Source organism: Neoarius graeffei, chromosome 2 (genome assembly GCF_027579695.1).
Source record: "Neoarius graeffei isolate fNeoGra1 chromosome 2, fNeoGra1.pri, whole genome shotgun sequence".
NCBI classification, from domain to species: Eukaryota; Metazoa; Chordata; class Actinopteri; order Siluriformes; family Ariidae; genus Neoarius; species Neoarius graeffei.
The window spans coordinates 117355490-117427578 of record NC_083570.1 but is presented as its reverse complement, the minus strand read 5'-3'; the positions used below and the strand labels follow the sequence as shown (position 1 = coordinate 117427578).

General features: G+C 42.5%; 1 protein-coding gene and 1 long non-coding RNA gene across 3 annotated transcripts; one reads left to right on the top strand and one right to left on the bottom strand.

Annotated features, from left to right (window-relative positions):
• Positions 1-24474: 24474 nt before the first annotated feature.
• LOC132875120 (uncharacterized) lies at positions 24475-31716 on the top strand. 2 transcript variants are annotated; one of them, XR_009651762.1, is made up of 4 exons: positions 24475-24609; positions 29252-29320; positions 29394-31119; positions 31314-31716. It is a non-coding gene; the product is annotated as an uncharacterized LOC132875120 (long non-coding RNA). The 2 variants fall into 2 exon arrangements; XR_009651761.1 differs by having other exon boundaries at positions 29252-31119.
• Positions 31717-38681: 6965 nt separating this feature from the next.
• On the bottom strand, positions 38682-41987 carry LOC132882160 (protein NYNRIN-like). Its single transcript, XM_060915427.1, has 2 exons — positions 41816-41987; positions 38682-41728 (listed from the first exon to the last, which is right to left on the bottom strand). The coding sequence occupies exon 2, from the start codon at positions 41505-41507 to the stop codon at positions 38814-38816; it is 2694 nt and encodes an 897-aa protein (XP_060771410.1). The 5' UTR covers positions 41508-41728; positions 41816-41987; the 3' UTR covers positions 38682-38813.
• Positions 41988-72089: the final 30102 nt, after the last annotated feature.

The following is a 72089-nucleotide window of genomic DNA, read 5'->3' as shown; positions in this document are numbered from 1 at the left end:
TGCACACCCTTAAACTAATACTTTGTTGAAGCACTTTTTGATTTAATTACAGCATTCAGTCTTTTTGGGTAGGAGTCTATCAGTCTGCCACATCTAGACTTGGCAATATTTGCCCACTCTTCCTTGCAAAAGCGCTCCAAATCTGTCAGATTGTGAGGGCATCTCTTGTGCACAGCCCTCTTCAGGTCACCCCACAGATTTTCAATTGGATTTAGGTCTGGGCTCTGGCTGGGCCATTCCAAAACTTTTTTGGGGTCACTGTCATGCTGAAAGATGAAATTCATCTTCAGCTTTCTAGCAGACACCTGAAGGTTTTGGGCCAAAATTGGCTGGTATTTAGAACTGTTCATAATTTTCTCTACTTTGACTAAAGCCCCTGTTCCAGCTGAAAATAAACAACCCCAAAACATGATGCTGCCACCACCATGCTTCACCGTGGGTATGGTGTTCTTTTGGTGATGCACAGTGTTGTTTTTGCGCCAAACATACCTTTTGGAATTGTGGCCAAAAAGTTTTTGAAGGGATGTCCAGTTCTCGGTAATGTCACTGTTGTCCCATATTTTCTCCACTTCTTGATGACTGTCTTCACTGCGCTCCATGGTATATCTAAAGCCGTGGAAATTTTTTGTACCCCTCTCCTGACTGATACCTTTCAACAATGAGATCCCTTTGATGCTTTGTAAGCTCTCTGCAAACCATAGCTTTTGCTGGAGGATGGAACTGAGAAAATGTCTGAATTTTATTTGGGGTTAATCAGAGTCATTTTAATTGATGGCAGGTGTGAACCCGAAAAGACTGAATGCTGTAATTAAATCAAAATCTGCTTCAATATAGTATTAGTTTAAGGGTGTGCACACTTACAGTGGTGCTTGAAAGTTTGTGAACCCTTTAGAATTTTCTATATTTCTGCATAAATATGACCTAAAACATCATCAGATTTTCACACAAGTCCTAAAAGTAGATAAAGAGAACCCAGTTAAACAAATGAGACAAAAATATTATACTTGGTCACTTATTTATTGAGGAAAATGATCTAATATTACATATCTGTGAGTGGCAAAAGTATGTGAACCTCTAGGATTAGCAGTTAATTTGAAGGTTAAATTAGAGTCAGGAGTTTTCAATCAATGAGATGACAATCAGGTGTGAGTGGGCACCCTGTTTTATTTAAAGAACAGGGATCTATCAAAGTCTGATCTTCACAACACGTTTGTGGAAGTGTATCATGGCACAAACAAAGGAGATTTCTGTGGACCTCAGAAAAAGTGTTGTTGATGCTCATCAGGCTGGAAAAGGTTACAAAACCATCACTAAAGAGTTTGGACTCCACCAATCCACAGTCAGACAGATTGTGTACGAATGGAAGAAATTCAAGACCATTGTTACCCTCCCCAGGAGTGGTCGACCAACAAAGATCACTCCAAGAGCAAGGCATGTAATAGTCGGCGAGGTCACAAAGGACCCCAGGGTAACTTCTAAGCAACTGAAGGCCTCTCTCACATTGGCTAATGTTAATGTTCATGAGTTCACCATCAGAAGAACACTGAACAACAATGGTGTCCATGGCAGGGTTACAAGGAGAAAGCCACTGCTCTGCAAAAAGAATATTGCTGCTCGTCTGCAGTTTGCTAAAGATCATGTGGACAAGCCAGAAGGCTACTGGAAAAATGTTTTGTGGACGGATGAGACCAAAATAGAACTTTTTGGTTCAAATGAGGAGCATTATGTTTGGAGAAATGAAAACACTGCATTCCAGCATAAGAACCTTATCCCATCTGTGAAACATAGTGGTGGTAGTATCATGGTTTGGGCCTCTTTTGCTGCATCTGGACCAGGACGGCTTGCCATCATTGATGGAACAATGAATTCTAAATTATACCAGTGAATTTGAAAGGAAAATATCAGGACATCTGTTCATGAACTGAATCTCAAGAGAAGGTGGGTCATGCAGCAAGACAACGACCCTAAGCACACAAGTTGTTCTACCAAACAATGGTTAAAGAAGAATAAAGTTAATATTTTGGAATGGCCAACTCAATGTCCTGATCTTAGTCCAATCGAAATGTTGTGGAAGGACCTGAAGCGAGCAGTTCATGTGAGGAAACCCAACAACATCCCAGAGTTGAAGCTGTTCTGTACGGAGGAATGGGCTAAAATTTCTCCAAGCCAGTGTGCAGGACTGATCAACAGTTACCGGAAGCATTTAGTTGCAGTTATTGCTGCACAAGGGGGTCACACCAGATACTGAAAGCAAAGGTTCACATACTTTTGCCACTCACAGATATGTAAGATTGGATCATTTTCCTCAATAAATAAATGATCAAGTATAATATTTTTGTCTCATTTGTTTAACTGGGTTCTCTTTATCTACTTTTAGGACTTGTGTGAAAATCTGATGATGTTTTAGGTCATATTTATGCAGAAATATAGAAAATTCTAAAGGGTTCACAAACTTTCAAGCACCACTGTATGCAAGCAGCACGTTTTTTTATTTTTTATGTTTTTCCCCCTAACAGATTTGTTTGTTTTTCAATTGAATTGTACAGGTTATAGGTCACATTAAAGGTGGGAAAATATTTTGAAATTATTTATCGTGGTCTCATTTTTTTCCATCAGAAAAACCTATCATTTTATGGGGGTGTGTACACTTTTTATATCCACTGTAAAAATTGCAATTGTTGTTAGATTGCTGTGGTATAAGAAGAATAAGGACGTGCTGTTATAGTGTTATTTTCCTCTAACGGCACACCCCGTCATGTTGGCATAGTGACAGTGCTCTTGTTGTCAACATCCAATTACAAATGCTTGGAAAGTTGCTTCATTATTAGCTGTATTATTAGTGATGGCTGATATTAAATTTCTGACAGAATAATAACATACAACTCACACAGGATTATGTGAGTAATACAGTATGTATCCATGTTTGGAAAAATAATAAAATAAATAAATCATATTTATGAAAAAAAAAAGAAATTAATCATGAAAAATAATCCTGCAGAAAAATCATATGTGAAAATCAATTCTGGAAAAATAACATAAAAATAAATTAGTCACGTGATCATATTTCCAAACATTTCTTATTTCTAAAAATGTTTTCCAATGTCTGTTGTAGAGACTCACCATAGACTGAGAGTTGAACACTCTGAATAAACGTCATCAGGTTGCTTTGGTAGATTCCTCCATCAGTAACACTTACATTCTTCAACACTAGGGAACAGTTTCCTTTACGCAACTCATTCTCAGGAACATCCGCACGGCCCGCGTATCCCTCACCCTGATACGATTTCTTACCCCGTCGCTTAAACACGATCTCTTTATCAGTGTACCAGCGAACATACTGTATTTGAACAGAGGTGATATTAAATTCACATGGCAGGATGACTGTGAAACCCACTCGAGCAGATATGTTCTGAGGGTCTGCAGACAGTATAAGACAAAACCAAAATGGATATTTAGGAACATTTAAGCAATGCTCTTTCTTATTTCTCAGACTTATGTATTTTCTATTTTATATAAATTTATTACTTACTTACCAACACTGTTAGCAAACCAAGATGTAAGTACAAAGGAGAGAAATTTCCCACAACAGTCTCTGGAGTTCCATGTGCACATTTTCTAAATCAAAACAATGTCACACTTTAATAAAAGTAACATAACAGCCAGTACTAATGACATATTTACACTACATAGTCAAAAGTATATGGACACATCAAAATAACGTGCTTTATATGGGCATTAATCTAAAGTTAGCCCCCCTTTCTTGTTGCAATAAGCTCCACTCTTCTCTTCTGGGAAGGTTTTCCACTAGATTCTGGGGTGTGGCTGTGGGAATTTGTGTCCATTCAGCTGCAAGAGCATTTGTGAGATCAGACACTGATGTTGGGATGTTGAGGAGGGTCCAGTTCCAGTTAATCTCAAAGGTGTTCAGTGGGGTTGAGTTCAGTCAGGGCTCTGTGCAGGGCACTCGAGTTCTTCCACTCTAACCTTCACACTTGGTATATAACAATTCACTCGATTCATAATTCAGTTCGATTCATAATTTGATTTTCCCACAATTTTTTTGGAAAAAATATTAAATGAAAAAAAATTACCAAAAAAAGCTAAATTAATTTTCCTATTCTCTATCAACTTAAATATTCCTCTGTTACCTAAAAAAACACTTGTTTCATTTTCTTAATAACCAACAAAAATTATTTATGCACATTTATAATGGTTGGAGTAAAATATAATCACCTATTAACGAAAATATTCCTTTTATTAAAAATGAAAAAATTAAATAGCAAATATTCCTTTTCTTAATAAACTTATGAACATTTGTTCTGCCACCATTTGCTTCTCTTTTCCTTATCTTTCAGAAGTCTGTAAAAAGAGTGCTCTGATTTTTTATTAACTCTATTTGTACACAACCACACAACAGCTCTCACATTTTAGCTGTTTTTGTGGTGTTGTTTTCTTGCAGCATTAAAGCTGTGTTACTTCCACCTCCAGTGAAGTCACGTGTATTCCATTTATTGTACATTACTGTGCCTTCTGCTGTCAAAACAACATAATTACAGCAAGGAAAAACTAACAGATTACACAGTCTGATAATAATCATGATATTATCATACATTTGTATTGTGATTTATTGTCACACGATATATTGTTACATGCCTACATAACTTCATGGAGCTTGTTTTATGCATAGGGGCATTGTCATGCTGGAAAAGGAAACAATTCTTCCCCAAACTGATGCCACAAGTTGGAATTGTTTAAATTTCTTTGTATGCTATAGCATTAACATTACCCTTCACTTGAACTAAGGGGTCCAAACCCTGAAAAACAGCTCCAAGATCATTATCCCTCCTCCACTGCACTTCACTGTTTGCACTTTGCATTCTGATACCATTCTCCTGGCATCCACCAGACCCAGATTCAGCCATCAGAATACCAAAGTGAAGTGTGATTAATCACTCTAGAGAACACATTTCCACTGCTCCTCGGCCATGAAAACCCACTTCATGAAGCTTCAGACACACAGCTCTTGTGTTGATACTAATTCCAGAGGCATGATTTTTATGATTTAGGTGCTTCAGTATGCAGTGGTCCCACTCTGTGTCATGGTTGAGCTGTTGTTGCTTCTTGATGTTTCCATCACAATAACATCCCTTATGGGTTTTTTTGTTTGTTTTTGTAACATTCCTAGTACCCTTACTATCCAAAGAACCCTTCAAAACCATTTTCCCCATAGGAGATGGACTTCTTTTAAATTCACAATTAATTTTATGCTTCTTTTACTGAATGTTTTTATGACATACTGATGATTGATGATATACACACTCAGAGAAATGGGTATTAAACTGTATCTGTCCTGATCACTGGGAAAGTGCACTTATCCATTGTACTTTTACAATCTTTCAGGTGGAAATATGGAATAGGGTACTGTGGCAACGGGGGCGTGGCCAAGCAGCAGTTTGTGAATGGAGGGCGGGGTCAGGGAAGGTAAATGGCGAAGTCATTACACCTGGTGTCAATTAATATGTGTGTGTGTGTGTGTGTGTTGCAGGGATGGAGCATAAAAGGAGGGGGAAAGCAGAGAAGAGCTGACTCCTGACCAGAATGCATGTGTGTGTGTGGGAGTGAGTGAAGCTGAAATCTATCTATCTATCTATCTATCTATCTATCTATCTATCTATCTATCTATCTATCTATCTATCTATCTATCTATCTAGTGCTCAGCGTAAATGAGTACACCCCCTTTGAAAAGTAGCATTTTAAACAATATCTCAATCTCAAAAACACAAACAATTTCCAAAATGTTGACAAGACAAAGTTTAATATAAACATCTGTTTAACTTATAACATGAAAGTAAGGTTAATAATATAACTTAGATTACACATTTTTTTTCAGTTTTACTCAAATTAGGGTGGTGCAAAAATGATTACACCCTACAACAAAAACTACTACATCTAGTACTTTGTATGGCCTCCATGGTTTTTAATGACAGCACCAAGTCTTCTAGGCATGGAATGAACAAGTTGGTGACATTTTGCAACATCAATCTTTTTCCATTCTTCAACAATGACCTCTTTTAGTGACTGGATAGTGGATGGAGAGTGATGCTGAACTTGTCCCTTCAATAATTCCCCATAGGTGGGTTCAGATCAGGAGACATACTTGGCCACTGAATCACTTTCACCCTGTTCTTCTTCAGAAATCCAACAGTGGCCTTAGATGTGTTTAGTCATGTTGGAAAAGTGCATGACGACCAAGGACACAGAGTGATGGTAGCATCTTCTCTTTCAGTATAGAGCAATACATCTGTGAATTCATGATGCCGTCAATGAAATGCAGCTCCCCGACACCAGCAGCACTCATGCAGCCCCACATAAGGACACTGCCACCACTATGTTTCACTGTAGGCACCATGCATTTTTCTTTGTATTCCTCACCTTTGCGACGCCATACAGTTTTGAAGCCATCAGTTCCAAAAACATTTATCTTGGTCTCATCACTCCAGAGTATAGAGTCCCAGTAGTCTTCATCTTTGTCAGCATGGGCCCTGGCAAACTCTAGGCGGGCTTTTTTGTGCCTGGGCTTTAGGAGAGGCTTCTTTCGTGGACGGCATCCATGCATGCCATTCCTCTGCAGTGTACACTGTATTGTGTCACGGGAAATAGTCACCTCAGTTTGGCTTTCTACTTCTTTAGATAACTGCAGTGAACTTGCATGCCAATTTTCTTCAACCCTTCTCATCAGAAGATGCTCCTGTCGAGGCGTTAACTTCCGTGGACGACCTGGACATCTCTGTGAGATGGTTGCAGTTCCATCTTTCTTAAATTTTTGTACCACTTTTGCTACAGTATTCTGACTGATAAGTAAAGCTTTGCTGATGTTCTTGTAGCCTTCACCTTTGTGGTGTAAATAAATTATTTTCTTTAGGGAATTCTGAAGAGACAAGTTGAGCATGACTCTCCATCCAGCATCCAATCACTAAAAGAGGTCATTGTTGAAGAATGGAAAAAGATTGATGTGAACAGGGGCCTCTGAATCAGTGATTCAGTGGCCAAGTATGTCTCCTGATCTGAACCCAATCGAACACCTATGGGGAATTCTAAAGAGACAAGTTGAGCATCACTCTCCCTCCAGCATCCAGTCACTAAAAAAGGTCATTGTTGAAGAATGGAAAAAGATTGATGTTGCAAAATGTCGCCAACGTGTTCATTCCATGCCTAGAAGACTTGGTGCTGTCATTAAAAATCATGGAGGCCATACAAAGTACTACACTAAGTAACTTTAAAAATGCACATTGATAAAATTTGCTGAATTCGTGCTGAGTTTATCTCAAGAAGAAAAGAAATATATCACAATGGAAAAATAACTTAGTTCCGCCCGAATAAGTTCCAAATCTGTGCTCAAATCAGAATTTAAGGGAGTTGTACTCAATAACGTACAATATGACTCGGGTAGTCAATGACATGGACAGGCTTTAATTTTCAAACAAATTTTGCATACACTGTACACACACAATCTTGCCTATAAATACCCGGGGGAAATGATGGGAAAATTGTCATTATTGAAGATGCCACGCCTAAGCCAAAATCAACGTGAACAGGCCATCGGGATGTTGCGTGCCGGAAGTACACAGACAGAGGTCGCCCGGCACTTCGGTGTTCATCATTCGACCATTTCCCGTTTGAGTCAGCGTTACAGACAGACAGGGAGCACCAGGGATCGTCCACGCCCTGGTCAGCCTCGAGTCACGACGCCAGTTCAGGATCAGCACATCAGGCTAGCTCACCTCCGTGACAGATTCCTGACACCCTCAGTCACTGCTGCTGAGACCCCTGGACGACACAGACCCAGAATCTCCAGCATGATGGTCCGAACATGGACCAACTGTCACTTTGAATTTTTTTATTGTGAATTAATTCTTGAGTTTGACAATAAATGTCCTTTATCGATGTTTCAAGATGTGTGTGCATTACATACAATATCATAAATTTCAAATATATGCATGGATCTAAAGTGATATCGTGTTGAATTCCATTGTTCGTTTTTAAAGTTACTTAGTATAGATGTAGTAGTTTTTGTTGTGGGGTGTACTCATTTTTGCACCACCCTAATTTGAGTAAAACTGAAAAAATGTGTAATCTAAGTTATATTATTAACCTTACTTTCATGTTATAAGTTAAACAGATGTTATATTAAACTTTGTATTGTCAACATTTTGGAAATTGTTTGTGTTCATTGAGATATTGTTTAAAATGTTACTTTTCAAAGGGGGTATACTCATTTATGCTGAGCACTGTATATATATATATATATATATAAAATGTTTGCAAGAACTTCAGTTCCCGCCTGCCGTGCTTCTGTACTCCACCCACATCAGGGATTCACTACAGTGGTGCCGAAACCCGGGACTGAGTATGGAAGGGAACCACCCCATGGAGTCCTCCCCAATTATGGAGCTTGTCCATGCACTTGCTGCTGCCTAGCAGAACCAGCATCAAGTGCTGACCGCCCTCCGGAAGGACCAAGAACAACGTTTTGAAGCCTTGATGCTGGCCCAGCGGGAAGTTCGCCAGGCATTCCGGCATCTGCTGGCATTGGCAGGGGCATCCACTATTACCACCATGGACTCCCCTCACGTCACCCTCATGAAGATGGGCCTGCATGATGAACCCGAAGCCTTCATCACTCTCTTTGAGCAAGCAGCCCAAGCGTGGGGGTGGCTAATCGAGCAGCGTGTGGCTCGCCTCCTCCCGCTCCTGATAGGCGAGGCGCAGCTTGCGGTGCAGCAGCTCCCTGCCAAGAGCCGGCTCAACTACTCCAACGTCAAGAGGGCCATTTTGCAGCGGGTCAGCCGTTCCCTGGAACAACATCACCAGCAGTTCCGGAAGGTGACACTGGAGGAGGTCAGCCAACCGTTCACATTTGGCCAACAACTCCGGGACGCCTGCCGGCAGTGGCTGAGGGCGGAAGACTGCGACACCGACAGGATCATTGACCTGCTGGTATTGGAACAGTTCATCTCTCAGCTTCCAGAAAGAATGGCGGAATGGGTCCAGTGTCACCGCCCGGCGTCACTCCAGCGAGCCATTGAGTTGGTGGAGGACCATCTAGTGGCAATTCTGATGACAGGTGGACGAGGAGAAGGTGCCTCTCCTTGTTTCTCTTCTCTCCCCCTCTCTCTCTCTCCTCCCTCTCTCTCTCGCCCCATTCCCCCACCATGGAGGTGGGGGCTGACTCCTCTCCAGCCGGCCCTTCGCACCCTTGGTGTCCTCCCATCTCCCTCTTCTGTGTCTGTATCCTTCTCCCCTCAGGTGAGTGACGCCCATAACACCAGTGCAGAGGGAAAGCCTGGGCCGATATGCTGGCGCGGCGGGGAGCCGGAGCATCTCCAGAATCCGGGCTCCGCAAGGGAGGTGGAAGCTGTGATCCTGATCCCCGATGTGCCAGAGACCTCCCCCAATCAGGCTGGAATGTATCGCATACCGGTAAGTGTTCAAGGGGATCATATCATGCTTTGGTAGATTCTGGTTGTAATCAGACCTCAATCCACCAACGCCTAGTGCAAGGTGAGGCATTGGGAAGAACACAAGTGGTAAAAGTGTTGTGTGTGCACGGGGATGCTCACAATTATCCCTTAGTGTCTGTCTGTATTCTATTCCGGGACCAAATGCATAGAATAAAGGTGGCGTTTAATCCTCGTCTCACCCACTCATTGATTTTGGGTACTGATTGGCCAGGGTTTAAAAAGCTGATGGAATATTTAACACATAGTGGGTCCTGCACTAGTAGATCGTGGGAAGATCCCGGTGTGGCGTTGATTGGAGAAGCTGTCACAGAGCCGTCTACGTCAGCACCACTTCAGAGTGAGGAGCAGCCTGCTCCTCCTCCCTCTCTCAGGGATTCCCTTGAGGATTTCCCGTTAGATCAGTTGCAAGACAAGACTCTGCGGCATGCGTTTGACCAAGTGAGAGTAATCGATGGTTAAACTCTTCAGCCAAGTGCGACACTGGCCTTCCCTTATTTTGCTATTATTAAAGATAGATTGTATGGAGTGATGCAGGACACTCAAACTGGTGAATAAATAGCACAATTATTAATCCCAAAGAGCCATAGGGAACTCGTATTCCATGCGGCTTATTTTAATCCCATGGCTGGACACTTAGGGCAAGATAAAACACTAGCCCGAATAATGGCCCGGTTCTATTGGCTGGGGATTTGCGGGGATGTCCGTTAGTGGTGTGTGGCGTGTCACGAATGCCAATTAGTAAATCCCATGGCCACTCCAAAAGCGCCTTTGCACCCTCTCCCTCTAATTGAGACCCCGTTTGAGTGAATTGGGATGGATCTTGTCAGGCCATTAGATTGGTCTGCACAGGGATATTGCTTTATCTTAGTTCTGGTGGACTATGCAACACGATATCTGGAAGCAGTGCCTCTCCGCAATATCTCAGCACGCAGTATTGCGGAAGCGCTCTTCCGTATTATCTCCTGGGTCAGGATTCCGAAAGAAATCCTGACATACCAAGGCACTACATTTATGTCACGCACACTGCGTGAGCTGTATGGGTTACTGGGTATTAAGTCTATCCGCACCAGTGTCTATCACCCACAAACGGATGGCTTTGTGGAATGGTTTAATCAAATACTCAAAAACATAATTCGGAAATTCTTAAGTGAAGATGCACGTAATTGGGATAAGTGGCTCGAGCCCCTGTTATTTGCAGTATGAGAGGTCCCACAAGCCTCCACGGGGTTTTTTTCATTTGAATTATTATATGGGTGTAAGCCACGTGGCATTTTGGACATGCGATGAGAAAATTGGGAGGAGGGACCTTCGCCTAGCAAAAATGAAATTCAGTACATTCTTGACTTGCGCACAAAACTCCACACCCTCACACACTTAACCCAGGAAAATTTGCAGCAGGCACAAGAATGTCAAATCCAGTTTTATGACAGGGGCACGTGCCTTAGAGAGTTCATGCCGGGAGACAAAGTGCTCGTATTATTGCCCACATCGAGTTCTAAATTAATCACCAAGTGGCAAGGGCCCTTCGAGGTCACACAGCGAGTCGGGGACGTCGACTATGAGGTGAGGCAAATGGATAGGGGCAGGGCATTGCAAATCTACCACCTCAACCTTTTAAAATGCTGGAATGAGGGGGTCCCCATGGCATTGGCATCAGTAGTCCCAGAGAAGGCGGAACTGGGGCCAGAAGTAAAAAAGATAACATCTCGAACTACGCCAGTCCCTTGTGGAGACCACCTCTCACCAGCCCAACTCATGGAAGTGGCCAAGTTGCAAAAGGAATTTTTCTGACATGTTCTTGCCCCTTCCCGGTTGTACCCACCTCACAGAACACCACATCAAAACACCCCTGGGGGTGGTAGTACGTAGCCGGCCTTACCGCTTGCCCGAACCCAAGAAAAAGGTGGTTTGGGATGAACTCAAGGCCATGCTTGAAATGGGCATAATCAAGGAGTCCCACAGTGACTGGAGCAGCCCAGTGGTCCTGGTTCCCAAGACCGACGGGTCAGTCCGGTTCTGTGTGGATGATAGAAAGGTCAATGCAGTGTCTAAATTTGATGCATACCTAATGCCTCGCATTGATGAGTTGCTTGATCGGTTAGGTGCTGCTCACTTTTATTCTACACTGGATCTAACAAAGGGATATTGGCAGATCCCCTTGACTCCTCTATCCCGAGAGAAAACAGCCTTTTCCACACCATTTGGATTACACCAATTTGTCACGCAACCTTTTGGGTTATTTGGGGTGCCCGCTACATTCCAGCGGCTCATGGACAGGGTCCTCCGCCCTCACACTACCTACGCAGCTGCATATCTAGATGATATAATAATCTACAGCCATGATTGGCTGCGGCACTTGGAAAATTTGAGGGCCATTCTGAAGTCACTGAGGTGTGCAGGCCTCACAACTAACCTGAAAAAGTGTGCAATTGGGTGGGGGTAAGTAAAGTATCTGGGGTTCCACTTGGGTCATGGGCAGGTGCGTCCCTAAATTAACAAGACTGCAGTGATTGTGGCCTGCCCAAGGCCCAAGACCAAAAAGGAGGTGAGACGGTTCCTGGGGCTGGCTGGCTATTATCGTAGGTTTATACCTAATTATTCGGATGTCACCAGCTCATTAACTGACCTCACTAAAAAGCGGGCTCCAGATCCGGTCCAGTGGATGGAGCAGTGCCAACAGGCGTTCTCTAAGGTAAAAGCTGCACTGTGTGGGGGGCCACTTTTGCACTCACCTGACTTCTCTCTCCTCTTTATTTTGCAGACTGATGCATCGGACAGAGGGCTAAGGGCCATTTTGTCCCAGAAGGTGGAGGGTGAGGAGTGCCCTGTGCTGTACATCAGCTGTAAACTCTTGATGCGTGAAAGCAAGTACAGCACCATCGAGAAAGAGTGCCATCAAGTGGGCAGTCCTCACCCGCCAATACTACCTGCTGGGGTGCCCTTTCACTCTCTGTTTGGACCACGCCCCCCTCCAGTGGCTCCAACGCATGAAGGATGCCAATGCGCGGATCACCCATTGGTATCTCGCCCTCCAGCTGTTTAAGTTCGAGGTGGTCCACAGGCCAGGGGCGCAGATGGTGGTGGCGGACTTCCTGTCCTGTCGGGGGTGGGGGAGTCTGCTTCAGTCTGAACGGCTCCCTGGCCTGAGTCAGGCGGTGGGGTATGTGGCAACGGGGTCATGGCCAAGCAGTCGTTTATGAATGGAGGGTGGGGTCAGGGAAGGTAAGTGGCTAAGTCATTACACCTGGTGTCAATTAATGTCTGTGTGTGTGTGTGTTGCACGGATGGAGCATAAAAGGAGGGGGAAAGCAGAGGAGAGCTTACTCCCGACCAGAATGCATGTGTGTGTGTGTGGGAGGGAGTGAACCTGAAAATAAAAGTTTGCAAGAACTTCAGTTCCCGCCTGCCATGCTTCTGTACTCCACCCACATCAGGGATTCACTACAGGTACCTTGATTGAAATTGTTTTCAGGTACTGTATATAACTGGACCATAATGAATTATACTGTGTGCACCTTATTAGGCAATAGATACAAAAATAAAGGTACAAAAGATGTACAGTTGATGTTCGAACAGATTTTTGATCTCATATCAAATAAAAGATAAATCAAGCTGTTTTATACCAGGTTCAAATTTTTTTTAAAATAAATAAATAAATAAATAAATAAATGCTTTTGTTTATTTTAAATATAAAAATAAAGAATGTTAGTTATTAACTACAAGTTCCTTCAATATAACCAGTAGTTTAAGGTCACTAAAACAATTTCTGACATTTAAACATAATACTGAAGCTCGTTCTTGTCCATTTATAATGTGCCAGATGCCAGTACTCATAATTTACTTCCCTTTTGCCCTGGTGAATATTTATGTCCTACTCACCCCAACAGCAGCTGTGAAACATCCCACTTTTCCAGTGAACAGGTCTTGGACAGAAGCTTCTCACCTTATACCAGTCTTTCTGTTTCTGATGTAAACATCTGAACAAATCAAACAGGTTGAATTACAAAAACTGCTCTTCCTCCTGTTGTTTTTACTTTCTTTTCCTCTTTTTCTTGTTTATAACAGGAGCATTATTGCCCCCTACTGGATACTCGGTTAAACCTCACATGACATCTGCGTGATGGACATGACAGAGCAGCTGACCTTTGGAAATCACATGCTCTGTGGTCATCGGCAAGAGACAGAGCAGGTCAACTTATTACACAAAAATAACTTTAATATATAGACACATAAACATTATCGGAGTAAAAAGGAAAAAAAAACTTATAATATTCTGGTTGCATACATAACTATGCTCAGAATTAACCAATCATATTCAAAAGTAATTATCATACAGCTGCCATCAGTAAAGTGATCCTGATCAACTCCAAATAAAGATCTGTTGGATTTCTTGACATCATTTTGGTTTCATCCGAGTGATGAAGCTAAAGAGCTTACCAAGCGTGGAATACAACATCAAGAATAAGGTAAATGCTTGAAATGAACCTAGATTGAGCTGCTACACATCATTTGGAGATGCTGAAAAAATATTTAAAAAATTAAAAAATAAAAAACTGAAAATTGGCATGTGCATAATGTATTCACCCCCTGTGCTATGAAGCCCCTAAAAAGTTCTGGTGCAACCAATTACCTTCAGAAGTCACATAATTAGTGAAATAAAGTCCACCTGTGTGCAATCTAAGTGTCACATGAACTCTGTGTGTGTATATATATATATATATATATATATATATATATATATATATATATATATATACCTTTTCTGAGAGGCCCCAGAGGCTGCAACACCACTAAACAAGAGGCACCACTAACCAGAGGTGGAAAAAGTACTGAAAAATTGTAATTAAGTAAAAGTATCTTCACTTTGCTTAAATTCTACTCAAGTAAAAGTACCCATCTAAAAATCTACTCAAGTAAAAAAGTACTCAATTTAAAATGCACTTTAAGTAAAAGTTACTTAGTTACTTTCAATTATTTGATGTAAAAAAAAGAAAGGACAAGTCATAAACCAAATTGTTTTTAATGAACTATTAGTCCACATAATAACCTTTCAGGCAGTATAATATATAAAGCTTTGTTTGGACTACCCCATAAAACATTTTCAAGAACAAGCGGCTTAACTTGAAAATTCTATCATCCATTTTTTCTTTACTGACAAATGCCAGTCGGCCACCGTAATTAAAGCCACTAAAGCAGACTTACTAAATGACACATATGAAACGTAAACCAACCAAACTCAAAGTGTCCAGGATTCTCACGATTTAAAGACAGCTAAGCGATTCCTTTGTAACACTGTGCTCTTCCTTATATAGAAAATATAATTGACAAATTAACTGCATAATGTTTACAACCTGTCGAGAGGTAATGTACAAACTATTTTGAGACCACCCCATAAAACATTTTTAAGCAAAGTGCCAAATTCTGAATTGTATGGTCCAACTCAAACACCACAATAAAAAAAGAAAAGAAAACCAAAATCCAACAAAGTATCCAAGACAGTGAAAATGTTGAGCAATTCCTTATTAACAAACTGTGCTCTCTTTTTCTTTCTATAGCAAACATAAATTATATCAGTTGTCTTAATTGAAAAATGAACACACTGACTGCTGAGAAAAGAAATGAAATAAAGTGCCCTGCCCACTCTGCCCACTGAATACTAAAACATTAAACCGAAAAGCTCTTGTTGAGTTTCAGCAGGAGCTGATTCTCAAAGTTTGTTGCACTAATCTGTGCTCTCTTTGCGGTAAACAATAAACCAGCCAAGCTGAAAAGGCGCTCACAGGCAGCTGAGGCCGGAAGGCCTGTGTTGAGTTTCAGGGAAAGTTTTTTTTTTTTGGGGGGGAAGGAGTTAAGAAGGTTCATGCTCTCTGAAACACAGACAAGGTAGCCCTCTAACTCCCCTCTCCCCTTCTGGTCTTCATGGAGGCAAAGAAATCCATAGCACCCTTTTATCATTTTAACGTCACATTTAGTGAACATTCTCAAAGGCCTGCAAAGCCTGCATTCCTAATCTAGCTGTTATTTTGATGGCCTATCGGTGACCTCCCAAAGCTCTAGTCTAGGCTACAGCTAACAACCCAGGAGCTAGTCTATACATGAATTAGGATTTTTTCATAAGAGACCAATTGCAACTAAAACCATGCACTCGTATTATTTCTGACTGTCGTTCTGATAAAACAAATTTGTAAATGTGAGGTGATTCATTTCATTTAGGCTACTTCACTTGAAACGTTAGTGATCAGTATGGATGCTAGGTGGCCAAAAGAATTGATAATGAAGGCACATTTTACTCAACAGTGGAAGGTTTTAACCAAACAATAAATATAACGTTTGGGATACACAGGTAAATGCACATCTTCTTACCACCACATGCTTCCACAGATTTGATGTGTTGTAGACTGATAGCTCTGTACAGCAGGGCAGGCACATTTTGCATTGCATTATTACGGTATGTTATTGCCTCGTTTGCGTTTGAATGCAAAGTACTGGCTGAGAGATGGCCAAGGATTTCCCTCGCTGTCCGGCGCATCTGTTCGACGGGAATTCTCTTCTTGGCAATTCTCAACCTCCTCCATGATCTTCTCTATCTCTTGCTCGGCTACCTCGGCACCAGCTATCATCCAATGATACATGTAGGCTAATATGGATATTCCGCGCCTGCACCAGTTTCCTTTCAGTTCAGGCCAATTGTTTTTTTTCCCCGCATTTAATTTTTTTACTCAGTAACGGGCGGTTTTCGAATGTAGCGAAGTAAAATACTTGGTTCAAAATGTACTTGAGTAAAAGTAAAATTACCCATTTCAAAAACTACTTAAATTACAAATTACACAAAATTAATTACTTAATTTTTACTTGTAATTACTTAATTACAGTAACATGAGTAAATGTAATTCATTACTTTCCACCTCTGCCACTAACCAAACAACACCATGAAGACTAAGGAGCTCTCCAAACAAGTCAGGGACAAAGTTGTTGAGAAGTACAAGTCAGGGTTGGGTTATAAAAAAAATCCAAATCTTTGATGAGCCCCTGGAGCATCATCATCAAATGGAAAGAACATGGTACCACAACAAACCTGCCAAGAGAGGGCCACCCACCACAACTCATGGACCAGGCAAGGAGGGCAGAGGCAGCACAGAGACCAAAGGTAAACCTGAAGGAGCTGCAGAGTTCCACAGCAGAGACTGTCTATAGGACCACAATAAGCTGTACACTCCACAGAGCTAGGCTTTATGGAGAAGTGGCCAGAAAAAAGCCATTACTTAAAGATAAAAATAGGAAAGAATGTTTTGAGTTTGCCAAAAGGCATGTGGGAAACTCCCCAAATGTATAGAAGAAGGTGCTCTGGTCAGATGAGACTAAAATGAACTTTTCAGCCACCAAGGAAAATACTATGTCTGGTACAAACCCAACACATCACCCCAAGAACACCATCCCCACAGTGAAACATGGTGGTGGCAGCATCATGCTGTGGGGATGTTTTTCAGCAGCAGAGACTGGGAAACTGGTCAGAATTGAGGGAAAGATGGATGATGCTAAATACAGGTATATTCTTGAGTAAAACCTGTTTCAGTCTGCTAGTGATTTGAGACTGGGACGGAGGTTCACCTTCCAGCAGGACAATGACCCTAAGCATACTGCTAAAGCAACACTCAAGTGGTTTAAGGGGAAACATTTAAATGTGTTGGAATGGCCTAGTCAATGCCCAGACCTCAATCCAGTTGAGAATCTGTGGTCAGACTTGAAGAATACTCTGGATAACCAGCTATTCTTCTTTCCTCACATGACTAACCTGACTTGAGCATTATAAATTTCCTCTTTACAACATTAGGTTGTCATTTCTATCCTCAGGAGCTTAATCAGTCTCTTGTCATATCAAGATTGGACTACTGCAACTCTCTCCTGTCAGATCTGTCTCTCCATGCCATCCAACCCCTGCAGATGTTGCAGGATCTTTTCAATCTCCTCAGGTTCTCATGCCACATTGCTGTATTTCCTCCACTGGTGTCTGGGAGCTGTGCACTGACCTCCCTGTGGTCACTCATCGCACTGTGCTCTCCCTCTGCACCTCTAGAGTGGCTCGACTGGACCCACCATCCTTCAAGATACAATGATGTCTTGAATGAAGATATTTTTCTGTCCTGGTCCAGGTTCACCACTCTGTCCAGAGGGTGAAATGAACTCCCACTGGTTGTCTTCAAACATAGATGATTTATTTTGAAACATTTGTAATGTACAACAAGTCTTATGTCACTGGGTTCAGCCTTGTGTTATTCTTAGGCTATGCAATTTGTCCTAGTGTGAGGAAAGATATATATATATATATATATATATATATATATATATATATATATATGTATATGTGTGTGTATATATATATATATATATATATATATATATATATATATATACAAGTCATGGAATCCATGGACACATTTCGGCCGAAACGAACTGGCACTGTACATTATATATATATATATATGTCAGCTGGATAGTACAGTGGTAATGCTCACTGACTACGACGCGGGAGATCGGGGCAAAACATCATCCAGTAAGGGTCCTTAGGCAAGCCCCCTCATGATATATCAGCCTACCTCAGGAATGAGTGAAGACATAACTGATAGAGTCATACTGGCTCAGACATTGCCCGGGTCTGCGTCAGTTGCTAGGGAACCAGGGCAAACTGATGAGAAATGGGCTACTGGAACAAGACATCGATGGACGAGGACAGAAAATACGGATTTGCTGGAATGCTACTATACAATGTGCTACAATACTATGTGGGACCATTGGATACTTCGAAACCCACAATCAAGGCTAACAAAGAAACAGCTATTAGCCCAGTGTTCCAACATCCGTAATCAAAATCTGCTATCACAAGTAGAGATTAATGAAATACAACAACGATGCTACGGCAAGGGGGAGCATCAGCGGGGAGATGTCATCATCATCCCCACAAGCAGAGGTTGGGTACCAAGCCCCAACAGCTAACAGCAACACAAGAGCTGCTGAGAAGGAAGATCGTGACCCAACTGGAAACCTGGAGCCCCCGACGAATACCGAAGCTGAGTTGCCAAGTACCTTCAGAAGATCTACTAGTAGATGTGAATAGTAGATGTGATGATCTGAAGACAATCTCCACAAGAGCCATCACTGAGACCAACAAGCTGATACACAGTACAGCAACAGTAATCATGGAGATGCTTGGACACAAGGTGGGCTCGGGACATAACAAACAGTATCCACCATGGAAGAGATGATTAGAGGCCAAGATAAAGGCAGCACAGAGAGAAGTTAGCCAGCTAGCTGAACTAGCCAGCAAACAGAAAGGGTGAATAAAGGGGCACCCAGGAAGTGCAACTCACTCTCCATACCAGAGGCACTCGAAACTGCCAAACAGCGACTAACAGCTCTGGCCACCCGGTTGAAGAGATACACCAAGGAGGGAGAGGCCAGGAAAGAAAGGCATCACACAACACTGATGCCCAATGGTTAGTGGACCTAAGAGCTGACCACAGCAACCTCCCAGAACAAGAACCAGTAACCATCTCAATGGCAGACGTCACCAGCACCAGGCCCCGATATGATCCATACGTACTGGCTGAAGAAGCTAACTGCACTCCATGAACGCCTAGCAGCACAGATGAACCAGCTGCTGAGGGATGGGACCACCCAGAATGGCTAACCCAAGGCAGGACAGTCCTAATCATGAAGGACCCCCAGAAGGGACCCATCCCATCCAACTACCGGTCAATTACCTGTCTCTGCACAACATGGAAGGCCCTGTCAGGCATCATTGCAGCAAAAATGAGTAAGCATGTGGCTCAATACATGAGCGAGGCACAGAAAGGAATTGTCAGTAACACCAGAGGAGCCAAGCACCAGCTACTGGTCGATAGAACAGTCACCCGAGACTGTAAGAAGAGACAGACCAACCTGTGCACTGCCTGGATTGACTACAAGAAAGCCTACGACTCAATGCCACACACATGGATACTGGAATGTCTGGAACTGTATAAGATCAACAGGAACCTAAGGACCTTCATCCAGAACTCAATGGAAATGTGGAAGACAACCCTAGAGGCCAACTCAAAACCCACTGCCCAAGTCAACATCAAGTGCGGCATATACCAAGGAGATGTGCTATCACCACTGCTGTTCTGCATAGGCCTGAACCCCCTCAGTCAGATCATCACAAACAGCGGCTACGGGTACCGATTCCGTAGTGGGGCAACAATCAGCCACCTGCTCTACATGGATGACATCAAGCTGTATGCCAGGAACGAGCGAGAAATAGACTCGCTGATCCACACCACCCGGATCTACAGCGATGACATAGGGATGTCATTCGGATTGGACAAGTATGGCCGGATGGTCTCAAAGAGAGGCAAGATGATCCGGACTGAGGGGATTGACCTACCAGAGGGCAACATAGGTGATATCCAAGACAGCTACAAGTACCTTGGCATCCCACAGGCTAATGGAAACCATGAAGAGGCCACAAGGAAGTCAACCACAGCCAAATACCTCCAGAGAGTAAGGCAGGTCCTGAAAAGTCAGCTGAATGGTAAGAACAAGGTCCGAGCCATCAACATGTACGCACTACCAGTCATCAGATACCCCGCTGGTATCATAAACTGGCCAAAGGAGGAGATAGAAGCCACAGATATCAAGACTAGAAAGCTCCTCACCATGCATGGAGGGTTCCACCCCAAGTCCAGCACCCTGAGACTATACACTAAGCGGAAAGAGGGAGGCCAAGGGCTAGTGAGCATCAAGACCACGGTCCAGGATGAAACATCGAAAATCTGAGAATACATCAGAAAGATGGCCCCAAAGGATGAACTGCTAAGTGAATGTCTCAGGCAGCAGAACCCTGATGAGAGTGCAGAGGAGGAGGAGGAACAGACAACCTGGAGAGACAAACCCCTACATGGCATGTACCACCGTCAGATAGAGGAAGTGGCTGATATCAAGAAATTCTACCAGTGGCTGGATAATGCAGGACTGACAGACAGCACAGAGGCACTAATCATGGCAGCACAAGAACAGGCCATAAGCACAAGAGCCATAGAGGCCAGGATCTACCAGAGTAGATCAGACCCAAGATGCAGACTGTGCAAAGAAGCCCCTGAAACAGTCCAGCACATAGTAGCAGGGTGTAAGATGCTAGCTGGATCAGCGTACATGGAGAGGCACAACCAAGTGGCTGGGATAGTATAGACCCCTTTCACATGACGTCACCGCGCCGCTAGATTTTGTTAGGTGCCATATTGGAAGACCAAGTACATGCACTCACAATATAAAACAAAGTATGAGTGAGAGTAAAGTGACACGATGGATGATAATTCGGGTTATGTGAGTACATTACCAGTTGCAGAAAGGGCACGGTACGTGGAGAAACTGGCTGTGATTGATGGGTTTGACCCATATGATAAGACTCAGAAAAAATTATGTGAATCCAAGCACACAGTTTAACACAAAAGTTCGTTTATATCCCGACCTTGTCAGCTGTCAGATTTATGTTAATGGACCCGGTAAGCTGGTAAATAATTTTTCCTTTACCAAATTCTAACAGAAAACGAGAGCGCCCGAAAGGGAAAACCGAGCCTCACGGCCGTAATGCAAATTGCTTTCCTCCTCGGTATACAAGTGCGCTTCCATGGCAGGGAAAAAGAAACTACATTTTGCCGCCTATGTAGTCCCCTATTTAAACAAGTAGGAGTCATTCAGGATTCAGCCATGTTTTTGCTCCATGTTTTTACTCGACCAAAGTTATACAGAATTATGAGCTTTAAATTGCATAAATAAAACCATTTGGTGATTGTACTGGTTTAAAGTTTTTACCTAATGTTTTCATATCTACTCCAATTAATACACTAGTAGAATCGATGACTAGTTTAGTAGGCCAAAACTTTTTTCAATTTTTGACTGTACCAGCCTGAAAAAACTTGCGACAGTCAAATGAAAAAAAAGCAAGCTGGTCATGTTGTACTGGACTAATCTATGACTGATGAGTGTAGTAAGTGATACTAGTACTGATACAATAAAACAGACGACTGTAATCTGGTAGGCAGCACGATTTATATTATTTCTCCGTGTCAGATACATAAGGAGGACCGGACACCAATTCTGCCATCTGTTTGCTACCCAGACATTGTAAACTATTTGTTGTTTACACCCAGTGCCTACACTGCTGATGACTTGAAAGCCTACAAAGGGCTACAGGCTTACAATTATGTTGTTAGTGGCTTGGTTCATGATATTACAGCTGTTATTAAGAATAACCTACACATAGTTATGGCCAAGGTAATCTTGTTGATATTTATCTTTTAATAATATATCTTTTCAGTTGAAAAATTAATACTTTTTGTTACTATTAAGGTATCCATAATTTAGGTTAATTTATCCAAATTATACATATGTATTTATGATACATGCCTACACAACAACTGTGTTTTATTTATATAGTAGGAGGGAGAGCAAGCCCCAAACCATCCTAAATTATTATTATTATTATTATGATTATTATTAAATTGTAGAAGTCTGGGAGGCTTGCTCCTCATACAGTTATCAACTTGAGGCCAATTTAGCATGTTTTAAATCTGAATTTCTTGCGTTTGCTTACCTCAAAGTGTCCACAGATCATGCACAGACTTATCCATTATATCCACAGTTTTTTGCCAAGTCTCACACAGGTTTCTTTCAAGTCTACTGTTGGGCCAATAAATCATAAATAAAACAGCTCAGATTTGTTTGTTTAAGTCGTTTGCCACTCTACTTTACTCTCGTGGGTTCACATACCGCTGCCGTTATCACACGTTTGTTGGTCTTCCAAAATGGCGCAGGGTCTGTTTACTTCCGGTTTCGGGTGACGTCAGTGAAAAGGGTCTATACAGGAACATCTGCAACCAGTATGGAATAGAAGTACCCAAGTCCCAATGGGCCATACCACAGAAGGTGGCTGAGAACAACAGGGCCAAGGTTCTGTGGGACTTCAGCTTCCAGACTGACAAACAGATCCTGGATAACCAACCGGACATAGTGGTGGTGGACAAAGAGCAGAAGAGGGTGGTTGTGATAGATGTGGCGATCCCAGCTGACGCCAGCATCAGGAAGAAGGAACATGAGAAACTTGAGAAGTATCAAGGGTTGAAAGAGCAGCTGGAACGGATGTGGAAGGTCAAGGGTTGCGTGGTCCCCGTGGTAGTGGGGGCACTTGGGGCAGTAACCCCCAAACTGAGAGAGTGGCTCCAGCAAATCCCAGGAACAACATCTGAAGCCTCAGTCCAGAAGAGTGCAGTCCTAGGAACATTGAAGATACTGCGCAGAACCCTCAAACTCCCAGGCCTCTGGTAGAGGACCCGAGCTTGAGGATGACATGGATACCACCCCCCCCCCCGCCGGGGGTGAGAAGGAGATTTTTTTTTGTATATATATATATATATATATATATATATATATATATATATATATATATATATATATGTACAGTGCCAGTCAAAAGTTTGGACACACCTAATTCAATGTTTTATCTTTATTTTTACTAAGTAAAAGTCACTTTATGTCTTAAAGTAATGATGAATGTTGTTTCTCTTTACTCAGTTGAGCGGTTCTTGATGGATTGATGGGTATGGATTAGTACAGTTGTGGAATAGGGTGTACTGTATTTTTATTACTTACTATTTACTGTTTGATCTCAAACACATTAAGAAGGCAAGAAACTCGTCCATTAATTACCTTTTGATGGGGCACACCTGTTAATTGAAAAGCATTCCAGGTGACTCCCTTATGAAGCTGGTGAAGATAATGTCAATAGTGTGTAAAGTGTCATCAAGATAAATGCTGGATGCTTTGAAGAATCTATTTTTTTTTGTTTTGCACATAATTTCATATATGTTCCAGATGTCATTTCATAGTTCTGATGTCTTCGGTATTGTTCTACAATCTAGAAAATCATCAAAATACAGAAAAATCTATGAAGGAGTCAGAGTGTACGAACTTTTGACTGATACTGTACACTAAAGAATTCTGGGTACAAGCATCAGCTAGCTATTGTAAATCTACAGACATTATATTTATGGCATTTATTTTCAAACAAACCCAGAGCATCCTGGGGAGCAGTTGGGGGTTAGGTGCCTTGCTCAAAGGCACTCCAGCCGTTCCTGCTGGTTCAGGGAATTGAATCAGCAACCTTTTGGTCCCAAAATGGCTTCTTTAACCATTAGGCCATGTCTTCCCCCATAGACAGACAGCTGCTGATCAGGGGGAAGTTGGGAAATACATTAACCAAAGAACCCAGGACCTTTTAATAAACAAAATAAACACACTGCCCTGCATACACTATAAATTTGTAAGGGTGGGGGGGGGGCAGTTAAGGGTTTCGTAGGATAATTATTCTGATTGTCAAGTATGAGTCAAGTTTTAGTTCTCAATGGAATTCAAGAGAGTAATATACTGGGAGAACTGGAAATGCTCGAAATTTCACTTATAGGAGCAGTGGAACAACTGAACACACACACAAGACAAAGACTGATAATGTGCTAACTGCATTAACAATAATTTGAGGGTGTGCTCACAATAAAGCTGGAGCTGCTGTGAGAGCTTGAGATATTGATGGTGTATAATTTTGGCATTTGCCTGTACTGAAGGAATTAAAGCATTACCGATAGGCTGTAAGTTTGCATCCCTGATTATTCTGTCACATGTTTGGTAGGGGCATTGTAGAACATTGACAACATGCTCTGAAATCCGACCTCCACCCTGGATTTAATCCTCTGATTGGCTGTAAATATTGACTTTAAATTTGTAATTAGAGAACAAAGTGTAATTCCAGGACACAAGTGAAAAAAAAAAAGATTTATGATGTAGCTGAATATACTGGCCACACCCCCTCAGAAAAGCAGAAGGACCTGTTGCTCATTTCCAAACCCCGCCTCTTTTTCTACCTGCAGGAAACACAAGCAGTCCTGTGACACAGCCTGTAATGTCGGCTGGTGTAATGGGCAGAACTGCCTTTTGTTCTTTTTAAACCTTTTTGATACTTTTATCCTCTGCAACACATAATAAATGTTTTTCTCTGTCCAAGGTAAGACCTGACTGTTTTTTGTAACTAAATGAGATTTGAACCTTGCCATGTTTGCTGGTGAGAAACTGGTTTTCAGAACAGGTTACAGGTTTTAATGAGCTGCTGGCTGTCATACAGGTTTACACGGGAACAGTGCCTGTAAATTCCACAGAAATGCCTTTTAAAAACTCCATAAGAGTTTATGTCCTGTATAGTTCTGAAATCTCTTTCAACAATATTTACTATTGTCCTTTTCATGAATATATTTTGAAATCTGTTTTTGTGAACTTCACTTGTTTTTTATCAACACCTTTTTGTAGCTACATTAATCAAGGTTACATGCACAGTGAAGTTATTTTCTTGTTTTTCCAGAATTGCAACTTTCAACAAATATTGGAAGTATGAAATTTCTGGCTCTTTCCCCTCTCTTAAGATGCATTTCACCAACTTTCCACACTTAGCATTTTAAATATTAATAAGCAGCACCATTTATGTCTAGGCATTAATACAGTGTTAGTAACAATAGTGCTTCATTAGCATAAAATATTTTATTATTCTAAGCTGAAATGTTGGCAACAAAATATGTATTAATCATATATATGATGGTGAGGTTTGTTATCAAGCATAAACAATGCAGTAAATAGTAAATTTTAGCTTGAAAACTAAATTGTTTACATTTAAAAATAGTTGGGGGGGGGGGGCAATCTGATCTGCAACAAGAGAAAATTTTCATTTTTAAATATACAGCGCCAGTCAAAAGTTTGGACACACCTAATTCAATGTTTTATCTTTATTTTTACTAAGTAAAAGTCACTTTATGTCTTAAAGTAATGATGAATGTTGTTTCTCTTTACTCAGTTGAGCGGTTCTTGATGGATTGATGGGTATGGATTAGTACAGTTGTGGAATAGGGCTATTTACTGTTTGATCTCAAACACATTAAGAAGGCAAGAAACTCGTCCACTAATTACCTTTTGATGGGGCACACCTGTTAATTGAAAAGCATTCCAGGTGACTCCCTTATGAAGCTGGTGAAGATAATGTCAATGGTGTGTAAAATGTCATCAGGATAAACGCTGGATACTTTGAAGAATCTAATTTTTTTTTTGTTTCACACATAATTTCATATAGGGTAAGTTCCAGATGTTATTTCATAGTTCTGATGTCTTCAGTATTGTTCTACAATCTAGAAAATCATCAAAATACAGAAAAAACCTATGAAGGAGTCAGAGTGTACAAACTTTTGACTGGTACTGTATATCCAGAATGGAAATTTAAAACTGAACATTATTGTGCATTTCAGTAACACCTCAATTACTATATGTAGTCGTAGTAATAACAACAACAACAACAATGATAATGATAATAATAATAATAATAATAATAATAATAATCAGTGCCATAAAGTACCAAATTGGAAGGGGGCTGGGCCAGATAGAGTTCAAGGGTATTGGTTAAAAACGTTTTCAACTCTTCATGATAAGATATCAGTGGAATTCAATTATATATTAAATAGTGAGAAACCAATACCAAGTTGGATATGGGAGGACTATTCTTTGTTTGAAAGACCTGGGAAAAGGGATTGCTGTGGACAACTTTCGGCCAATGTGGTGTCTACCACTTATGTCAAAATTAATAACAGGAATTATAGTTGAAAGTATGTACACATTTTGGGACACTGAAAACATATTGCCTGAAGAGCAAAATGGATACAGATGGAGGAGCAGAGCCATGAAGGATCAATTGCTAATAGATAAGGAGCAATAAGAACTTGGCAATGGCATGGGTGGATTATCAGAAGGCATATGCCCTTGTTCCCCACAGTTGGATAGTGGAGTGTCTGAGGATATTTGGAATTGCTGAGAATGTGACAGAATTCATAAAGAGAAGTATGACAACATGGAAAACACAACTAAGCTCTGCAGGGATATTGCTAAGAGAGGTGAATATAAAAAGAGGAATTTTTCAGGGGATAATCTTTCACCTCTTCCCTTTGTATTATCCATGATAGCACTTTCATTCCATCCATCCATTTTGGCATATCACTACAGTGACATGGCCACTCTGACAGCTTCAGCCATCAAAGTCTCTGGGAACATTACAGTAGTGGTTTCCCATCTACTGGATTATTATAGAGGTTTTCTCCTCTCAAGCATTCATGCACACATTCACACCTACAATCAATTTAGATTCACCAATTAGCCTAACCACATGTCTTTGGACTGTGGGGGAAACCAGAGCACCCAGAGGAAACCCACGCAGACATGGGGAGAACATGCAAACTCCACACAGAAAGCCCCCCACTGGCAAAGCTCTCAATTTACTGGTCCATCTACCTTTCCACCTTCATCTATGATCACGAGCTGTGGGTAGTGACCGAAAGAATGAGATCACAGATACAAGCAGTCTAAATGAGTTTTCTCTGCAGGGTGGCTGGGCTCTCCCTTAGAGACAGGGTGAGAAGCTTGGTCATTCAGGAGAGACTCAGAGTAGAACCGTTGCTCCTCCACATCGAAAGGAGTTAATTGAGGTGGTTCAGGCACCTTGTCAGGATGTCCCCTGGATGCCTCCCAGGGGAGGTTCTCTGGGCATACCCCACCAGGAGAAGACCCTGGGGCAGACACAGGACACATTGGAGAGATTACATCTTGCGGCTGGTTTGGGAATGCCTTGGTATTCCCCTGGAAGAGCTGGTGGAGGTGGCCGGGGAGAGGGAAGTCTCGGCTGCTCTGCTTAGGCTGCTACCCCCGCAACCTGGACCCAGATAAGCAGCAGAAAATGGATGGATGGATGGATGGATGGCTTTAATCTATGCAGCCCAGGAACAGGCATTATGCACTAATTATGTGAAATACAACATTGATCACACAGGAGATTCTCCATTGTGCAGATTGTGTGGAGCAACAGGGGAAACTGTGACCCACATAGTTAGTGCATGTACTATTTTGGCAAAGAAGAAGTACAAATGGAGGCACGACAATGTTGCACACATTGTACACTGGGAATTGTGTGGGAAGTTTGGGCTGGAGAGATCTGAAAAATGGTATGAGCACAAGCCTCAGTGCTGGAAAATGCAAGTGTGAAGCTCCTTTGGGACTTCAGTATCCAATGTGATGAAAATATCTTGGCAAGAAGACCAGATCTGATACTGGTAGATAATGAAAGAAAGCACTGCCTCTTGATTGACAGTGTAATCCCAGGAGATGACAGGGTTACGGAGAAGGAGGATGAGAAGGAAGATAAATACCAGCCCTTGAAATTTTAAATAAAGCAGATTTGGGAAATTAATAAAGTGGAAGTTATTCCAATTGTTGTTGGAGCCCTTGGTGTGGTTACAAAAAAGATCCAAAATTGGATCTCAAAGATTGGTGTTAACATTCGAACTGAGTTGCTGCAAAAGACTGCACTCTTGGGAACAGCCAGAATTTTGAGAAGAGTACTGCAAATGTAGTATGGAGTGTGAACTGCAAGACCCTTGGTCATTTGTTATGACCCACTCCTGTATATTAATTTTGATGACAAAAGATCAGTCTGAGTTTGAAGCATAATAATAATAATAATAATAATAGTCTGTGTCTATGTGTCAGCCCTGCGATGACCTGGTGAATTGTCCAGGGTGTACCCCGCCTCTTGCCTATAGTCAGCTGGGATAGGCTCCAGATTGCCTGCGACCCTGTAGCACAGGATAAGCGGCTACAGATAATGGATGGATGGATGGACAATAATAATAAGTGGCTGCACGGTGGTGTAGTGGTTAGCACTGTCACCTCACAGCAAGAAGGTCCTGGGTTTGAGCCCAGCGGCTGGTGAGGGCCTTTCTGTGTGGAGTTTGCATGTTCTCCCCATGTCTGCGTGGGTTTCCTCTGGGTGCTCCGGTTTCTCCCACAGTCCAAAGACATGCAGGTTAGGTTAATTGGTGGCTCTAAATTGACCATAGGTGTGAGTGTGAATGGTTGTTTGTCTTTGTGTCAGCCCTGTGATAACCTGGCGACTTGTCCAGGGTGTACCCCACCTCTTGCCCATAGTCAGCTGGGATAGGCTCCAGCTTGCCTGCGACCCTGTAGAACAGGATAAGCTGCTACAGATGATGGATGGATAAAAAGTTATTATTATTATTATTATTATTATTATAACACAAGCCACATGACTACATTTTTCAATAATTTAGTTTTGGCAATAATTCTGAAAATCCTGATGATTTAAAGGTTTAACAATCAGTGCAAGCAGGAATGAAGACATTGAGCTATAAAGTGCTTAATTTATATGGACAACATCTCCAGTTAAACAAACAGACAAACAAACAAACAAACATGTTCAGCACCCCCCCCCCCCCCCCCCTTTTTTTTTTCAATTACAGCCATGCCCTGAAGTCTGGCTTTGGGCAGTGACTACATTTCGGTGTGGTATGACTGCAATATTCTGCTAGAAGTGAAATGCAATGCAACAAGGAATTACATTCACTTCTTACATGGAGTCAGCATTTCATTTTTAAAAAGCTCCTGCTGACTGGTTCTCACTGAAAGTTTTGCTGTGTTGCCTGGTGGCCTCATGTCACTAATGAAAGATTTGTGTATTGCATTTCACATTTGCCCACTTAGTGTGATTGTTTTTAGCCTTTCATTGAAACTTCTCTGTATGTTTATGTATATTCTGTGTATTTTAGGGCATCAGGGACTCATGGGCAGCGTGACCTTACTCTATATTTACATCATGTGGCTGATCACTTCAGTTGGTAAATGGACAGATAATTCCTCATAATTGCCACAGAGATGCTAAAATTCATCTAGATGTTTAATTTTTTGCAGGTTCTCAGGTCATATCTGCCCAAGTGGGTTCCACAGCTGTCCTGCCCTGTGAACTGAGCAACATGTCCAAGCCGACAGTATATGTTCAGTGGCGCACTGATTCCACTGTTGTGTTTGAAAGAACGAGAAGAGGTTCATACCAGGGTGAACGATATAAAGGCCGTGTGGACGTTCCTGTGAAGCTGTTGCTTCAGGGGAATTGTTCCTTGGTGCTGAAGAATGTGTGGGTTAATGATGTTGGAGTTTACTACAGCTACCAGTTTGTGAAAAGCAGAAAGAAGTCTTTTAGTCATTTCATCCAGAGAGTCGAACTTGAAGTTTATGGTAAGTGTTTTAATTTTCATTTTGGCACATGGTTTATTTATTTATTTAAACAGCTGGCTTAAAAATAATGAATTTTGGTGAATTTAGAAACCTAGCATGAGCTGTTTTAACAAAGCTATAATAGAAATTAAATCTACACCTGCGATGTGCAGCTGCACTACAGTCAGAACTGCTGTTATAGGAAATTCATCAACACCTTCTGAACAATCAGAGGTTCAAAAGCACTGTGGTATAAATTAAGATACATGTCTTTAGCTATGATAGCATTTCCTTTTGTAGTATGTATTTTATTGCACTTGTCTTGCAGGAATTTCTGTAACTCCACATTCCACTGTCATGCAATTCATTATTCAAATTCCAATTTTCTTAGTCTCACACACACACACACACACATCTGCAATACAACATGCAGTGAAATGTTTTTTACAAAATGTCCAGTGACATTAAAAAACAGAATTTACATAAAACAGAATTTACTGTATGAGCACAGAAGTAGAAAACATTATAACAATATGATAAAGGATATAAAAGAGAGATTGTAGAAATATTAACAGGAATGGAGCGGGTGTAGGTCCAGGGTTGAGTCCGAGGTGTTGACCTGGTTTAGAGCCCGAATGGACTGTGGAAGGAAGCTCCTCATATATCTGTGTTGGCCTTCATCGTTCTGATGCCTGAGGTGCTTCACAATCTTCCCGGCTTTGGTTCAGCATCACCTGCTATAGACAGACTGCGGGTCAGGGAGCTCAGTGTGGATGGTGTGCTCGGCTGATCATACCACCCACTGGAGAGCCGCCTGTCCTGGTTAGTGCTCTTCCCAAACCAGGCTGTGATGCTTCCCATCAGGATGCTGTCAGTGGTGCAGGAGTAGAAGCTCTTTAACACCTTACTGAGCAGTTTCAAGTCCCTTGTGGTAAAGACATTGATGGGTGTGAGATGGACAAGGGTTCTTAACCAATAAGAAGCCAGAGAGAGGAAGTCATCGTGGGTGGAGCAAAAACAATACAGAACAGATCAGGACTGGGATGAGGAAACTCTGGACATGTACATGCTTCTGATCAAGAGTTATATTATGGAGTAATTTAGAAGAAGAAGAAGAAGAATAAACCTTTATTTGTCACATGCACACTTCAAGCACAGTGAAATTCATCCTCTGCATTTAACCCATCTGAAGTAGTGAACACACGCACACACACCCAGAGCAGTGGGCAGCCATACTACAGCGCCTGAGGAGCAGTCAGGGGTTAGGTACCTTGCTCAAGGGCACTTCAGCGCAAGGCCGCCCCACGTTAACCTAACTGCATGTCTTTGGAACAACATGAATTGTTGGAAAATGTACCAAAATGCTCATTTCTTTCCTTCTTTTTCTTGTTCCCTTCATCATCATAAATACCTGAAGATATCGGTAAGTAATTTAAAAAATAATAATAATTGTATCTTAATACTTTAATTTGCAACGTATAATTTTAAATACATTAACAACTTTTTTTTTGCAATTTAAAAAATAAATGTTAATACCAAAAAAGGTGAATATTATCAGATTTATTGAGTGACTATTTAATGATAAATAATTTATAACGAACTTCTGTTTCTTTGCAGATGCTGGAATGACCTACTCTCAGATAATCCTGGTTGTTTCTTTCATTTTATCTTTACTGTATTTTCTGTTCTACATTGTAAAGACCAAACTAAGAAGTGAAAATATTAAGATATTATGAATTCTGAGTTTTTGTCGCAACTGCAGTTATCGTGGTTAAGATTCTCTTTTGGCCAGTTTTATTTATTCACCTAAGCTTGAATTCCTTCTCCAGACAAATCTGGTTAAAATACAATACAAATTCAGCTAAAAATTACTTTTAGTCAGGCAGATCAGGAGAATTTGGTCTGTATGATACAATATTTTGAAGGAAGTGAGAAAAATTCATCATGCAACAGCTGTACTGATGTAATTAAAGGTTTTATAATTTATTGTAAATATTGCTTTCTTATTTATTTTTTTAACTTAAGGTATTTAAAATGTTTTAAATTTAAAATAAAATTTCTGTACCTCTGACATTTTATTATATTGGTCTCATTGTTACAAACTAACTGGTTTCTTGCTTGTCAAAGAAATATTGCAGTATGAAGTCAAGAACAGAGTTATCATAGCAGGTAACAATTTTAAATAATATTTTGTTTATAAGCATCTTCCAGGGTATGGGTACATTTCAGAATATATATTCTTAATATAAAACTATGTAATAATAGTAATATATTTTACATCAAGAAAAAAATAATAAAAATAAATTAATTTTAAAAATTAATACGCTTACAAAGGTACAAGGGGCTTTGGCCTTTGAATGTGACAAGTATTTAAATATCAATTTCATCTATAATTTATATATATATACACCAGATTAAATACAATTCTTTTATTACTCTGTGGTGCCTCTGGGGTTTTTAGGGAAACATAGATGCTCTCAGAACAGTGGAACTCTTTAGTATTTACCCGATCAGTTGTCTCTCATGTCTGAAGTTGAGTTCAGTTGAAATGTTAGCTATGAACTGTAATCAGGTAAATGCACTAATGTTTTTATGGTCTATGTTGCCTAGCTAATGATTGCTAGCATGCAAATGTTAGTGTAGCCTAATTAGCTGGAAAGTTATGAAAATAGTCATGCTGTTGAACATTGAGTGTTTAACATCACTATAAAAACGCGATTTGACAAGAAAATAAAAACATTGCTCCATACATGACCACATTGAAAGCATCTACTTTTCCTCAGGGAAACACAGACGCTTCACCTAATTCACATGAAATGAAATATGTATCCATCCATTGTCTGTGGCCATTTATCCTGTTCTACAGGGTCGCAGGCAAGCTGGAGTCTATCCCAGCTGACTATGGGCAAGAGGTGGGTACACCCTGGACAAGTCGCCAGGTTATTTATATATATATATATATATATATATATATATATATATATATATATATATATATATAAAACACACACACACACAGGGAAACATGCCACTCGTATTTTTCATAAAAGCTACATCTGGGACATGGAGAACCAAAACCGTGACAAAAATCTCCATATGTCACTGGTGAAGATACTAGCAAATTGTGTTGAAAAAATTGGGTACTTTTTGTTTAAGAATGCATCTATATAATAAAAAGAAAATCACATGTTGGTTTGAATATATGAAGTTTATCTTCTTATGTTGAAAACTCACATTTTTCATACGAAATACATCGCAGATCGGAGTGACATATTTAAATAATATTGGCTGGCTTTGAGTGGTATTGTCAGTACCACTTCTCACTACGAAGTATCATTCTGAGTTTATCCAGTCATACCAAGCCTTTCTAGTTCTTCCTGTCTCTAGTTTCTTCGACCCTTGCTATTTTCATTGCTCTGTTTGCCGATTAACCAACCCCTGCCTGCTTTTGACTTTGAGTATTGTTTTATGATTTGGCTACGTTTCCTGTTTCTTTCCCCACTCTCCCCTACACATACATTTGTAAGTGCCTGCAACCTGACAGGTATATCAGATATATTCCATTCAGCTAGCATGATATTGAATTAGTTGAAGATGAGTAGCTGAATGGAATATATCTGATATTCCATGAAAAAAGCCAGCCAATATTATTGTTATTATACATACACATTTGATGGAACAATTATAGATTCTACAAAAAGTGAAGAACAGGGGGGTAATTTACCAATATTGAATGCTGCTTCTGATCATAATACTTGTCACTGATCTAAATACTTGTCACATTCAATGTTCTGTCAATCCAGTGTATGTGTACAAAGTCAAAATTCTAACACTAAAAATGGTACAGGTCCAAAAAGCCTGAACAACAACCCAACTTATATGCAAGCTATATCCAGGTTGACAGTTCAAGTTCAAAGTTACTTTTGGTAGGAGTTAATTGTTACATTGCAGTTGTTCAAAGCAAAAGGGATTTGCTGTGTGAAGTCCACAAGTGAAGTCCTCCTGTAAAAGTCTCCATCACTTTTCCTAACCTCCAAGTAGAAGTTTGACAATATTTCTACTATTGCTCTCTTTTGCAGTTTTTCAATGTCCATTGGTATGTTTTTCTCTTGTAAATATGTGTGAAGAATATCCAGTGAAGTTTTGGTAGCTTTTTGGGTGTTCAATGCAGCTTTCTCTTTCAAAATATTTCTTCCGCTTTAAATCTTCAGCTTTTAATGAAGCAAACCTCACAGCCATGTTTGTCTACAAATTGTCAGTTACTCTCTAGTGCATAAGTTTTATGTCTCCAATGGGTCTCTTTTCTAGCTTTTCCATATATTTAATGTGGAAGCTTAAATGCATGAAGAATATCCAGTGAAGTTTTGGTAGCCTTTTGGGTGTTCAGTGTGTCTTTCTCTTTCAAGATTCTCTCTAAACATTCCACTTTTAATGAAGTGAACCTCACGGCAATGTTTGTGTACAAACTGTCACAGTCACTCGCTAGAACAGAAGTTTTACATCTCCGACGTATCTTTTTTCCAGTTTTTCGATGTCCGTTGGTATGTTTTTCTCTTGTAAATATGCATGAAGACTATATAATGAAGTTTTGGTAGCCTTTCGGGTGTTCAGCATATCTTTAGTTTCAGTTTTCAGTTTATTTATTTAGTTCTTAAAAAGAGCACTGGATTAGCCTCATCTTCCCTCTCTCCCAGCCAACAAAGAATTGATTGTGCACATGTGCAGCAGAAAAGTTTTGTCATTGGATCGTTCCATCAGCTCTGAAGTGTGATGTTGTGTTGTCTTGACAACATTCAATATTGTAACAATATTGCACACTCATTCTCCATTGGGGAGAATGGCATAATACATGGAGGACAAGCGATATGATAACAATATTGCATGCCATCAGTAAACCCACTAGAAGGAAATAGAACGTTTTTATTCCATGGAAAAAGTGGCCCCTCTGTATAATAATTCTTGATATTTCACTCTGATAACGTCACTCCCACTGTTTTCCTGCTGACTAGATGTGTGTTGTCAAAATGGCGAAGCACTTCAAAATTAAAAATCTTTTGATTAACTTGCATTTTTTTAATGTGTCCATATAATATAAAGAACATTACATGGTGGCACAAAGATATGAAGTGTATGTATTGAACTTAACTTCACTATTGAAAAATATTTCATGGGTGAGCAAAGTGAAGATAAACTTCATATCTTTGCACAATCACTGAATAGTCAAGTCTATTTGTATAGCGCTTTTAACAATAAACGTCGCAAAGCAGCTGTACAGAATTTGAACGACTTAAAATATTAACTAATTTTATCCCTAATCTATCCCCAACGAGCATGCCTGTGGTGACCGGTGGCAAGGAAAAACTCCCTCAGACAACATGAGGAAGAAATCTCGAGAGGAACCAGACTCAAAAGGGAACCCTAATGAATATCGTACATTTGTATGTGTGTGTGTGTGTGAGATATTATGGGACCAGCCAAAGCGGATCAGAGGACTGACGATACTGCCGAGCAACCTCAACACTCAGAGAATCCATCATCTGAGGCACCAGCTCAGGCCCAAGATCTTTAAGCAGGGCTCGAAATTCACGGTGGTCCGGTCGCCCGAGGCGACTTAATTTGTCATTTGGCGGGTAATTCCTGTCACTAGGCAGCCAGGCTGGCTAGTTGAAAATAAAAAATATATATGAAGCGAAGATTCAGATTCGGGCTGTGCAATATATCGAATATACTCTATATATCTCCAAAAATTCTGTGTGAGATACATAAAATTATTATATCGTAACCATCGAGTATTTTATGGTCATCTGCCGACTTGCATTTGTTTCGTGTTTGTTGCGTTTGTTTAAAACCTTTTCCAGTGGTTTTCTCCCTGTCCCTCAGGCAGTAACATGAGAGGCTGCCTAAGGGTAAAAAAAACAATAACGTCACGCACTCGCCAACCAATCCCGGGCGACATCTGAAAGGAACTTGCAGGAAGATTTTCTAGTTTTGGTCAGTGTTGCCAGATTGGGAGGTTTCGAATTCTACTTTGTGGGCGAAAAATGGCTTGGGCTGGTTGACAAAAATTGAGCGGGTCTGACGTTAGTTCGGCCGGTTTTTATCAGATGTTTATATAGTTTCACTACCACTAGAAAGCAGAGATGGGAGAGAATGTAAACACCTAAGCTGAATGATGTTCTTGAATATGCGAAGGAAATCAGGAAAAACAGCTCTCTTTGGTCAACTGAGGCAAGTCAGAGACCTAAACTGTGGGTGGTAAAAGAGAGCAACTGGACTTGCTTGAAGATTCTTGAAGCTGCTCTGTCCAGTGCGAAAGCACCCCCCTCCAACCTCACCATCCAAGAAAGGAGGGCTCTTACATTGCTTCAAAGAGACCGGAACATCACCATCCTTCCTGCTGACAAAGGGAGATGCACAGTGTTGCTAAATACAGTGGACTACCACTCCAGGATGACCAGTCTCCTCAGCGACACTACCACCTATGAAACCCTGAGGCGGGACCCCACAAGTTGCTACAAAAAGAAAGTTGTTAGCTGCCTGCAACAACTAGAAAAGGACTGTAATGGAAATTTCTAATAAACACTTCAGAACGCTTAACAGTCGTCTTTTCAGTCATTTATTAAAGTAAATCATACAAAGGTATATAAGAAAGAAAGAAAATTAAAGCATCACCTCTAGTGATGTGAGAGTACGCGCGCGCTCTCTGAGTTGTGTTTTAGTGGCTGCTATCTATTATACTCTAAAGGCATTTGCTTACTGCTTGCATCTTCACGTGATTGGCTCAAGATTTTCTATGAAGCTTTGTTAGAGCGTGCACCTGGCGTTCGGGCGGATGGGTAGTTATCAGAACTCAGGCACCCTGCTTATCACCCCCAAGGTCAGGAAAGGTGGTTACATCATGAGAAGATGCAAGCTAGGTTGAACTCAAGCACCCTGCTCATTACCACGAAGGCCACAGAAAAGCGATTACAACATAGGAAAAAACATCTTTCTCAGTATAGGCCACTTGAGCTCAACATACAGAAACACAGAGAATAATAATGTTCATCCATTAAAAATTCCCTCACATTCCCCCCTTTTTATCCTATAGGATAAATTGCTAAAGGAAAGAAAAGAACTGTACACAGTTTCAGTGATAAGAGTTCTCAGAGAGATTCGACTTAACACGTCATTGAGTGTACAGGGATAATGCTAAGGCTGTTTTTATAAGACATAGACATCTTAAATAAATGCTAGCAAGCCATATACATAGATCAGGAATAATAGAACAGGAAACAATCATAATGAAAGTGTTTTAAGTCAGGACCAATTTCATTTCAACTGTGCTGATGTCATGGAACGGTGGGTTATAGTCTTCGTGTGAGTTTGGAGGCCAGTCAGGCAAGTCATCGGAGTCTATTTTCACCATCTGGTAACCGATATTTGTCAGCTGCCTCTGAAACACAGACATACAACATTGACAGAGAACAGGGAGCAAACATAGCATCACAATCACTAAGCCCAGGACCGGTATGGTGGATAGAATTAGGGTCTTCCATCCACTAAACCAATGCCACCAGCTGTCTTTGTCTCCTCCATGTTCGTCTGCTCGTAATTGTTCAGCAACCTTGCGCATCTTGTTCAGTGCCTCAGTGATGTTACCATGATTTCCGTCGTTTTCAGGAATGTACGTACAACAGTGTTCTCCTATCATGACACACACTCCACCTTCCTTTGCCAAAAGGATGTCGAGGGCCATGCGATTCTGTGTCGTCATTAATCTGAGTGGGGTCAATTCAGTTCTCACACCCTCCATGGCCTCTATGGTTGAATTCACAAACTGCGCCAGCCTATAATGCACCACCTCAAGTTCATTCCAGAGTTGTGTTATCCCGTACTGTGGAAACAGTGCCTGAAAGAATTTCTTCACCTTGGGTTGCAGCTGATGTTCCGGAGGAGGAAAATCATCGCCGACACTTCTGCGTCGTCTGCCACTCGTCTCAGGGGTTGCTATTATTAGGTGGGCATCTAATTGGATCAGAGCACACGTGCCTTTCCAATCTACCGGAAGAAAGTTATACACATAGTGACCACACTTCCACTGCCAGCCTGGGTAATAGAAGGTTGGACCCGCTAACTGAGTTAGATTCCCTCCTGGTCCTAAGTCACTTCCTGTTATCGCTTTTCTGCCTTGCTTGTACAGAGTGCCACTTCGTCCTGTGCAAGTCACATTTGGATTTGGGACTGAACCCTGCACAGTGCAAATGGTTGAACACCTAGTTTCCTTGACCTTCCCTACGAGGTTTGAGTTTGGATCACCCTTTCGCCCTGCGCATAAGGTATAATTTATCCCCTTTCCTAATTCATTTACACTAATTTCTACCCTTGGGTCATCTCCCCCACCTTGATACATGACACTACAGTCTTCTACATCATTGCAGACAGCTTCCATCACAGCTCGCCATGCTTGCGCAGTGTCTTCATCCGTTGTGTTGGCGATCTCGAACACGAATGGTTGTGTAACGGTGTGTGGCAGAGTTGAGCAAACTAGACAATTTGACCTGTTAGCTTGTTTAGCTGTGAAATTAGCATACTGCCAATACAAATTATGAGTTGGATGTCTCCCTCGTCTTGATTCTGTGTCAGTCTGGGTTCCCTGTATCGACCACCACACGAATCCTCCCATGAGCCCCATTAGGATCAAGATACTCAGGCCCACAACTGGACCTAGTTTATAATGATTTACCCCCTTCATTTTGTGTTAACTAGGTCTCCGAGTTAACCCTTGCCCTTCTTGACGTGTATTGGTGCTCAGAGGGCGAGCATGCCCTATCAGCCCTCGTCCCACCTCACCGGAGCTTGGAGAAACTCGGGACTTCTGAAACGAGTTTTACTGACTAGATACTAAATACTCTTCTCTATTGAGGGTGCAACAGCGTAACTGTGCTGTCACGCTCAGTCCCGTGGAACTTGCTCGCCACGTGGTTTAGATCAAAGCAGGAAAGCGGTCATGTAGGGCACCTTCTGAATGACAATCGCTTACCTCTCCTCCTGAGTCTCGGGTTACCACTTGTCCCACCTTATGGTTGGGGTTCTGTCCTCAGATGTACTTAATTAACACTTCTTTCTCCTCGAGCTTTAGTCAGCATCTGGGTCACTTAGGCCTTCTTTTCCCTCCTGCTTAGCCGGTTCAGGAACCCTCCTGCAGTGGCTAGTGTGGATCCACGTCACTCTGCCTGTGACTTTCACTGCCGTTGGGGTCGTGAGCAGGACCTGGAATGGGCCGTTCCACCGTGGCTTGTTCCACTTGGTTCGTCGGAAATCCTTCACCACGATCCAATCCCCTGGTTGTAGATCGTGCAGAGGTCCCTCAGCGGGTTTGGGAAGTGCTTCTTTTACCTGTTTGTGGATAGATTTCAAAGCAGAGGACAACGTTGCACAGTAATTCAACATTGCATCATCACACAGTGTGGTGTCCGGCAGTGTTCCTTGAGCTAGCCCTATCCCCGTGTTGGGTACTCGTCCAAACAGAATTTCGAATGGGCTTAACCCATGTTTAGGCCTAGTTTGCATCCTCATTTGTGTGAGTGCTACAGGGAGGACCTTTGTCCATCCTAGCCCTGTTTCTGCACAAGCTTTGCTTAGTTTATTTTTAAGTGACCCATTTTCCCTCTCTACTGCTCCCGCACTGGCAGGATGATAGGCACAATGTTGTTTCAGGTCTATCCCTAGGAATGCTCCTATTTTCTTTAGGGCTGCATTAACAAAGGGTGTTCCATTGTCACTTGAGATTTTGCTAGGTATACCCCACCTAGGAATTACATCTCTCAGGAGTGCTTTGACTACTGCCTCTGAGTCTTGTTTAGCTGTGGGGAATACTTCTACCCATTTTGAAAACATGTCAACTATTACCAGGCAGTACCTTTTCCCTTCACTAGGTGTCAGTTCAATAAAGTCCATTTGGAGGTGATCAAATGGTTTGTCTGGTATTGGGTGTGCTGCTTGAGTTAGTCTGATACCTTGACCTGCATTATGTTGTGCACATATCAAGCATTGCTTGCAAAATTTTGCAGCATAATTTGAAAACCCCTTTGTGAACCATCTCTTTGTTACTTCTGCTACCATCCCCCCTTTTGACACATGGGTGAGCCCATGTGCCAATTTTGCATAGAAAGGGAACATGTATTTTGGTAGACAGGGACGGCCCGAGGGACAAACCCAGACCGAGTTTGCAAGGATACAGCCTGCCTGTTTCCAGACTCGTCTCTCGTCCTGGGTGGCAGTGCTCTGAAGGTCCGCTAGCTGTAAACAAGGGGTAGAAACCTGAGGAAAGGCAAGGTTAGAGGGTGAACTGGAAGCCGAGGCTGCACACTTAGCTGCCACGTCCGCCCTGGCATTCCCTTGAGACACAAGATCAGTATTGTTAGTATGGGCAGCACACTTACACACAGCAATAGCTCTAGGGAGTAGAACAGCATCCAACAACTCAGAGACCAATTTATGATGTGCAATGGGAGATCCTGTGCTAGTGAGAAAATTTCTATGTTTCCAAATGGTGCCAAAATCGTGCACAACGCCAAATGCATACCTACTGTCCGTAAAAATATTGACAGATTGCCCTGCCGCCAATTTGCATGCCTCAATGAGGGCACAGAGCTCTGCAGCCTGCGCCGACAGGTTCGAGGGCAGACGTGACGCCTTGAGGACCTCGTGATCTGAGACTACGGCAAAACCTACTTTGTTCTTTCCCGTCTCTGGGTCTCTGGAGGCTGAACCATCCACATAGAGGATCATGTCTGGATTTTCCAAAGGGTCGCTCTTTAAGTCTGCCCTGGGGGAACAAAAATCGTTAGTGAGAGCAACACAGTCATGTGGCTCTCCATCGTCCTCTGTAGGGAGAAGAGAGGCAGGATTCAGAACAGTACAACGTTTCACAGTGATGTTAGGCATATCAAGTATGACTGTGTTATACTTCAACCATCTCTGTGCTGACAAATGTGACGTCTTTTTCTCCAACAGAAGCAGGGAGACAGCATGTGGGACCAAAAGGGTGAGGTTAGAATACCCCACAATATTTCTGGAGGCAGTTACCGCCTTTTCAGCTGCAGCAACTGCACGCAGGCAAACAGGAAGTCCAGCCGCCACTGGATCCAGCCTGCTGGAGAAGTAAGCTACAGGTCTCAATCTATCCCCGTGTTTCTGCAAAAGAACAGAGGTCATAAAGCCCTTCTTTTCATCTACAGTTTGAACAAATGGTTTATTGGGATCAGGCAGTCCCAGTGTGGGTGTGGTCTGCAGGGCGCCTTTTAGGGCCAGGAATGCTTCTTCAGCTTCTGGTGTCCATACGACAGGTGATGAAGCAGTGAGGGACGAACCGTGCACGAGCTCTCTCACTGGACTTTCCAGGATGGAATAATTCGGAATGAATGCTCTGCAATAGGAACACATACCCAAAAATGACAAAACTTGTTTCACAGTGATCGGCTTGGGAATTTTCTGAATAGCTGAGACTCTGTCCGCAGACAGCGTTTTTCCCTCCCCTGTGATATCATGCCCCAAGAAATGCACCTTCTGTTTTGCAAACTGTAATTTTGTGAGGCTAGCCTTATGACCTTCCTTAGCGAGGTGTCGCAGTAGCATTATGGTGTCATCCTCACATTGAGCTTTAGTTGGGGCACAAATCATTAAATCGTCAACATACTGCAGCAAAGCTGATCTCGGTGACAAAGTTAACGAAGCGAGGCTGTCTCTAAGGCACTGGTTGTATATGGTTGGGGACTCACAGTAACCCTGGCACAAACGAGTGAAAGTGTATGGACGACCATCATACATAAAGGCAAACCAATACTGGCTGTCTTTATGTATAGGAATAGAAAAGAACGCATTTGCTAGATCCACCACTGAAAACCACTTACTGTCAGCGGGCACCTGGCCCAAAATGGTGTATGGGTTAGGGACGTCAGGTGCGCGCGGAACAACCGCAGCATTGACTGCTTGCAGATCTTGGACAAACCTCCACTCATCGGGCTGAGACGATTTTCTTGCCTTCTTAACTGGAAAAATAGGAGTGCGCACTGGAGAGTCCGGGCAAGGGACAATTACACCTGCCTTCAGCAACGAATCAAAGACTGGTTTTATACCTGCAATTGCTTCTGGTTTGAGTGGATACTGGGTCTGCCTAGGCCTGAAATCCGATTTGGGGGTGATCACCACTGGTTCAGCATTCTTTATTAGGCCCACATCATGTTTACCCTTTGCCCAAACGGAATTTGGAACTCCCGCCAATTTGGGGTGCACCTCTGCTGGAGTTATGCCTGTGGAAGCAGAGACAAACAGGCCACTACGGCTGGGGTCTCCAGGACCCTGGTCATCAGTGGCTAGTATTACGCTGCGCTTAACATGCACACACACAGCCTGACTTTGCTTGTAGACCCCAAGCCTTTGACAAAACAACACACTAGGGTCCTCTGTTCGGGACCATTCATTGTCATTGGCTGCACACTTCTTGACCCACTTCCCCACGTCTCTCCAATGGGCGGCTCGCGGTTTTGCTAATGAGACATGGGGTATAGAATCAATGATGTCAAAGAAATCATGTTGGCAGCAGTCAACCTCAGAGTCCTCTGTTCTGAGGCCATGCATAACATGTTTGAGAACACTGCGATTAGCATTGATGCAGCTGTTTGGACAACGAGTAAAATGGACCTGCACAGCACAATAATGTTTAGACCAATATGTAGTTTTGAGGGTCAATCTTTCACACGTGTGGGGGTCTGCAAACCAAGTCTTTTCAAACTCTACATCTTGCCCTTGGTGAACATGTGCTGTACAATGCAAATCTTCCTCTTTCATATAATCTGTGTCAACTGATGAGGTGTTCAAGCGTGCGAGCTGTACAAGGTGTTTTGGAGTTTGTGTGAGCTGATCTGAGCAGAGCCGCCAGACATACACATACAGGGGGCTTCCAAACCCATACTGCACACCGCACATTTCACTTACTTCAATGGTTAGCCCATCTGGAGTGGACATGAGATTTACTCCTAATTTGCACATTAAATCACGTGCTAACAAATTTACTGGACATGTATGTGAGATGAGAAATGAGTGGGACGTAACTATTCCTCCCTCGCTTTCACACGGGAGGTTGACTGAGAAAGTTTCGGTTACAGGTCGTCCTGAGATGCCCATTGTCTGAATAGAATTTGAGCTGAGCGGTGGGTCTACTGGAAGTACCCCATGTTGTATCACTGAGTGTGCTGCTCCAGAATCTACTAAAAAGGTTAACACATGCCCACACACAGTGAGGGGCATACAAGGGAGTTTAGAAAAGGGAGTAGTTGTGTATTTTAACAAACTTAATGCAACTTCAGGTGTATTTATTTGGACTGGTATATCGGGCGTTTCTGTGTAATCTTGCTGTTGCATGCAGGTGCTGCTACTAATGTGTTTAACGTTATGTGAATGCTCCTGTCTATGTGTATGTGTATCATCAGGTGTGTGTGTGTTACCTCCCCTGTTCTCTGTGTGGGGCCCGTTCCCGGAGTCCGCCCATCAGTCTGCTTTGCTGTACTCCTCACAAGGCTTCTGGCTGCTTCTGTGGAGACAATTTCGAGCAATGTGTCCCTTCCGATTGCAGTTGTAGCAGGTTACGCCTTTAATCCAGGACGGGTCGCCCCAGGTCATCCTGCCTCGGCCCCTACCTCGACCTCTTCCTCTTCCTCCTTCTCCAGGCTGAACCGTCTGGAAAAGAGTGAGAGTGGCGGCGTGTAGGTCTTGGTCTCTTTGTGTCGACTTTGTCTTCTCCTTCTCCTTCAGCAGCTTTTCTGCATGCACAGCGTACTGCTCGATCTTGGTGAGACTGGTGGTTTCCCACAGGAGACAGAGCTGCTTTACTAACTTGGCCACTGCTGGATCCATACCGCTCATGAAACTGTTCCGCAGGTGCGCTTCCCAGACCTCAGGAGTGCCTTCCACTCCAGCCAGGGTCGCGGGTCTGGTCAGGCCACTGTGTTTCTCATGCACAGCAGTGAGACGGGTGAGAAATGCTGACACCCCTTCTCCATCTTCTTGCTTACACATACTGATCTTAGTCATGTCTATGTTCAAAGGAAAAGCACTATCCAGACGAGCACAGAGAGCAGTGATGGTATCTCTATACTCACTATTGCCAACTGCACTCCAGTCTGGTGTAGTCATTCGCTGGTCAGCTTCCGGCCAATCTTTGGAAACTTTGCTCCAATCTATACCCATCTTGACCATGAGTAGGCGGCGAAGTTCATGGGTGGTCGGTCGGAATTCTCTGCAAAATATCAACAGCTCATTACCAAATGTCTTTCCTCCTACCTCTCTCACATTGGGAAGAGAAGCCATGCTTTCCTTCATGTCCGCTGTCGTCCAGGGTCTGTGGACTAAAAGCACGCCACCAGCTCCAGCCACTTCCACCATTGGAAGATGAAGGACTTCAGACTTTAGATTATGGCCTTGTGGACCCACTGGTGAGCACGTGGTCAGGTCCAGGAGAGTATCTTTTCCATCGCCATATGTAAGACCGGATCTCGTGTGTGATGGAGAAGCGAGGGGAGGTGCTGATGCTGGAGGCGGCTGGTAGGCTGGAGGAGATTCCAGAGGCTCAGTTTTTCCCTTCGTCTCAACTTCTCCCCTTCTCTGTGGGTGAGGCGCTTGTGGGAATGATGCTCCGCCTTGCTGAAGAGGCAGTGTGTGTTGGGGTGGTGGGGCAGACTCCAGGTCAGGGTCCATCTGAAATTTCAAACACTGAGAAGAGGGTGAGAGCCCTGCCTGTCGTTTCTCTCTTTTGTACTCTCTCTTAAGTGTTTCTTCTTTCCATGCAGAAAACGCCCTCCAGTCCCCTAAGAACTTAACATTATCTGCAGACTCTTCTTTTTCCTTCTGTTTCAACTTTTCTTCTAACTGTCCTATCTGCCTGGGACTAAAACTGCCCTTCTCAGGGAATCCTAAGTCCTTTACCCATATGTCAAACTGTGCCAAACAATCCTCGCCATACGAGGTTTTCATAAACTGGATGCTTGGGCTGTCATAGGAACAGCCACTTCTTACTATAGCACATGTAGCTTCAGGCTTACCTGCTCCTTCCTTTCCTTTCTCTAACTTGCTGCTTCTGTTCCCCATTGTACACTGTTATATTAATAGGCTGTGACAACAGCGGCTGAGTTTCTTTATCAGGATCACAAAAAGAACAGGTTGGACTATGTCCAAAAATGCGACACAATAATCTTTTAGGTGTGTTCTTATTAGTAAACAATTTATCTGACATTTGCCTTAAACCAAAGTACAGTAGGTATCATTTAACACAACAACCTCAAAGACAACTCGCGCATGTGTACAAAATCTGTTTCTCTGTTTCAGAATTTGGAGGAGGACAGTACTCTGTTAATTCATCAATATTTTGCGTGCACACCGGTGTGTCTTTGCGTTTTCGCCATCGAACCTCTCTATCCCGTTCCCCAGACGGGCCAGTTGTTCACACAGAACAAAGGGAGCAAGATTCAATTCCCACGAATCGCTGAACGTGAATCCGTCGAAACACGCACCCGTACTTCCCCTCCTCAAGTAGGCGAGCGATTACCCAGTCGTCACTTAGGCGGATAATTCTCTTACACAACCCAATAAACTACTCGCAGTTTATTGTCTCAAAATTGTGTTTTATCCGTTGTCTGCAAACATATTGATGGTACCACAGGTTAGCAGTCCTCCTGAGCTCGGACAAACTTCTGTCCGTCTCTTATATCATTTTAAATACTGTTTCCACTAATTTCTTTACACAAGAATGCAAAGTTATCACTTACTGGTTCGGTGAGCCCTGACGGTCTGGTCTCTCGTCCGAGTTCTCAGCTCCACACCGTAGCCTTGGGAGTGTTCCGTCGTCCGAGGATCAGACGCATAGGGCCCACCCAGGGGACGCCAAATTGTAATGGAAATTTCTAATAAACACTTCAGAACGCTTAACAGTCGTCTTTTCAGTCATTTATTAAAGTAAATCATACAAAGGTATATAAGAAAGAAAGAAAATTAAAGCATCACCTCTAGTGATGTGAGAGTACGCGCGCGCTCTCTGAGTTGTGTTTTAGTGGCTGCTATCTATTATACTCTAAAGGCATTTGCTTACTGCTTGCATCTTCACGTGATTGGCTCAAGATTTTCTATGAAGCTTTGTTAGAGCGTGCACCTGGCGTTCGGGCGGATGGGTAGTTATCAGAACTCAGGCACCCTGCTTATCACCCCCAAGGTCAGGAAAGGTGGTTACATCATGAGAAGATGCAAGCTAGGTTGAACTCAAGCACCCTGCTCATTACCACGAAGGCCACAGAAAAGCGATTACAACATAGGAAAAAACATCTTTCTCAGTATAGGCCACTTGAGCTCAACATACAGAAACACAGAGAATAATAATGTTCATCCATTAAAAATTCCCTCACAAGGACCAAGCCATCAACCAATCTCTGTACTACAGATTGTACCCTGGGGAAGCCGTTCCTCTCATATACGTACTTCCCAAGATTCACAAGGAAGGAGCTTCACTCAGACCTATCATCAGCAGTATAAACTCTGTTACTTACAACATTGCCAAACACCTGGCCACCATCCTGGCTCCTCTCATTGGGAATACACCACATCACGTCAAGAACTCCCAAGATTTTGCTACTAAAGTTGCAGACCTCAAACTAGATGCAGATGAAACCATGGTTTCCTACGACGTCACTTCTCTGTTCACCTGCATTCCCACCACAGAAGCAGTTGAATCTGTTAGAAAACGACTCCTTCGGGACAGCACCTTATTGGATAGAACGAACCTCACCACGGACCAGATTTGCACCCTGCTTGACCTCTGCCTGACTACCACTTATTTCCAGTTTAATGAAAGTTTCTACAGACAGAAGCATGGATGCACCATGGGCTCACCGGTATCCCCTATTGTGGCCAATCTTTACATGGAGGAAGTGGAACATAAAGCTTTGACCACTTTTTCAGGAGTTGCTCCCAGCCACTGGTTCAGATATGTGGATGACACCTGGGTTAAAATCAAAACCCATGAGGTGGAAGCCTTCTCTAAGTACATCAATGCAGTGGATATTAACATCAACTTCACTCGGGAGGACGTCAGTGGGAATAATCTAGCCTTCTTGGATTGTGATGTACACATTAGACAAGACAGAAGCCTGAGCATCGAGGTCTACCGGAAACCCCCACACACAGACCAGTACCTACTCTTTGACTCTCACCACCCACTGGAACACAAATTGGGGGTCATTAGGACCTTGCAACACAGGGCTCAGAATATCCCTACAACAATAGAGAGAAAAGAGAAGGAGCAGAATCACATCAAGAAAGCACTTCAGAACTGCGGGTATCCCAACTGGTCTTTCCTCAAGAGCAGAAAAAGGAACAGAACAGACAAGGAGGATAACAGGAACAAACGCAAGAACATTGTCATTCCCTACATTTCTGGTCTATCTGAGAAACTCAGGAGGATCTTCTACAAACACAACATTCCGGTACATTTCAGACCCAGTAACACTCTGAAGCAGAAACTGGTCCACCCTAAGGACAGAATACCCAGACAGAAACAGGACAACGTAGTGTATGCCATTCAGTGCAGTGAGGAATGCACGGACTCGTATATTGGGGAAACAAAGCAACCGCTTCACAGGCGCATGGCTCAACACAGGAGAGCCAGTTCCTCAGGCCAGGACTCTGCGGTCTACCTTCATCTTAACAACAAAGGACACTCATTTCAGGATTGCAACGTACGCATTTTAGCCAGAGAGGATCGTTGGTATGAGCGAGGAGTTAAAGAAGCCATTTTTGTCAACCTGGAACGGCCATCACTGAACAGAGGTGGGGGTCTAAGACATCATTTATCAGCCACCTACAATGCAGTCCTTGGCACACTTCCCAGACAACTGAATGCACACCAAAACCCAGCTGTTTTCAGTCAGTGCATTTACATGCACATAGAGAAAATCGAATTTCTGTCGTTGCTCGACTGAAATCAAAGTTCTAAATGCCATGGAAACACCTTAGCTAGGCTGAAATCAAACCGAACTTGATTTCTCGTAATCGAGCTACACAACCTAGATTATGCGATTTTAGCCAAACTACTTAGTGCATGTATACCCTATCGAGCTACATAGTCGAGCTACTTACTTCAGCACTGCCCCTTCCGGAAGTGACGAGTGATGAGACCACAAGCGGGAAACGCAACAGCCTCGGTCGGCATGACAACAAATCATGACAACGGCATGAATCTTTTATTTTTGTGGCATTGTTTGCACTGTTAAAATTTAGCTCACTTACTGTATCACCAAATACATCTGTACAGCTGTTGCATAGCTGTGAATTGGGTACATAAACAAGTCATTGTATTTGTGTGTGTGTGTGTGTGTGTGTATATATATGTCCAACATCTGAAGAATGTCAATAAAAACAAAACAATTGAACTTTGTTGTGTGTTTATTAAGACATAAGTTTAATTGTAAGCAAAAAAAATTTTTTTTGTAAGCAAAAAATGGACTTTAGAAAAATATACAATTGTGCAAAATAAGTTGTCTTACAAAACAATGGTCTGCGCAGGACAGTTTGTAGCCATACAGTCTGTTAGAGCAAGCCTAATAGCTTGAGCACGGAACTTGTCAACACGGAACTGCCAGATTGGGCGGTTTTAAGTGCATTTTGGCAGATTTGAACATGTTTTGGGCTGGAAAACGTCAGCAGTATCTGGCAGCACTGCTGATAACTTTGTTTATACTCTTGAATAGCTCTTCTTCATGACGACAACCGGACGTGTACCAACACGATGGGGCGTGTAGCGCCACCTGTGGCTCGGGTGCACAATGTACCTCACACAATAGCTCGATTTCCTTGTGTGCATGTAGGATTGGATTTCTCTGGCACCCCTGCTGGGACCCTTAGCTCGATTACCGACAGCAGCTCGATTTGGATGTGCATGTAAATGCACTGAGTGACTCACAGGAGGACAGAGAGAATCAGCATTCCATTGATCACCCTAACGGGCAATCCATTGATCATCCTAACAACTCTCACGGCCGTTCACAACCAGCCCCCAGCTGACCCACACCAAAAAGATGACTCAATGACACCTTAGATGAGCTTTTCATCCATGAGAGGATAAATACCTGATGCTCCCTACCAGTCAGACAGAACTGAAGAAGCCTTTCGGATGAGAGGTGAAACATCTTCAAGAATCTTCAAGCAAGTCCAGTTGCTCTCTTTTACCACCCACAGTTTACCATGACCTGGATGACTGATAATCTTCACAGACATGTCAGAGACCTAGGCTACCTCCACACGACAACGGCAACGAGATGTTATTTAAAAATATATCGCGTCCAAATGGGCAACGATCAGTAAAATATCAGGTCCATATGGCAACGCAACGCTTGCTGAAAACGATGCAATACACATGCCACACCTCTAGGGGCGCTGTAAGACGGTCCCTTCGGAGACACCAGAACAATAGAAGAAGTAAGGACACATGCGCATAAACTATTATGCGCGAGACTTCATATTAGCCACAAAGTCAGGAAAATCTGTTCGTAAAATTACATTATAATGACCAAATACAATGAAAAGTATTTTTCCAGTCTCACCTGTGAAAGGTAATCCCATGTGATCTCGTTTGGACGGCAAACCTGTTGGTACAGTTAAACGCAGCTAATCTTTATTCTCCACTTTGACCTTTTCAATATGGCGGCGAGGATGACATATGATTCTACGCGGAAGGCGGCGTCTTTAATGGTCCGGAATAAATTGAATACTACACGTTGATGGATTAATTTGTTGTTTCTCACCTGTGAAAGGTAATCCAATGTGATCTCGTTTGGATGGTAAACCTGTTGGTACAGTTAAAGGCAGCGCATGAATCTTTATTCTCTGCTTTGACCTATCCAATATGGCGGCGAGGATGACGTATGATTCTACGCGGAAGGCGGCGTCTTTAATGGTCCGGAATAAATTGAATACTACACGTTGATGGATTAATTTGCTCCTCTACGCCCTTTTTGAGGAATGTACTGTAGGACTAAAACCAACATCTGAAGAGGTGAGATCGCTCCTTTTTTCCCCTATTTTTGCTGGCGGGATTGACTCTGCCCTAAGGGCAGAGTCTCTCTCTCTCTCTCTCTCTCTCTCTCTCTCTCACTTTGCACCATTACACAATAAATATTCACAGTGAAAATATTTTGTAAGCACGTTTCATGAACCAAGTTATAGGATTTGTTGACAACTCGCATTGCATCGCAATGAGAAGATCATTGGCACTACTGGTGTTAAGAATCAGACCATTTCATAAATTAATATTTTGCTGTAGAGCTGCAGTGTTTGTACAATTGCATGTTTTTGCTTCACTATTACTGTCACTATTCTGCTTCTTGCATTACTACTGTGAACTAACACTGAACATAATAATAATAATAATAATATCCAAGCTCATGTTTCACTCTCACTAGTGCTCTGTAAGGCTTTTTCCTGGTGATATCCTGGTGATATTCGTTACACTTCTACCCGGCGTGAAGCACTCACAGTCATGTGGTTGTGACGTCATCGTAAACAAATCCGTTCTACTCATCCAGACGACTTCACAACGGCAACGTTGCCAGATCTTTCCACTCTGGAACCTGTTCTCAAAAAGATTGCGTTTTGGGCACCCAAAACGCCGGTGCCGTGTGGACGCCAGGCCTAAACCATAAGCAATTGTATCGGAGTCACCTGAATGCGTTGCCGTGTGGACAGGGCCCTAGTTTACCCAGCACCCCTTAGGTATTTTAAACAACCAAAATCGAGCATTGGCCTAAATTAATCATTAACAATAAACATTAATCTCATTAAGTATTATTTAAACAAAAAAATGTCGATGTACCTGTAAGACTAATATGAATGTGTAATGTAGTGCAGAAACTGAACTCATAAACTAGTAAATAAGAATGACGCAATCCATTCTCTATTTTCTCTTCTCATGTTACATTCAGCTATGCATCGCAGCCTAACTTTTTTTTTAAATTGAAGTATATAAACCAGGTACAATCTAACAAATCCACAAAAATCAGGATAACAGATGAAGAAAATACATGGATGTAGACAAAAATAAATTAAGCAGAATACCTAGGCCTATAAAATTAATAAAACAAACAAGATAAATAAAAAGATAAATAAATAAAAGACAAATAAAAAAATAAATAACCTCAGCAATGCAGATGTTATATATGCATCGTAGCCTAACATAGCCTACATAATATTCTGCGTGTGCGCCACCTACTGGTGCATGTAGGATTCAGAACACAGCAGATGATTGCAGAGTTATAATCTGATTGAACCACACGGAGCCGAGTACCAGACAGCAGATTCTTCACCTCCAGCACTGACGGTTTCATGTTGCTATTTGTTCGATTTGCAAATAGTATACTGGACTTTAGCTGCATATTTTTAATTTACAAGATAGGCATCAAGTACATTTTACATTCTGGGCGGTTTTACCATAAATACATTTTTTGGCGGGTTTTGAACATATTTTGGGCTGGAAAACATCAGCAGTATCTGGCAACACTGGTTTTGGTTTACAGTGCTGACTCAGTTCGTGCAATCGCTGGTGCTGCATAGGCTACCGTGTAAGCTCAGTCAATTTCAGCGACAAATTAAAAATGGAAGCAGACGAATTGGTTCCTAAAAGAACTAGTAAGGGGTCAGTCATCTGGCATTTTTTTGGATATTGCGAGGAGGACGTGGAACAGCAAATGCCAGTTTGTAAAGTGTACAAAAAAAAAACCACTATCAAAATACTCGGGTCTTGAAATAAATGCACATTATTCATGAACAATGGTAACTACTCTCTTTTGTGTCATTTTTGACAGAAGTAAAATTCATACATGAACAAATTTTGGCGAGTTGATTTTCTGTTTGGCTAGTTACTTTGGAAGGTAACTAGTCCGGCTGGCTGGTGAAAAAATATATGAATTTCGAGCCCTGTTTAAGGAATATGAAGCCACCAGAGGGACTCACTGAATAGATTTAAAATAGTAGTTGGTTAGTCATAGTCACGAGTTGATAATCTTTCTGGAAATGTTACAGTTAAACACTGGCATTGAATCAATTAAGTAACTGTTAAGTTAAGTAACTGTTAAGTTTAATGAAGTTACTGAAGATTTAAAGATATGTATGTGTTGTCTTCATAAAAGTATAATACTTAAAGAAAGGGAGAGGTAATGATATGAACAAATAGTGATTTGGTTGTTCTCAGTTAAGCTATATGAGTTAGATGGCACATGTGCGGGGAGACTTGGAGATGCAGCTTTAAGTGAAACACATTGTTCTTCATGTAAGCTTGTGATAAATTATATTGCTAGATGAAGAACATTCTCTTCAAGTTATTTCTAGGTGTGTTTATTGAAGAACCCACAATACAAACAAAACAGACATGAGTGTTTTACTGGGAAATCCACCACTCGTATTTTTCAATCCGAGCTCCATCTGGGACATGGAGAACCAAAACTGAGACATAAACCTCTAATGTATATGTCACTTGTGAGGAACTCGACAAATTGTTTTGATAAATTTGGGTACATTTTGTTTGTGAATGTGTTGATATAATAAAAAGAAAATCACACATTGGCTTGAAGATAAGAAGTCATCTTCTTTTGTTGAAAAAATATTTCACTTGTTCACTTCACTCACTCATGATTATACACATTCACCACTCAAAGATAAACTTCATGTCTTTGTGCCACCATGTAATATCCTCTGTATGTGTCACTCAGGTCCAGGATGTATTTCATATGAAAAATACGAGTGGCGTGTTTGCCAGTAAAACACTCATGTCTATCTAATAAAAGGTTTTATTCAGGTGGTGAAAACAGCCTTTCAGAGAGAGCTTATTAGAAGCACCATTCTTATTTATTTTTAAAACATCCCAAGGTCTATCAAAAAAGAGTTTGTTTCTGGTCAGCTGTCCAACCCTGAACATTTCTGAAGTGTTGAAAAAATACAAGCAGGAGTCACGTGGCACAGTGAAGAAAATGGCTGCTTAGCCAAGTACTCCATTGTGGCATCTTACACATTTATCCATTAGCCACATAATAGTAGGCATCTTCCTACCCAAAACTGGTCCAGGCTATAGATAAAGCGCCTGGGAAACAACGATGAGCAGGCTGAAAAACGCCAGGCGACAGAACCCTAAAAACACTGCTGTCATGCCAGTTGCCTGTGCTAGCAATGATGCTAATTCACCAACGCCTCAGGAAGAAGATGGCGACCATGCATCAGGTAACGTCACTGAAGATGTCGGAGATATTTTCTCTATCCTGAAACAAATATTGGGTGAGCTCCAGAGCTTGGGAGAAATATGCAAAGCCACTTCATCAATAGAGGAGAAACTAACAACTTTGGTGACATGGATTAGGGAGGTGGAGGGGAAGTTCAGCTTTTTGGAGGAGTCCGACAACCACCTGAAGGCTAATCCCCAAGCTACTAAAGATGAGGTGGCGGCTCTCTGTGAGAGGCTGGATGATATGGAAGACCGGAATAGACGGAATAATTTGCGCTTTGTCGGCTTTCCCGAGGGCTGCGAGTCAAGTGACCCGATCATGTTTTTGGAGAAGGTTTTACCTGAAATGCTGGAAATACCCACACCCTAGAGGGGATGGTTTATTGAATGCACTCATAGAATCAGTCCCCAAATCTCAGAAGACAAGCGCAATGGTCGGACACTGATTGCTAGATTCATACGGTTGGGGGATAGAGACCGTGTGTTATGCACATCTCAGGGGAAAGGAGAACTTCAGTGGAACGGGAAATGAGCCATGATTTTTCCTGATTTCTTCAGGGGCACTGTGGCCAAGCGAGACGCGTTCAGAAAGTGTAAGAAGGTTCCGCACCAACGTGGAGTGAAGTTTGCTCTTCAGTATCCAGCCACACTCCGAGTTGACACAAAACTTGTCCCGCCGCTTCGACAATCCCAAGGCAGCCATGAACTTCATTAGAAGTGAGCTATCCCAGCAGACCAGAGACGCAGCGTGATCAGCACACCAGCCTCCTCCCAGTTTCACTCTTTCCACTTTTCCTGCTGAAACCTCTTTTATCATCTTTTTGGGAATTAATGTGTCTGTTTTCTCTTTTTTCGCTCCCATCCATGGGGTAAGTAAAGTGCTCACTTAACATGGATTTCCTTGCAGTCTACCTTTAGAAGAAGAAACCTTTATTCATCACATGCACACTTCAAGCACAATGAAATTCATCCTCTGAAATTTAACCCATCTGAAGCAGTGAACACATGCGCACACTCAGAGCAGTGGGCAGCCACAACCGAGCGCCCTGGGAGCAGTCAGGGGTTAGGTACCTTGCTCAAGGGCACCTCAGCCCAAGGCCGTCCCACGTCAACCTAACTGCATGTCTTTGGATTGTGGGGGAAACTGGAGCACCCGGAGGAAACCCACACAGACACGGGGAGAACATGCAAACTCCACACAGAAAGGCCCTCGCCGGCCGCTGGGTTCGAACCCGGAACCTTCTTGCTGTGAGGCGACTGTGCTAACCACTACACCACCGTGCCACCCACGGTGCTACAACTACAATCTCTACAACTGCTGTTGAGATTTGAAAATGACTTGAAGTATTATTTTCTCTACACAATTAGCCTAGTGCATATTTAAGCACTCACCCAATATCACATTGTATCTAAAAAAGAATGACTATTTGCGCTGTCAATACTAAAGGTGCCTACATGTTTCTGTACTATTACTTTGGTAGGATGCTACTGATGGACTTGGTTTTGTCAGAGTTGCTTTACTGACAGTTACGGACTTGTAAAGATTTATAGTGTGCAGTGTTCAGGGTTTGCACAGTTTATTCATGGTTATGTACTTCTGTTTACTCTGTGATTATTGCTATTATTATTTTTGTTTGCTTTTTGCTTTTCACTTTTATACGTCCATGACAGTCTCACTTGCGAAAACAAGACATGGAACCTGCTCACTACCACAGCTATATATTTCCATGAAATATTACAATGTCTGTTCATGATAATAATAACTTGCACCGAGCCACCTGGAATGTCAATGGTTTAAGAAGCCCTGCTAAGAGGAATAAGGCTCTTTTCAGTTTGAAATCAATCAGGTATGATGTTGGTTTTTTTGCAAGAATGCCATATGTCTGCGAAGGATTCTAAAAAATTGCATAAAGGATGGGTGGGATATGTTTTTTTGTAGTCCTGGAATGAGCCATAGCAGAGGTGTTATCACTTTAGTGAATAAGCATTTGCAGTTTAAATGCCTAAAAGAGGTGAAGGATAGTGAAGGGAGGTGTCTCATAATTTTATCTAAAATCCAAGGGAGAAAAAATAATATTGGCTAATTCATATGCCCCAAATGTTGATGACCCCATGTTTTTTGCTCATTTTGAATGTACATTGACTGAGATGGGAAGTTATCCAATTATTTGGGCTGGAGACATGAATATTGTCTCACCTCATCTCATTATCTAGAGCCGCTTTATCCTGTCCCACAGGGTCGCAGGCAAGCTGGAGCCTATCCCAGCTGACTATGGGCGAGAGGCGGGGTACACCCTGGACAAGTCGCCAGGTTATCGCAGGGCTGACACATAGACACAGACAATGATTCACAATCACATTCACACCTACGGTCAGCTTAGAGCCACCAATTAGCCTAACCTGCATGCCTTTGGACTGTGGGGGAAACCGGAGCACCCGGAGGAAACCCACGCGGACACGGGGAGAGCATGCAAACTCCACACAGAAAGACCCTTGCCGGCCACTGGGATCGAACCCAGGACCTTCTTGCTGTGAGGTGACAGCGCTAACCACTACACCGTCATGCTGCCATAAATATTGTTATGGATGCAATTCTAGACAGAAGTGTCCCTAGTAAGAGTAGACCCCCAAAATCACTTCTCGTGATTAAGAAACTGTGCTGCGCCCTGGGTCTGGTGGATGTGTGGCATTTACTTAATCCCGATAGGAGGGATTATACTTTTTTTCAGGAGTTCATGGAGTATTCACAAGGATCGATTTTTTTTTTTATTTCAAAAGAAGTACTTCCATCTACAATGTTATGTGCAATTGGCAACATACTAATATCAGACCACACAAGAGTGATGCTTGACCTGGTGCCCATTAATGATGTGATGAAATCCCCAAGATGGAGATTCAACTCCTCCCTCTTTCAAGATGATGCCTTTAAGGCTATGCTGAAAACACAAAAAGAGTTATTCTTTGAAACATATATTGCCTCTGTCTCATCAGTAGGTACAGTCTGGGAGGCTTTGAAAGCTTTTATAAGTGGACATGTTATTCAATTTTCATCACACAAGAAAAAACAAAATACAAGGAAGCTTGCAGACTTGGAGAGGAAAGTGGGAGAGCCGGAAGACAAATTAAAGCCGAACTATTTCCCACACAACTTAAAGACAGTCACACAGCTTAAATATGAATATAATCAGATAATATCACAGAAGGTTGAGTTTGGACCGTTTAGAGCAAGACAAAGATATTTCGACTCTGGGGATAAAGCCGGGAAACTCTTAGCACACTATATTAAGCAACAGGAATCCAGGGCTATGGTAACTGCTGTCCAGTCTCAAGGTGGGGGTCTTGTGACAAAATCGTCGGACATAAATGAGGCCTTTAGAGATTTCTACATAGAACTGTACACCTCCACATCATCTTGCCAAAAGGAAGACATTCTTTCATTTTTGGTAGGGTTAGGGCTCCCGGCTTTGAATATAGACCATCATGAGATGCTTGATGCTGCAATCATGGCCGAAGAAATAAAGGAAGTTATTCAAACGATGCGGTCTGGTAAATCACTAGGTCGCGATGGGCTAATGGCAGAATTTTATAAGTGCTTTTCGGATGAGCTCACTCCACTCTTGTTACAAATGTATAATGAAGCTTTTGAAAGAGGAGTGTTACCCCCCCCACTTTGTCTCAGGCTCTAATATCTCTAATCTTAAAGAAAGACAAAGAGCTCACAGACTGTAAAAGCTATAGCCCAATTTCTTTAATATCAGTAGATACTAAAATACTCTCCAAAATTCTTGCAAATTGGCTCAGTAGTGTTATAACTACGCTAATACATCCAGATCAGGTCGGGTTCATATGTAATAGATTTGCCTCAGATAACAGCCGACGTCTGATTAATGTTATGTGGGTGGTTAGGAACAACAATACACCTACTGCAGCCATCTCACTCAATGCTGAAAAAGCTTTTGATTGCGTAGAGTGGCAATACCTTTTTCAAGTGCTGGAGATTTATGGTTTTGGGCAGACATTTCTAAAGTGGGTGAAACTGTTATATAATGAGCCTCAAGCAGCTATACAGACTAATGGCATAATTTCTTCATTCAAGCTAGGTCGTGGGACCCAACAAGGCTCACCTCTCTCCCCATTACTGTTTTGTTTAGCATTGGAACCTTTAGCCGCAGCAATTCGTAAAGACCCTAATATCCCTGGAGTCTCTATCATGGGGACCACACACAAACTTACACTATATCCTGATGATATTTTAATGTTCATTACAGACCCAGGCAAATCTATTCCTGCAATGCTCAAAATGATAAAATCTTTCTCTAGCTTTTCAGGTTATAGAGTGAATTGGATGAAGTCTGAGGCTCTCCCTTTGATGACATATTGCCCTGAAACATTATTTCAAGTCGGATCGTTCCAGTGCCCCCCTCAGGGAATAAAGTATCTGGGAATATTATGCCCTAGGCAGTTAGACAAAGTAGTGCAATGTAATTTTGAACCACTTCTAGAAAAAAATTTCTACAGATCTGGAAAGATGGTCTCCACTTTATCTCTTGTTATGGGGAAAAGTTAATATTTTAAAGATGAATTGTTCTGCCAGAGTCAATTATCTGCTTCAGTCTCTCCCACTGAATATCCCTGTAAAATACTTCAACCAATTTGATGCACTTTGTAGCAAGTTTTTTTGGACTGGTAAAAGGCCAAGACTACATCTGCGTAAATTGCAGAAGCCGGTAGCGAAAGGTGCCTGGGACTCCCAAATATATTGTTTTATTATTATGCGTTCAACCTGAGGCACCTGGCACACTGGGCATTACCCTCTGGAAAGAGCGCCACCTTGGTACGCAATAGAGCAGTCAATGTGTGTTTCCCTACCTCCATTGCTATTCTTATCAGCAAGAATGCCTCCAAATGCTTGTTCCCATCCCATTATCTCTCATTTACAGGGACTATGGAAAAAGTGTCTCGTATATTTAAAATCAACCCCTTTCTAAGCTTATCTTCTGGCTTGTGGGACAACCCCAAACTCCTTATTAATAAATGACCACCTATATGGAGGGAGTGGGTGATTAAGGGGGTACATACTCTGGGTGATCTTTATAAAGATGGTGTCCTTAGGTCATTTGACAATCTGGTTGAACAATTCAAACTAGCCAACAATCAATTTTGGAGATATCTTCAGCTGAGACACCTCCTTGTTATTACTTTTGGCTCTACACACACACCACCTCAGGGCATGGACCTCATTAAAGAGATTTTGTGGATCGCAAAGATTGGACATGGGGCTTCCCATTATTACTCTATGCTTATGAACAATACTGGTTTTCCATCCAACACAGCTCTGAAAACCTTATGGGAGAGGGACCTGAACATAACAATTGAAGAAAATGATTGGGATACAATTGTTGGAATCACTAAACAAGTCTCCAGAGATATCAAAATAAGATTAATTCAATTCAAAAATTTTCATCGATTCTATTGGTACCCAAGTAGGCTATTCATGTTAGGTATAAGGGAAACACCAGACTGCTGGAGGTGTGAAGGGGAGCTGGGCACCTTAACACATGCCCTATGGTCATGTCCAAAGATTCAGACATTTTGGAAAAGAGTTCATGAGACTATCACTGAGGTCATAAGAGTGGATTTTGAGTTTTGCCCCAGTCTTTACATATTAGGCAACCCTAAGCCCATGGCCCATATTGTAAAATCCCTAACCAATTGGATTCAGACAAGTATAATGATTGGCAAACAGATGATAATGAGAAAGTGGAAAGATGCAGAAGGCCCACCATTTCAAGACTGGCTTATAGAGCTAGGCAAAGTAGCGGCTTTCAAAAGAATATCTTATAGTATAATGAACGATATTGATAACTATAATGAGAAATGGGGAATGTTCTTAAGATTATATTCTTTACATGGTAGCTACAGTGGTGCTTGAAAGTTTGTGAACCCTTTAGAATCTTCTATATTTCTGCATAAATATGACCTAAAACATCATCAGATATTCACACAAGTCCGAAAAGTAGATGAAAGGAACCCAGTTAAACATCTCATCTCATCTCATCTCATCTCATCTCATTATCTCTAGATGCTTTATCCTGTTCTACAGGGTCACAGGCAAGCTGGAGCCTATCCCAGCTGACTACGGGCGAGAGGCAGGGTACACCCTGGACAAGTCGCCAGGTCATCACAGGGCTGACACATAGACACAGACAACCATTCACACTCACATTCACACCTACGGTCAATTTAGGCTACGTTCACACTGCAGGCTGAAGTGACTCAAATCCGATCTTTTCACCCATATGTGACCTGTATCCGATCTTTTATTGACAATATGAATGACACAGATCCGATTTTTTCAAATCCGACCCAGGCCGTTTGGATATGTGGTCCTAATTCCGATTCCTATCCGCTCTTTTCATATGTGACTTCAGTCTGAACCGCCAGGTCGCATTCATCCGACTTACATGTCATCAACAAGCCACAAACGTCACTATTCTGCACGGAAGTAGGCGGCAGGTCTCTCAAAAAAAGTTACAACAACATGGCGCATAATCACGGGCGCAGATAGAGGGTGGGACTCGTCCCACCCAGATTTAAATTCACCTCGCTCGGTCTCCCCCACTTATAGGGAGGAAAAAACGTCTATGCTGTCTTTCTTTGCATAAGGCAAACCTCACGGAAAAATCAAAAGACTAATTACCATTCGGTTTATTGAGGTGCACGGCAGTGTATACATAGTTGCAACAATTCACATAAAACAAAACAAAGACTGATATTCGGTTGGTTGAGCTGCGCAGACTGCACAAGTTGCGAGCTCGACCTTGGTTGCTATGGTAACCCACAAGTTTGACAGGCATATTGGGGTTGGGGTTGGTTTGCTGGCAGCTTTGTCCCCCCCAGTTCAAAAAACGTATCTGCGCCCCTGCGCATGACATCAATGCGAGGGACGCTTCGGGCTGTGAAGGTTCTGAATCTTCTCAATGGAAGGACGCAGAGGTTAGGGAGCTGATTTCCATTTGGGGGGATGCAGCTATTCAAGCTAGATTGGATGGGTCATACCGCAACCGGGTGGTTTTACTTCCGTAAACACTGGCCATGCTCACTGCGTGTGACGTCGTCGTACCGTGCAATGCGCATGTGGAACACTTTTAGGTCGCTTTTCATTCATACTGAGGATCACATACAAGTCGCATATATTTGTTAATGTGAACGACCTCACAAAAAAATCGGATTTCACAAAAAAATCAGAATTGAGCATTAAGCCTTGCAGTGTGAACGTAGCGTTAGAGTCACCATTTAACCTAACCTGCATGTCTTTGGACTGTGGGGGAAACCAGAGCACCCGGAGGAAACCCACACGGACATGGGGAGAACATGCAAACTCCACACAGAAAGGCCCTCACCGACCACGGGGCTCGAACCCGGACCTTCTTGCTGTGAGGTGACAGCGCTAACCACTACACCACCGTGCCGCCCCCAGTTAAACATATGAGACAAAAATATTATACTTGGTCATTTATTTATTGAGGAAAATTATCCAATATTACATACCGTATCTGCGAGTGGCAAAAGTATGTGAACCTCTAGGATTAGCAGTTCATTTGAAGGTGAAATTAGAATCAGGTGTTTTCAATCAGTGGGATGATAATTAGGTGTGAGTGGGCACCCTGTTTTATTTAAAGAAAAGGGATCTATCAAAGTCTGATCTTCACAACACGTTTGTGGAAGTGTATCATGGCATGAACAAAGGAGATTTCTGAGGACTTCAGAAAAAGCGTTGTTGGTGCTCATCAGGCTGGAAAAGGTTACAAAACCATCTCTAAAGAGTTTGGACTCCACCAATCCACAGTCAGACAGATTGTGTACAAATGGAGGAAATTCAAGACCATTGTTACCCTTCCCAGGAGTGATCGGCCAACAAAGATCACTCCAAGAGCAAGGCATGTAATAGTGGCGAGGTCACAAAGGACCCCAGGGTAACTTCTAAGCAACTGAAGGCCTCTTTCACATTGGCTAATGTTAATGTTCACGAGTCTACCATCAGGAGAACACTGAACAACAATAGTGGCATGGCAGGGTTGCAAGGAGGAAGCCACTGCTCTCCAAAAAGGTTCAAGGTATCTTTAATATCCCCTGAGGGCAATTCATTTTGCAGCCAGCAGAAAAAACACGCACCAACAATAAATACAGTCACAATTAAGACATAAAAAACATAACATAATACATAAATAATTAGAACAATAAAAAACATTAATCATCAAGTTTATTTGTACAGCGCTTTTAACAATAAACATTGTCGCAAAGCAGCTTTACAGAATTTGAACGACTTAAAACATGAGCTAATTTTATCCCTAATCTATCCCCAATGAGCAAGCCTGTGGCGACGGTGGCAAGGAAAAACTCCCTCAGATGACATGAGGAAGAAACCTCGAGAGGAACCAGACTCAAAAGGGAACCCATCCTCATTTGGGCAACAACAGACAGCCTGACTATAATATTAACAGTTTTAACAGGTATAACCCTCAACTGTCCTCATGGGGCCGTCCTTCACAGGAGTGGGGCGATAAAACTCCGACCAGACACAGGGCACCAGGATGGATCAAGCAGGTCCGAGGGGCAGAAGAGGCCAGCATCTCAATCCCAGGATCAACATGTAACTCAGAGGGACAGATGGGGGGGGGGGGGGGGGGGAGAGAGAGAGAGAAAGAAAACACGTTGTTAGGTATGCCCTAAAAATGACAAGTATTAAATCTGTGTGGTAGGCTCGCAGAGACGAGAGTCTTTACATCAGGCATAACACACAATGGCATGTTAATATGGTAAAAAAATATATCATGACCTGCTCTGGCTGGATGCTTGATTGGGTGATGGGAGCACACTCCTCAGCAATGGTGAGATGCAGATGGGACCCTTAGGCCTGGCCAAGACAATTCAGTTACATTTCACCGGGTCTGGGACATGCGACAGAATGTCTGACGGCCGATTCCCTGCAGGCTACGATAGCCAGTCGAGGTCCCCACCGTCTCCACCAAAAGATTTCCTTTTGACTCCATGTAACTCAGAGGGACAGATTTGGGGTGGGGGGGAGAGAAAGAAAACACAGGTGGTTAGGTATGCCCAATGTCACCCGAATAAGTAGGAACAGTATACATATTGCACCGAGTACAAGCAGGGACTCCGGCAACTAACTATGACAGCATAACTAAAAGGAGAGAGCCAGAAGGTAACACAGGCATGAGGGAGCCCCGGGACATAAAGCAGCCAGCCACTACACCGTCAACAAACTCGAGTGAGCAAGCGAGTGGGGACTGACAGCATCCATACATCCCAGTTTACCAAAACACTCTATGTCTGAGGACCCTCCAGATCTACTCCTTTACCTCATAAACACCATTAACAAAAGGCTTGACTAAAAAGATATGTTTTCAGCCTAGACTTAAATGCTGAGACTGTGTCTGATTCCCGAACATTACTTGGAAGGCTGTTCCATAACAGTGGGGCTTTGTAAGAAAAGGCTCTGCCCCCTGATGTAGCCTTCACTATACGAGGTACCAGCAGATAGCCTGCACCTTTTGATCTAAGTAGGCGTGGCGGGTCATAGAGGAGCAGAAGTTCACTCAGGTACTGTGGTGCGAGACCATTTAGTGCTTTAAAGGTCAATAGTAGTATTTTATAATCAATACGAAATTTGATTGGGAGCCAATGCAGTGTGGATAAGACAGGCGTGATGTGGTCATATTTTCTAGTCCTAGTAAGGACTCTTGCTGTGGCATTTTGAACTAACTGGAGCTTGTTTATGCACTTATTGGAACATCCAGACAGTAAGGCATTACAATAATCCAACCTGGAGGTAACGAAAGCATGGACTAGTTTTTCTGCATCATGTGAGTTTCAATGAAATGTGAGTTTCAAATGAAAGACTGGGGTCAATAATCACTCCGAGGTCTTTTACTGCTGCACGTGAAGAAACAGAAAGGCCATCCAGAGTTACTGTGTAATCAGAAAACTTACTTCTAGCTGTATGTGGTCCTAGCACAAGTACTTCAGAGTCTTGTCAGAGTTAAGCAGAAGGAAATTTATAAGCATCCAGTGTCTAATGTCCTTAACACATTCCTCAATTCTATTAAGCTGGTGTCTCTCATCAGGTTTTGCAGAGACATACAACTGTGTGTCATCAGCATAACAGTGGAAACTAATACAATGTTTATGAATAATATCGCCCAGAGGTAACATATATAGAGAAAAAAGCAGTGGACCCAAGACAGAACCTTGTGGAACACCAAACTTTACCTCGGTACGTCTAGAAATATCACCATTTATATCAACATACTGATAACGATCAGTTAGATAAGACCTGAGCCAGGAGAGGGCCATTCCCTTAACTCCCACAACATTTTCTAGTCTATCCAGAAGAATGGAATGATCAATGGTATCAAATGCTGCACTAAGGTCAAGCAACACAAGTAGCGAGACACAGCCCTGATCAGACGCCAACAGTAGGTCGTTTACTACTTTAACCAGTGCTGTCTCTGTGCTATGATGAGGTCTAAATCCTGACTGATACATTTCATGGATGTTATTCCTATGTAAATATGAGCATAACTGCTGTGCCACAGCTTTTTCAAGGATCTTGGAGATAAAGGGGAGGTTTGATATTGGCCGATAATTGGACAGCTGACAGGGATCAAGGTCAGGTTTTTTAATCAGGGGTTTGATAACTGCTAGTTTAAAGGATTTGGGTACATAGCCAATCATAAGAGAAGAATTTATTATTTTTAGAAGCGGTTCAATTACTCCAGGCATTATCTCTTTGAATAGATGTGTCGGTAAGGGATCTAGTACGCAAGTTGAGGCTTTTGATGTAGAGATTAATGAAAGTAATTCAGTTTCTTTTAGGGGAGTAAAACATTCTAACTGATGATCTGATACAGTTATATTGTTAACTACAAGGTCACTTTCATTGTCTAACCTTAAATTAGTAGTTTGAATTTTTTGTCGGATATTTTGTCGGACATTAATCAAGAAGTGTTTAAAAGGACGGTTACAGCAGGTAAAAATGAGTTTTTGAATCTGTTGGTTCTACAACCTTTTAAAACAAATCTGCATCTGGATGGTAAAAGGGAGAACTCTGAGAACAGGGTGTGACTGGGGTCAGCTAAAATTGCCTGTGCTTTTTCGAGTGACCTGATTTTATGAAGAGTGGAGATATTGTTCATGGGGGTATTGGCAATTTTGCTACAGAGACTAATGATGTTAAAAATACGGTTCTTGTTTTTCTGTGTCAGCAACCCAAACCAGCAGATAAAAGAAAAAGTAAGAACAGATTCAATAAAACAACTGTAAAACTTATTTGTTAATTTTATTGAATATATGGACTCTGCAGTAGATATTTTACCTTCGGCAAACATGGCACTGTTGGTTTTATACTGTAGGTACAGTCTGCCATTTTGTGTCTAAGAACTACAACTCCCAGCCAACTTCCGCGTGACCTACGTCACGCCTGGGCGGGATCATCTACGTCAGTCCGCCATGAGCGCATAAGTCCAGGCGGAAGCTCCCAGCTCTTTGTCTCTCGTGTCCGGATTCCAAGGAATCTAGATGTACAAAAGAGATGCTCTCAAACCAGATAAAGATGTCTTTTCTTTTCTTTCTTGCAAGATCCACGAGTTAGCGCGATTTCTCGTTTACCACTGGCCAAGGTAAAAATCCAGAATAGCACGATTTTAAACTCAGTGAGTTACAACTGGTTTCATTCATTAAGTACGTGTTGTGTTTGCAGATTACTAATGCTTTAGGATGCATAGTATACTTCACCACCAGCAGGTGGCACTGGTTATATTGGAGAGTAGATGTGACGTAATCGGGAGAGTAGAGAGCCCATGAGACTTATATGCATTGTGCAGTGTACCGTTGAGAGTTAAAAACAAGTAAAAGGATGAACGATAACTACTGCCTCCTCATTCTTTAAAATCTACTACAATTCCTCCGTGGGCAAACATCATAAATTGGCGATGAGGATGAGCACATTGGTACCGAGTCCACCAGTTTTTCTTCCACAAGTGGGTGAGCCACCGATTCCGTTTGCTACGTGGAGGAAAATCTTTGATAATTACATGCTAGCCATACATGCAACTGGAAACACATGGCCTGATGCACGTAAACGTGCCGTTTTGCTACAATGCCTCGGTCCGGAGGGACAACGCATTTTCTACGATTTGCCAGATCAAGGTACTACTTTTGATGCGGCCATGACTGCTTTAGAAAAGCAATTTGTACCTAAAGTGAATGTTATAGCGTGCAGACACAAGTTCAGACAACGTGTGCAATGAGCTGATGAAACCGCTTCTCAGTACGTAGCTGCTTTGAGAGCCTTAGCTACACAATGCCAGTTCGGAGCAATGGAAAGCGAAATGATTCGAGATCAGCTTATCTCTTGTGCATATCTCAGTGCTGTAAAGGATAAATTACTGATGGAGGAGGATCTAACTTTAGACAAGGCACAGACACTTGCGTGCCAAGTTGAAGAAGCTGTTAAAAATTCCACGCTACTGTCTTCAGCTAAAAACCCGCAACAGCATCAGTGCAAGCTATCAGGGCAACGAATGCACATTTTCATGGGAAAAGGGGAGCGCGTCCAGCAAAGCCCTCAGCTACAGATCGCCGTGTACATGCAAATGAAAATCTGCGGGATCAAAAGTGTTACAGATGCAGATCCAATAAACACTTAGCGAATGAAAAGAACTGTCCAGCTGCCTCTGTGGAATGCAATAAATGCGGAAAAAAGGGACATTTCGCAAAAGTGTGCAAATCGTCCGTGAGTGAAGTGAGAGAAGTTACGGTGCTGGAGCTCGAGGTGCTCTGCATGGGTGATGAGACAAAACCCGCGGCAGCAGCCGAAGAAAAGATTACATGCACAGTGAAGGTCGAAGCACCACAAGGAAATTATCACACAATGCAGCTCATTGTAGAAACTAGCGCCTCAGTGTCTATCTTGTCAGAAGCCATGTACAAGACTTACTTTGCAGATTGCTCACTCTGTGAACCAAAAATCAGATTAGTTACTTATGCAAAAGGTGAACTACCTGTACTTGGATGCTTACTTGCTACAGTTTACATTGCAGATGACAAACGAGTCTCTACCCACTTCTACATCGTGAAAGCTGGATCACCATTGATGGGGCTTGACCTGATTAAAGCACTCAATGTGAACATCATTGGAGGCAAGGTGAATAGCGCTAGGCAACATGATGAAAATGCAACAGTGAATAACATTGATTCTTCTTCACCCCAACAACTTGGTTGTGTGAAACGTTTCATTCACAAGGTCCAGGTGAACAGCACGGTGCAGCCAGTTCGCCAGAAGCTGAGACGGTTGCCACTGAGCATACGAGAAAAGGTGTCGGAGGAGCTGAATCGCTTAATTCAGGCCGGCATCATTGAGCGTGTGGATGCATCTGAATGGGTGAGTCCCCTGGTTGTTGCACGAAAGCGCTCAGGTGGAATACGCCTTTGTGCTGACCTCCGTGAGCCCAACAAAAGTGTGATCATGGACTGTTACCCACTTCCTCATAAGGAGGATTTGTTCTCAGCACTAGCAGGCGCCACACACTACAGTCAGATTGACTTGAGCTCAGCCTATCACCAGTTACCACTTCACACTGAGAGTCGCAACCTCACCGCCTTTATTACACATGATGGTCTCTACCAATTCACACGAGTTCCATTCAGACTTGCGTCTGCTCCATCAGCATTCCAGAAAATGATGCAATCAATTCTAAAAAACCTGCCCGGAGTACAGAACTATTTAGATGATATAATAGTCAGTGGAGAGTCCAGAGAAAAACATGATGAGCACTTGAAGGCAGTCCTGCAGCGCCTGAAAGACGCAAACCTTCAGATTAACTTCGAAAAGAGCTCATTTGGGCAGACAAGCATTCCCTTTTTGGGTCACGTCATCTCCAAAGAAGGGCTACGCCCTAGCCCAAACCATCTCACTGCCATTGCTGACGCACCTGCCCCAAAAGACATGGCAGCACTACGTTCCTTCCTGGGGTTAACGTCCTGGTTCAGCAAATTCCTGCCAAACTATGCAACGCTGGTTGAGCCACTGCGACAGCTGCTCAGATCGAGTCCACAGTCTGAGCTACAGTGGGACAGTGACGCAGAGAGAAGTTTCACCAAGCTGAAAGCAATGCTGTTGGAAAGTCCTGTCCTGGCCGTCTTTGACCCGAAGCTACCTACCTTCATTACGACAGATGCCTCTGATTATGGCCTAGGGGCCGTACTGACTCAGCTGCACCCTGACAACCATGAACGCATAGTGGCCTTCGCTTCACGCACGCTGTTTGCAGCCGAGAGGAAGTACTCGACTACAGAAAAGGAAGCCCTAGCCTGTGTGTGGGCTGTGGAAAGATGGCACACGTACGTGTGGGGACACAGATTCACACTTCGAACTGACCACCAGGCACTGACCACTCTCCTCAACACCAAAGGCATGAACAGAGCTGGCATGAGGATTGCAAGATGGTCAGCTAAGCTGATGTGCTATCAATACGACATGCAGTACAGGCCAGATAGTCAGAACGTCATGGCAGACTGTCTGTCCCGTGTTCCCCTCACTGACACCAGCACCACTGCGGAAGCTGACAGAGACCTATGCACAGAGATTGCTGAGATTTCAATTCACAATGCACTGCCGCTTGCTGACTTCAAAGCTGAAAGTGAAGATTGCCCCATACTGACACAGCTGCGACAGGTTATCCGCTCAGGGTGGCCAAAGGTGAAGAAAGCACTCCCAACTGAACTACAGCCATTCTACATGTTACAACATGAACTTGCTGTTGAGGCTCCACTGATCTTCCGGGGTACTCGCCTGCTGGTTCCCAAGTCTCTTCAGGAGAGAATCGTGCATCTTGCGCACAAAGGCCATCAAGGCGTGGTCCACACGAAGCAACGCCTCAGAGAACTCTACTGGTGGCCACACATGGATGACCTGGTCCACGAAGTTCTACTGTCCTGCTCAATCTGTCAGTCATGTGACAAAACTGCCAAAGCTTCTCCAGCCCCGTTACAGCCTGTTGAGCTTCCCGGGGGCCCTTTTCAGCATGTGGCAATTGACATCGTAGGTCCATTCGAACGTGCAGCCTATGACTGCAGATTCGCTATTACTTTCATCGACTACTTCAGCAAGTGGCCTGAGGTGGCCTTTACCTCAAATGCAACTACAGCCACAGTGATGACATTCCTTTCCAATGTGTTCGCACGTAAAGGCAACCCCCTTGCAATTACAACTGACAACGGACCACAATTCACGTCCTCCGCTTTTGCTGACTTCCTAAAGGAAAGGGGCATTAAACACATCAAAAAGAGTGTGTACCATCCACAGTCGAACGGGTGCGTTGAGCGCTTCAACCACGTTCTGAAAGACTGTATACAGGCAGCAGAGGTAGCCCAGCATCCATGGAAGCCTGCAGTGACTGAGATGCTGCAGAGCTACCGAGCCACTGATCATGCAACTACCGGCAAAAGTCCCTTCCAGCTGCTGAGAGGAAGACCGATGTGGACAAAGCTCCACGTCTTACCACCAGCAGAGAGCAACAGAGAATACAACGACGTCAGAACCACAGTCATCCGCTGACAGAGCAAAAGCAAGCAGTACTTCGACTCCAAGAGAGGTGCAAAGGGTCCCAAGGTTTCAGTCGGTGACAAAGTGCGCATTCGCAAGCCTTTCCATGTGGGAAAGGGAGAGAGACAATACACTGAACCCTTGACAGTCCTGAAGCGAACCGGCCCCAGCACCTTCATCTTAAGTGATGGGAAAAGGTGGAATGCAGCACGCCTGTCTCTTCACAAGGAGACACCTCAACGTGATGAACTGGAGGACAGTACCAGTCCAGCAGAGACATCACCTAGATCTGCTGCACGGCAAAGAGAGAGTCAACCACCAACCTGGATGAAAGATTACGTGACGAAATGACAAGAAGATATGTACAGGGTGTAGGCGGATTGCTGCCCTATGAAAAAAAAATGTTATACTGTTCTATGGTTCCTTTGACAATGTGAAAAAAAACAAAGAGAAGAATGTAAGACAGATTGATGTTTTCAAGGTGAAATTTAATTAGTCTTGTTTTGGTGATATACTTCTGTTGCACTTATATACAATACTTATCTTAGTTCCTTGAAGAATCTAAGTTTACAATTGTATGCATTGCAGTTAACTTTAATGTTGCCGGTTACAGTTAGGCACTGTCTACTCTCATGTTTTAACATGTTACTCATTTCTAGAGAAGTAGAATGAATGTATGTGATGTACGTTTTATGTTCAGTGAAATATAATTTCAGTTTCATAAGGGTAAAGTAATCTTGTGAGAAACAGGGGAGATGTTGTGTTTGCAGATTACTAATGCTTTAGGATGCATAGTATACTTCACCACCAGCAGGTGGCACTGGTTATATTGGAGAGTAGATGTGACGTAATCGGGAGAGTAGAGATCCCATGAGACTTATATGCATTGTGCAGTGTACCGTTGAGAGTTAAAGACAAGTAAAAGGATGAACGATAACTACTGCCTCCTCATTCTTTAAAATCTACTACAATTCCTCCGTGGGCAAACATCACAGTACGTATGACTGCAGCCCAGGCAGTTAAAAGTTAAGAAGCGATTGAATCCTTTTTAACTCAAAAGCGCTGTGCATATTATTCTGATCAGAGACTTTTCCTCACGAACGCTGAAGTTCGGACCAAGACTCCTCTGCCTTCCCGGAAACGACCCAAGTGCTCCGCCGGACCCAAGAAGACTCTGCGCTTTCTACACGAGCGGCTCATGTGCTCTACAACGGCGAATATCTCTTCATATCTTGCTAAAATATTAAGTAAGACTTTGGCATTTGGGCATAATAATTAAGCTAGTTTTAGGAAGTTGTTTTATTGAAATAGTGTGAATTTAAACTCAGGTTTATCTGTTACACTGTTAAACATGCAGCGTGTTGAATTGATCTGTTTTGTTTTAATATCTCAATTAGATAGGCTGTGCATGCTCCTTTTTCTCTTATTCTTACTAACATTTTAATTTCATTATTATACATCTTGATCTCATCAAGATGTTAGTGGTTTCAGTATTATGAGCTAGTGGGTTAGCTACCAGCTAGCCCTTTGTTTCATTAGCCTCAGTAGGCCTCACCAGGCCTAACCAAAACACACACACACATACCAACACATCAGATAACAAAATTCCTGTGTCTCACATAGCAACAAGCTAGACCTAACACACCTTTCTTTGTTTAACTCCACGAGGTGGTCCTTGGGCCTTAACTCCTCCCCCACAAACACGCGGAGTTAGCCACAAGAGCCAACCCTCTCAAGAGCAACACCCAAGGTGTCTCTCTCTCTCTCTCTCTCTCTCTCTCTCACACACACACACACACACACACACACACACACCTCACTGTATATATTCCAACTGATTATCCATTTTTATCTTTGTATAATAAATTCATTTATTATCAAAGCTGTGTGTATTCATCTTGTTGGTGTTCCAATATTTTCGAAGTCCCCAATCTCTCAAAGAATTCAAAAAGGTGCAGATGATTTATGTAATATGGTAAGTGATCAATAATAACTTGGAATATACCATAATTTAGCTGTTTGGTAATTTTATTATTAAGCACTAGAATTAATGGTATAATTCACTAAATGATTCACTAAATGATTCACTGAATGATTCACTTGAATGATTCAGTTCAAACAATTCAATGAGACTGATTCTATGGTATGATTCAATTCAAATGAGTCAAATTAAATGATTCAATGGGATTGATTCAATATAATTATTAACCTTCAAATTTAATGAGACTGATTTAATGAGATTGATCACTTAATATTAATAGTAACTGTGATTGTACCTACATAATTGGTGCCCCGTGTGAGGAGATTGGTTTGTTGACTTCTTGAATATTGTTGCAACAACAAATACTATCAGTTTGTTTAAGCAACTGCTAAGGTATATCCCCAGGTGTGTTAAAACGGTTAACAGTAGCGTGATAACCATATCACCAATACTCATAACCTATTCATAACTTAGGATAAGAGAGCATTTACAAACAAACCTTAATTAATTAATTACATAGTTAATGTTAATTAATAACAATTAATTAATAATTAACTCATTGATTAATTACTTATCTAGTATCCAGCCTAAGCAAAATGGCATCCCCTCGTGTCTCAAAATTTGAAGACAACGCTCAAGACGTGTCTTTCCTCAAGGTCATCACAGACCTCATTCACTGCTCTGCCTCCAAAAAGGCAAACATTAGGAACACGAGTAAGAGTGAATGCCAAAACAACATAGATAACTCGAACAAACATATGAGAGATCCAAAAAGAACAACTTTTAGTGTCCAAGTGGCACTAAGTAAGCTATTCCCATCATATTTCCGAGATGCTGATTCAGAAATCAGATGCCTCCGTGAAGAGGTTGAAAGGCTGACCACCAGCAAAACCGAGCTGGCAGCCGATAATAATAATTTACATGGGGAGCGTGAGCTCTTGAAGATCTCCCTTGATGATTGCGTCGAAAGGCTAGAGAAAGCCGAAACGGTTGCCCAGAGGACTGCTGAAGAGCAGACCCCCCAAGAAGAGTGCGAGGGGCGTGAAAGACCCCCAACAATGCGCCAAAGTTCAGAGCGGGAAGAGGCATCCGAACCGGACACCGTAGATGACCTGGTCAAGAACCAGACACCCCGCCAAACTCCAACTCGCTATACGACTTCGTCGTTTAGCCAGGGTGGAGCCGTACTGTGCTCATCCCGAGCCCAGGACCATAGCACACCCAGGTCAGTGTGCTACAGTACCCCTGATCCATCGTTGGATGAATCAGGCTATGAATCTAGTGCGAAACGGGAACAACACCAGAGTAGCTTAGATAGTGAGTGCTCAGAAGAGCCAAGAAGGTCGCACAAGGACGTGCACCAAACCCTTCGCTTACGGCAAATTGACCTACTTGCCAAAGATGTCGAACAATTCGATCCTGACAATAAAAGAACAAATGTAAATGATTATTTACGAGAAATTGACCGATGCCTGATGGACCTGCCGAACACCACAA

Coding starts and splice junctions, on each gene's coding strand:
- LOC132882160 (XM_060915427.1), bottom strand. CDS start 41,507: ATGTATGATGGTCGTCCATACACTTTCACTCGTTTGTGCCAGGGTTAC.